The 72089-nt window shown below is 36.7% G+C and overlaps 2 protein-coding genes across 3 annotated transcripts; one reads left to right on the top strand and one right to left on the bottom strand.

Annotated features, from left to right (window-relative positions):
• Window positions 1-45063: 45063 nt before the first annotated feature.
• Window positions 45064-58540, top strand: tbpl1 (TBP-like 1). Its single transcript, XM_088625293.1, has 7 exons — window positions 45064-45282; window positions 46379-46569; window positions 52212-52294; window positions 53260-53323; window positions 55406-55509; window positions 55588-55682; window positions 57783-58540. Exons 2-7 carry the CDS (start codon window positions 46435-46437, stop codon window positions 57860-57862), a joined length of 561 nt encoding a protein of 186 aa, XP_088481419.1. The 5' UTR covers window positions 45064-45282; window positions 46379-46434; the 3' UTR covers window positions 57863-58540.
• Window positions 58541-58674: 134 nt separating this feature from the next.
• slc2a12 (solute carrier family 2 member 12) lies at window positions 58675-68445 on the bottom strand. Of its 2 annotated transcripts, none has more exons than XM_088625292.1 (6): window positions 68280-68445; window positions 65657-65804; window positions 62448-63770; window positions 61967-62089; window positions 60364-60496; window positions 58675-58835 (listed from the first exon to the last, which is right to left on the bottom strand). In XM_088625292.1, the coding sequence occupies exons 2-6, from the start codon at window positions 65760-65762 to the stop codon at window positions 58760-58762; spliced, it is 1761 nt and encodes a 586-aa protein (XP_088481418.1). In that variant the 5' UTR covers window positions 65763-65804; window positions 68280-68445; the 3' UTR covers window positions 58675-58759. The 2 variants fall into 2 exon arrangements, with proteins under 2 accessions (XP_088481418.1, XP_088481417.1); XM_088625291.1 differs by having other exon boundaries at window positions 68293-68445.
• Window positions 68446-72089: the final 3644 nt, after the last annotated feature.

Raw genomic sequence — 72089 nt, 5'->3', positions numbered from 1 at the left:
TGTTACTTCAAATAGTCAGAAGTACTTAACATCACCATGGTGCTGGAAATCAACATTTCTATAGTTTCCTTTGCAGGAGGAAAGGTGCAGAAGTCACATAAACAGAGATAATTGTGTACTGATGCAAAACCATTCTAAAAAGAAATTTATGACTATAATTTTACATATAAATGACAATTTCCACTGACATCTCATTAGGTTGATGTACATTATTTAGTTCAGTTATAAATTCAAAGGTTCTCTATGTCTATAGATTAGCCTGAGCACAGTATGAACTTCTTTACAAATGATCTACAAGCAGGAACAAATTACAATTGGTGTGTCTAACTGTGTTTATAAACCAGCTGAAGAACATAAGAAGAGTTAAAAAACTATTTGTCCCACCTAGTTTGTTTGTTTTTTCAGTCGCTAATTGATCCAGGGATTTCATCCAGTGTTTTGCTAAGAGAGGAAGGCTTTGAAAACATGGCTGGACAGCTTTTTACCATACTCCTATAACCCTTTGTGCAAAGAAGTGCCTGTTCTCAGTCTTAGAATGCACTGAAACCTGACTTACAGAGAGTGATGGTGAAGAACACAATATTAATGGGTACTGTGCATTCTAGAGAGACAGGAAAGAAAGATGAGGTGACGATTTAGCACTATCCATCAAATATAGCATTAAGGTAGAGGAACTTAACTTAGATCCATCAAGGATCTCATTAGCTATATGGGTCTGACTATTAAACAAATACTTAGTATTGGGAGTATGCTACAGACCACTAGTTTCAGATATCAATTATTATTTGAACATCACCAATTGTATTGAAGGGAACAAGAACATGTTATCCGTAGGTGATTAACAAAACTCTTCCAGCAGTCGCTCAAAACAGGGAAAGTACCCAATGATGCAATTCATGCTGAAACATCATTTTCATGTTCTTCACGGTGAAGTGGAGGATGTGATGTATGTGTAGAAGTAATAAAAAAGCAATTGTATTGTTAGGATATACAGTTTAAAGGTTAGAAATTAGAAATTAAGTTCATTTCATACTTATACTGTATACTGTATACTATACTATATACTGTATGACAGATATCAGTTCTGACAACATTCTATAAAAATGTGTTAAATGTAATTCTAGAAAGACAGAGAAGAAGGATGAGGTGGAGATTTTTTTCTGGTTTGTTAATTAGATGTCAGTCTGGTTTCTTTCTAACTCTTTATGCAATGCTTCCTTCTTGTCTTGTTATAAATAAAATATTGAGCTTTTGAAAAAAATGCCACAATTTTTTATATGAATGCTACTGTGGTACCTCTAAATTGAATACATTTAGAGGTACCACATTAGTGATCTAATTAGTGCAGTTACAGAACCAATCACATTTAAAATGAATATTTAAAGGCAACCTTTGTACAGTATACAATTGCTCACTGTGCTTTACACCAAATCCTACAAGGGAATTTCAATAAGAAAAATATTATTTGTGTTGTTTTTGAGTGCATAAAATTAAGTCTATTCTTGTAAATATATATAAGCACCTTAATTTGAAGATACTGAATGTAAACAACAGTATCTTAAAATGTGTCCTGCAGACGGTTCACATTACTGAGCAGATACCTCCGGTAGTTAGTGTAATAAAGTTAAATAGGTTCTCTCTTTATATCCTGAATGCAACATTCCTTGGTATTTTTTTACATATAAAGAAACTTGTTAGAACATTATCTACAGTGACAAGTATTCCAAAGCAGTTTACAATGTGATAATAACTTATCAAACTAGAGCTGATTTTATGGAAAGACCCACTTACAGAAATATAATTGGTACAATTCCAGTTATGAGCTCAACCATTTATAAGATAAATCAAAGAAAATGACTGATAGTCCTCAAAGTGTTGAATGAGCTATATGTCAAAAATTCCTGTTTCTTGGTAGATTACATTTACCATGTGGAGACTTAGTGTCACCATAAGAAATACTATCAGTTATTAACAAATCCTAAATACTCTTCCTCGTCTTGCTGATTCCCATGTGTGTCTTGTGGGAGGCTCAGAGATGAAGGCTTGGAACAAAAAAGTCTATTGTGGTATGTACACATCAGGACAACTTTCCTTGTTTCCAGAACAATCCATTGATAAGGAGTAGACTGAGGCGTCCTTCTAGTTTTCATAGACTGTCTTACACCAAATTGGCAGACAGCCATTTTACTTCTTTCATGAGACACAGTCTTAAAATTAATTGCCCAGCATGACAATGCTTTGAACCACACTTCCAAACTTTCTTAGTTCAAATGTAAAAAAATAGGCCATGGATAAGCTATCCCACAGGGTTTACAACAACAAGAATTAAAAACACTCACCTCCTGAAATACACAGATAAACCATTGTGTCATAAGTCGATAAGTCATGTTACCTTGCAATTAAGGTATTCCGAAATTGAATAAGGAAAACCTGATTTGACCAGATTACTACCTGATGCCTCAGGTTGTCAAACATTCATGAGAGAGTTAACTTGATGAGTAAAAATATAACAGATTTTCTCTACATTGGTGAATTCCTCAAATCGATGATTATTCCGCTGTTTCTTTATAACTCTCACATTTATTGGTATGATGATATATATATTTACTTATATTAAACTAGGAAAGTTGTTGCTCTCTGAAATTGCTGATCAGTACTATACTGTTTACATATCTCATATTCCTCCTTTGTGATAAATTAAGAATGTGAGTCTGATAAGAATCATGCCTGAAAACTGAAATGCAAGTCGGAAGTGTTTATTTAGTTCCTTTTACAAGCTTGTATGGCTGAGTATCTTAACCATTTCCTAAGTAATCTGTTTTTTTTTTTTCATTCAGTCTATTAGAATTTAAAATCAGACTAAAGACCATACATTGATGATAGGGATTCAGGCAATAATCTCCTGATATTTGTCTGTCGGAAAGTGGTTTTGATCTCTGTAGATCACAGGGAACCAACTGTATGTTGCTGATTCAGCCCTGTTTTAGGTTAGTCAAGAGCTGGTACTATCTGCCACTGTCATACAATTATATACATCATAGACAAATGTCTTGTTTACACAGGTGTTACCTCCAGAAGACCTCACGGGATTAGGCATATCCTGCAAAGTTCATTCTTAATCACAAGAAGACATTTGCGGGACTGAGAATGACAAATGCACACTTTGTACACCAAGGCCGCACATCGAGGGAACCCAATCTGCACTATTTTTATAACAGGCCACAAAGCCAGGAGAAGAAAAATTGAATTCTGGGACACCGCTATAAATATATGTAAATACTGAGAGGTTCAAGAAGTCACTTGACTTAGCTGTTTTGCTGCTTTGACTGGGAAGATCAAAGGAGAGGAGCGCTGACAAGTTTAAGGTTCCTGCTCATCACTGTGAGTTTAGGGAACTACATGTGCCCTCAAAAGAAGTGAGGGCTTTCAGTTATGTCATCTCTGTGAAGGAACCTCCACTTCTATGGTATCTAAATACGAAGTTCTGCTTTATCCTTCTTTTCAAAACACTTTCAATCTGTGCAGCAATTAAAAATACAGACAAATCTTTATTAACTGGGAGGGGAGTATTTCTTTTCTAAAAAGGGATAACGTTAATCATAATACATATTTTTTTCTATGTAAACATTTAGTGCTGAGCACCCAGAGACAAGAATAAACAGCAAGTCATTTGAAGGTGGATAAGAGTATGTATTTGTGACAGACAAAAGCATACAGCCACAGTGATGTATGGTGGTGAAACTGTGAATCAGGATATTGCATCTTTCAACTAGGGCGGGTTATTTAGGAAAAAAAGATCATACCTTGACAACTGCCAAGATAAAGCTAGTACAGCTATATCGATTAAACAAGCTTAGTTCAACAGGAGTTCAAACTGCAGAGGAAACTGAGGATACTGACTCCATTAGAGTCTTAATTTTTTAGAACCATTTTTTTCTCAGATCAGTTTTTTGTGTCTCTCATCCAGGCTGTCCTTACCCAGAAAAATAATACATCTGTGAATGCAGACAAGGCTGTGATTAACCAGGATGTTCCAGATACTGTAATTTAAAAAGGTTTCACACTTTGAGGAGTGAAGGAGAGGTTGAGGCGTGTTATCTCTACAGTGACTGTAGGCCATTTTTTATATAAACAAGCTAATCAAAGGAGCTGTTGTTCATTTACATGTCAGAATAATCTGAAACATAGGTGCTTGTGTTTTCTTTGGACACTTTAAGTCCACATTAAACCAAATCAATAGGGAATTTTCTCCTAGTTTATCTGCAGCTTAAATTGGGGCCTGCATTTCTGAAGCAGAAAAATAAATTGCAAAACATAGAGACTTCTAGCTTCTAGCTTCAGGTTATTTCCAGGACTGAAATACATAGTCTGTGAGAGAGGGTTAATCTTCCTCCACTACGTCTAAATAATTGTATTTAATTCTCACTTTTCATGGTTTAAGAATCCCAACAACAAATTTAGTCACATGGTTTGATAAGTGTTTTTTGTATAGTCTTGTTTAAAGATCAATAAACTATTATATTATGCTATTATATCATGTGTTTGCATATATAGTATATAGATAGGCATACTTATTGACAAATCATGGATAAAAAGAATACAAATTTGACAAAAACTCATTTAAAAATAGAAAACAATATGTATATTTTTAATATATGAAGTATAACGTCATACTTTAAAGTGATATTTAAAGTCTATTCTACCAAATATCTAAAACAGTTTTATTCTAAGAAAAACAAAAACAAATAGGGTGTTCTGCTGATTTTACAGAACATTCAAATCTCTGTCCTCTTAACAGTAACAGTGTTTTCAATAATACTACTGTAAAGTGTAGAGTGGTAACAAGATTATGAATTTTACAAACACTTAACAAAAAATATGGTTATGAAAGTATAATAAAGGAATGATTAACTACCTTATTAACTACTTACATATATACTACTTACATATCTCATTTTTTTGTTTAAAAGTAATCCCTTGGTTTGAGGATTTTTAACATTAGTATTTAAATAAATGGGAGAGATCATAGTGTAAAAAAAAATTTCGAAGGTGATCTTCTCGGAAACAAATTTGTCAGAGCAGAGATGCACTTATAGGGTTGAAGGGGGATGAGAGGAGTTTGAGATTAGATAGAGAAATGACCACAGGGATTGGGGCCTAACCTCTGCTCTGGTGTCTCCCACAAGGCAATGCACTGCGCAGTCACAGGAAGGAAGCAAATTAGGAAATGCCAAGAGAATCCTCAAGAAGGTGTTGAAGTGAACTGCGATGATGGGGTGAATTTATCACTCATTGTCGCCACACCCTCCCTAGGGGTCCAGCTGGAGCTACATCCCAGACTCAGTGCAGGAAATGGACAAGTGCTGTAATTCAAACCCTTATGATACCCTGCTGTTAGTTTACTTCTGCTGCACAGATTAAGAAACACTGAATTAACTGCAGTTCCCTGAAGAGGATACAACTGAAGTCGCATACCACTCCTTAAGAGTTGTGTTCTTATCTCAGACTGTCTCTGATCTTAATTGAAAAAAGGTGGATGTTTACCTGTATACATGAATTGTTGTTGTCTGTAAGGGATTAATGTGGGCCAGGAGGGATATAATGGAAGGAAATTAGGAGCTTCTATTTCACGTCAGGGAGCTGATTTAGCTAGGAGATGTAGGGTTACTGGTTGTTGAAGTGTTAGTGACAGCATATGTGTAAGCAGATACAAAAGTGTTGCCTATGCAAGTCTTCTCTAAATCTCCATTGATTATTTTCAATTGCTTTTTCATTTTTGTTACAACCCAGACTTTAACTTAGGATTCTAGTGTTGATTTTCTTTTTATGCAGTTTCCAAGTTTTCAGATTTCAGACTCTTTCTGACTTCTGATCCCTGATTTGCTGTGCATTAAATACAGTATATGTGACATAAGTCTATGCTTATTGTTTTGTGCAAATGTATTAAAAAACATTTTGTGTGCACAAAAATGTCAATTTACTACATTCATCCTTCCATTTTCAACAGCCACTTAAATTATAGTAAGGGTCTTGACATGCTGTAACCTAACCTTGCAGAGAGTTGCTGCAAGGCAGAATAACCCTTGTGGAAACACAATAGGAAATAAAACTCCAAACCTGATACAAACTTCACTCATTTAAAGTCCTTAGTTAAAAAGACAGCAAGAGAGAAGAGAGCAACAAACCAAAATGTCCCTGGTGGTATGACAGGAGAGGACAGGAGATGAGATTGGACCTAAAAAAGATTAAATCCAACTGAGCTGAACAGAAATCCGTAATAAGCGCACACTCCTTAAATTAAGCAGTTGCAGAACCTCTGTAACCAGCAAACCCAGGAGGGTCTTGAGAAAAAGGCAATTTCAGTTGAGGTGGTACTGTAGGTTTTAAAGTGTAATTCCCTCTGGAGATAGGTGACTGGTCGAACACTGTGTGTGCATAATTCCACAGGGTCTTGAAGCCAAAGAGGGAATCCCAGTGTAGAGTTTTAAGGGTGGCAACACAAGCATAAATCAACTGTGACTAGAGGCCAACTCTGCAAACATCCCTAATGGAACATAATTCCTACAGAAGACAGTGGCAAATGACGAAACCCCAGCATGAGGAAAAAGAAGTGGGTTTATCTTGAGAGGATCCAGGCTGGGACAGACAGGGATGGGTGCAACAAGGGATGAAGATCTTTCAGCGGAGGTTTTTATGGTGAAACAAAACTCGGCTGTCCTTGCTAGGGCTGATATAACTGTGAGGGAGATCAAGAGGCAGTAGAAGAATCATTAAATCATTCATGGACCTAACAACTGTCCATTGCAGGGCACACACAAACACTTGCATGAAGGGGGACAATTTAGAGATGTCTGTTAACCTAGAATGTGGGTGGAAACCAGAGCTTCTGTGGCCACAGGGACACATGTAGAGCATGCAGACATCATACAGAAGGTTCTCCAGACTTGAACCAAGCCCAGGATCAAAGAGTATTGAGGTAGACATGTTAATGGAGCATACTTAACTTTGTTCATAGAGCACACACCGTCTTGTATTGTTCCTCAGAATCCTTGTTATGGCATTATTATGCTATGTTATCATCATTAATGAACTTTCATAACAACAGTCATTTTTGAAAATGTCTCATGCATTGTACAATGCTACAGGTATATGCAACAGACGCTGTCCATAGTCAATATTTTTGTGTGAGGTTGAAAAAGTCCTATTTTCTGGCTATGCTTCTTTTCTCTTGGTATTTTTAATTTATCGCAGATATGATAGTCACCAATAAAATCATTCAAATCAATAATGTGCCTATTTTTTTCTTTTCTAATTTCTTAGGATATTCTGTTACATTAACAGACAGAAGAAATCAAAACTACAGCAGCAATTGGGTGACCCTTCATTCATCTGGATGTTAGTCAGTTAAAGATTCTGAATCAGAATTGTTCTTGAATATCCATATAGCGACTCCGTACAACAATGAGAATTATTCAGTGGAATGCCACGAAAATGAAAATTTGATTAACACCTTCGCTTCCATACGTAGATTCTGCTCTTTTTAAGCACCTGGCCTGAGTCTTCAATCCCATTTTATCCATTACACACAGTCAAGACTGCAATAGGCCAAGGTTAAAGCTTAAGTGCCAATGTTAAATTCAGTTTTCACACTGAAAATATTTTATGAAACAGTCTCTACATTTATATTTGCTTTACTGTATTATATATCCTTTTTAGCTCTTATTGTTTCCTGCTAAAATAAATACTTTAGGAAGCCTGTTCCCTTTCCCCCCTCACTTAAATATTTATTTTGGCAGCCTGGTTACTAATAAGAATTGTTTATGACCAGTTTTGCTAAAACTTCAAGTACTTGTCCTCTTATGAGTCTTTAATTTGGCAGCTTTGAGCACTCCTTTTTAATATTTTATGTACTAACCATTTCCGCTCTTAAATTTCTCTGTAGTAGAGCTTTCACATATTTTATGTTGTTGTGAGAAAACTATTTTAAGAAAGTGTTTTTTTCATTGTTCAATGATTACCTACTGAACAATTGTGGACATCCGTAAAATGTAGTAAACACATACACATACATTCTGTAATATATTCTTGTTTGAGAAATAAAATGAAGACAAATCTCTGTTCTTTCAGTTCAAACATTTTGGTGACTAAAATGTGTTAATATATCCTCATTAACTATACATTAATTAATCAACCAATGTATTATTAATAAGTAGAAATTTAAGATAAACACTGTATTGTGGTCTATAATATTCATGCATATTGAAGGGGTATTCATTTCTCATGATATCAATGTCTTCTCCTTTTTATTGATTGTTTAATTTACTTATCTGGTATTCTCATGAACATGATTTTCAGAGAAGTAAGTGAATCAGTAAGTGAATCAGTAAAAAAAAATCTTACCATTGTGTTCTTTCTTGTCATGCAGCAGTATGATATCATATGAAATTAACACTCTTTTCATACGCTTGAACCTTTCATACTCATGAACATTTTTATAAAGTATAAATGATAACTTGATAAAGACATAAAGACAACAATTAGTTCCTTTAAATCAAGAAATTCAAACCCACTACAAAGTCTCACCACATGATTTATATACTGCAAGCATTTAATCCCCCAAAGTTTTCCTCAGATCTTGCCTTTCCATCTTCAGATGTTAGATTTATAGGCCTTGCCGTCAACTGTGATGAAGATACAGAGGACACTTATTTCAACAATGAGTAAATTGTGTCAATGTGAATGTGCGATAGCATAACATGCGTTAAATGTAGCTGGTTAGTCAACTTTTGAGTGCACTTAAAACTTTCGAGTTCTTGTAATTGTCTAGTCTGTGACTACCCAATTAAATATATATACCAAATCGTTACTGAGATATACAGATAATTAAATAAATGAGCAAAACTTACTAGCCAATTCCAAAACATAAATAAATAAATCACAATTTATTTTCTTTCAGTGTGGAAATAAATAAACATAACCCAACATCCTCCCCACTACCAGCACAGAATGAGTGTCACATTGGAAACCAAAGCAAGCTGTCTTTTATCAGTTTTTTTTTTCAATAAACACCTTAACCACTCTTGTACAGATCTTTTGGCATGAAAACAAAAGTTATCTTAAATGGCCATGTTGGACGACAGGATTTTGTTTCAGAACATAAGAAAGTCGGCAAATTAGATGAGGCCATCTGACCCATCTAGCGCATTTGGTTTTAAGTAGCTAAGTGATCTGTGGAGCTCATCCAGCTGTTTCTTGAAAGAAGCACTGGTATCAGCTTTGAAAACCAGGCTGGTTAGCTTGTTCCAGACTCCCACAAACTTTTGTGTAAAGAAGTGCAGTTCTTGTTTTTCAATATATTATCCCTTAGCTTTAATTTATGTTCTTTGGGTTGTGTTTCATTGTTGACCTGGACAAGGTCCATAAGGTTAACTTTGTCAATGCTTTTCAGAATTTTGAAAACTTAAATCAGTCCCCCTTGTGAAGTCTTCTCTGTTTGAAACTGAAAAGATTTAAATGTAGATTTAAATTTTAGCCTGTTAGACAAGGACATTCTACTGAGTTCAAGACTGTCTTGGTCACTATTCTCTGGACTGGATCATGAACAGCGATATCTTTATATAGAGTGCTGACCAAAATTTAAAAACAGGTTTTATACCAACCTTTTGAAATCTTGAACTACGTTCAGTGTGAATTTATATTCTTAGATTTACATTTCATCTACCCACGTCTGAAAGAATCTCACAATGAAATATCAGTGCTGTGCCTTTAATCTTTTACAGTATCACCATAAGGCACTGATATGCACATAACAAAGTCCATATTCAAGGTTTTAAGTTAAGAAGTAGCATGTGTTTGTCCTCTGAAATGTGCCTGTCTTACTCAAAATTACATGTACAAGACTATTCTTCTGAAGCTCTTCTTTTTCAGGACAAAATATTGCACTACACATCATTGTATAATAGGAAGGAGGAAAAGAAAAGGCACCATAAAAATACTGAATCTAACTTTTGTCATTCTAAAATCACCAGGTTATTTCGATCTGTACACGTGGTGTCTGACTAGACAATGTATTGGAGACAATAACAGGAAAAGAGTTTTCATGTCTGATTGACTGTCCTTTACCATATGTCTGCCATAACGTCATAGTACTTTGCTAAATATTAAAACAAATAAACAGTCTATGCTTTTCAAGGGATCCTCCTAAAGATAGAGAGTTGTGTATAATATGTCATTGGTTAACGAACAAAGCCAGAGAACATTTTACTCTGAATCTGAAAGGTGATGAAGAGAAACTTTAATAAGTGTAGGGTTCAGGCTCCATTACTGTCTTCAGTAGATTTCAAAACAAATCAACAGACACAAAGACTGGTTATTTTTGGCCTGCAATGAATAAATGAAACGGCCAAATGTGTTTGTCTGTGAGCCAAATGCATATATGCTTGATGCAAGTTGCTTCCAGGAAACTTAAGTTCAGTTGAAAGTGATGTTATTTCCATTGTTATCTATTAAAATACTTAAAACAACTTGTGTACTATTTGAATTTGTATTCTTCCTAGCACTTAACATACACAAATGTTCTCTATTGAGGTGAGCTTGTCAAAACAGCAAAGCCAGACGTTGCTGGAAAGCAGATTCCATTGATAAAGGAAGACTTATCAAAAATCAAGAATGACATATAGCTAATTGAATTTCCTAACACTAAGAGCTGAAATTGGATAGGTTTCATGTAGAAAACTACCTGTGGCCTGTGTTTTAACCTTTCTTTTTCTTATTTTACAGGTTATGGTCTTTTTTATTTTATTTTGAAATTTCTCCTCTTTCACATTAGTTAATACTGTATACGATACATGCATTTATAATATCGTTCTTATGTTGTCATATAATATTTTATTATATTATAATAAAACTATAATATTCCCAGTATCCATCATCTACATTTGCTAATTTTAAAATATATTCATCTCTTTTCAGCTTTTTAATTGCATACTACTTTTTTGATTACTGAAAAATTTGATGAAACTACATACTCTCTTCTTTACTACATTACTTATGAAAGAATATACTGTACTGTATTATGGCCTTAGAAGAAGTGATTAAAGTCTTTACTTTATGCCAATCATAATATTGGCATACAATTCCTTTGACTGTGATTGAAGGAGAGCATAGCAAAATATTATTTTGGGAGAGTAAGCAAATGAAGAGTCACATAAATGAAACCAACACTACGTTTTCTTCCCAAAATCAAGCCATAAGTTCACATGGATATTTTAAAATGACAGAATTGTGGAAACAGCATGCTATCCTTAAGTTTTTAAAAAGTATACAGTGCCTTGCAAAAGTATTCGTACCTTTCTATGGTATTACGTTTTGTGAAATTACAAAATGGATCACACACATTTTTTAAGCTTAATATTTTATTTTAAAACTGAATGCTGAAGACTACTAAGGGTAACAGAAAAAATTAAATTTGTTGATTGCCACTTTGTGACATACTTTGGATTACCATGCTTACACATGCATAGGTATTCTGACCCATGAACTCAGCAATGGCAGCTCAAGTCTTTTGGGTAAATCTCTGTCAAATTGCCACGCTGGCTTGGCACAGTGATTGTCCACGCCTATCCATTCTTGATGACACACGTGCTCAAGCTCTTTCACATTGCTTGGAGATTATTTAAGGACAGTGTAGCAGAGCTAGTTTGGGCACGATGACGTCATCGCCCTGCCTGCGTGTAGCAGGGACGTCAGCTGCCTGGGTTGGGGGAGGTCTCTATTTTAGCTCATTCTGCTGGTTCCCTGTTGCGTTACACCAGAGACCTGGGTTCGCACCCAGGTGTTGCGGGATGAACCGGCAGGGTGGAGCGGGACGGAACTGCGACAGTCACAACAGCAGGTTTAAAGTGTTTCAACAGATTCTCAAAAGAAATCAGGACTTTTTGTCTGAGCCACCCAAGAATATCCATACTTCTTATTCTTAAGCCATCTAGTGTAGCTTCAGCCTTGTGGTTTTAATACGTATTTTTTATTTGAATTTCAGGTTCTCCACAGAGTACACTGTAATATACAGTAATATACATGTACTGCAATATATAAGGGATATAAGTGTGTCTTTGGTGACATTTATCTGGTTAAACACAAAAGCAATGCTCACTAACCTATTTCTTTATTTGGTTTCTGAAGCAGCATGACAGATGTGCCTCAATGACCTTAAGGAACTACATGGTGTATAACTGTAGGAATGTGTATCGCATGACTGTTTTACAGGTAAACATATCACTGCTCCACTTGTATTCACAACAGAAAATATTACTCTGCAACAATCAAAGATTACATACATTGCTCTGACTACAAGACACATCAAGGGATGTATTTTCATGAGAGTTGTTACTGTAAGCTGTTTAGACGACCTTGACTTCCAATAGTCAATACTTGAAAAAATTAACATATACAGCTGCATCAACACCTCATAATGTGACCTCAACATATATCGGAAGCTTAGCAAGGTTAGATCTGGTCTATACTGCAATGCAAGAAAGATCAGGTTGCTGCTACAGTGTACATGGTACTCATGGACCTGCGTGTTGCAAATTTACTTCTGAACCAAAATTCCCAAACCACTCCCCCAGTATGGTAATCTGAGGATACTGTAATGTAAGAGGTGCTGTCCTTCAAATGAGACATGACACTGAGGTCCTTACTACCTTGTTAATGAGCAGTGGCACCGTTCGTAGATGAAGGGGTGTTAACCCAGTTGTCCTAGCTAAATTCTATTTTGAACTTGTAGCTTGTATTAGCCCAAATAACTTAAGTGGTGAGTCAGTTTTTCACTTTACTATCTGATCTGTTGTGTACTGGGTTTGCTGGCACACAATTGCTGCCTCACATCATCCAGGTGAATGCTATATTTCATTGGTGGCTGAAGTGGATCCACTCCTACATGTAAAGTGTTTTAGGTTCCTTGGGGATAGAAAGCATTATATAAAAGCAAAGATTTGTAAAATGTAAATTATTATGTCTGTCTTCCCACTGATACATGTAAAAAATGACTGTCACTTTTTTGTAATTGCAAATTTGGTAAGCAGAAATTTGATTTACAGGACTTTGTAAGGAGGTTATCTTCTACACTTTATTTGTCTTTAAATCTGTTGTTGAAAACAGTCTTATAATCTTTTCATAATCAAAACAGAGTATTTCAGAGAATGTGTTTTTGCGTAATATTGTTCTTTTAAGGCAAACAGCTTTTCTTCATGCCTCAAAAAGTAAACAGGCAGAAGTGGCAAAATCCCTTAACACCCAGCCTTTCTAAATTGCTTAATATTTAAACACACCCATGCAAATTCATGCCTTGCCTTAGGAAGTGGAAATGAAAAGGGCAATATCCTAAAGAACTTCAAAAATTAAGATTTTGTATTGGGTCATTTTGAACTACTGTATATAAGATATTGTTAAATACACATTATGTTATTTCCAGTACACATTATACTTCATCTTGCTAGAATACGGAAAACGTAGAAAATTCCTGCAGTATTTACGATGCAGTATGTAGTATGTACTTTGTTACTTAACAATGTTCTTAAATTATATTTTAAATAAATCCAACAAGGCATTTCAATGACGTATTCTTATAAAAAAAACTTTTACCAGTAAATTGTATTTTCCTACAGTAAATTTAAAATTCATAGAGGATATAAAAGGCACAGTGAAAAATAAACCATGCATTTATCTATTCCAGATTACTGAAAGACCTGATATCTGTTGGTAGAAAGCCTGTAAAGACAAAAGATGCTAGCAGACTGTCATTATTGGCTTCTCAACACACTCACTAGAGTTCACCTCAGAAAACTGACCATTTGTTTGTAAACACATAATAACTCTTGGCCACAAATAAATCAGATGAGGAAGGTTTTCATATCTGCACAGGAAAGTCAGTTTGTTTTAATTTCCTGTGTGCTCAAGTTAAAAGCCTGCACAATGCAATGAGGTCAGATCTTATAATGCTATTGTAATTCATTTTCTTAGGTTGAGTAATCCTCCTGCCTGGTGTGTTTTTCTCTGTTTTTGTGTTCCTTCATTTTGTTATAAAGAAGTTGATCTGTAGTCACACACATTGCCTTGCAGATGTATTCACCTCCTTCCAATGATGCCTCATTGTGATCAATTGGAAGAACTGTACAGTAGATACATTTTTAAAGTGAATATTTTAGTCACAACATAAAAGTGAAAGTCTGTGGCCAGACTTCAATGAGATCAAATCAATGATCTGTAACTGACAGAGCTTGTGCCAGTTTATAAAGAAGAGTGGGCAAGAATTTCACCTCCATGTCCCTGTGCTTGTGAACATCCTAGTGTACAAAGTTTGTGAAGACATATCTAAAATGATTTTCATCTCTAATTGCTGACAAAGATTCTTCGATTAAGTATTAACTCAAGGGGGGTGAATACTTTTCAACTAATTGAGTGATATATCTATGTAATTTTATGCATCTAGAGTGACTCAGCTTTGCTGAGTGGATGAATATTTATGCAATCAACATGGTCTTGTTTTTTATTTTTCTGTGCAGTTGTTGCTGACATTTTACTTCCTACATCCATAAAAGTGGATCACAGTCCCTAAACAAACAATCACAGTCCCTAAATTGTTGCCCTTACATTATTGGCAATTGAACAAAATGGGATATCAAAACAATGCTGGTTTTAATTATAAAGATGTCCCATTTATTCACAATGCCACTTCATTAGAATGTTAACTTCTACACTTTATTTAAAGTGCAGAATGTCTTTAAATCTGTAGTTTAAAATGGCTTTATATATCTTTTCATATTCAAAATCCCAGAGAATGTGTTTTTGTGTTTTTTGGAACGTTAAAGGCAATCAACTTTCCTTCATGCCTTGAAAAGTACATAGGCAGAAGAGTATGCTAGGGCCTTTAATATTTAACATACAGTACATACCTCATATACAGTATACTGCAGGTATGCTGACTCTTGGTCACATTATTCAACAACAGGGGCTTTGGTTTTCATTATTATTCTGATAACACTTACTGTATACTTTATTTCCAGACCAAATTGGGTAATACTTTTGCAGTTTCTGCACTTTGCATTGCTATTCTGATATTACCATTGGATTCAACAGAACTTTAGGTAAACTGATAATAAAACTAATAAACATATTTCACCCCCAAATTATATAAAATGTAATTCTATATAAACATATATTATAATTTTATATAAAACATCTTAAGGGTATTTGTTTTCCGTTTGCATAACATCCCCCCTGTTTACCTGATGCTAATACTTGTTCTTATTTCATCAGGATTACACTACTGTACCTCCATACTTCCTGATACAACACAATGGGAGATGGAGCCTCTGTTTCAACTTTTCAAGAACTGTTTCAACTTTTCAACTTAAATCTGTTTAAGGAAATCTTTGTTGACCCCTGTTTTTGTATACAGGAAAAAAATCCATATTTTAAATTCCCTTATAAAGAAGACGAAGATGAAGAGTTAACTAATTACTTCTAATGGTTAATGGGGAATGACAGATTAAGACCATTTACCCAAGTGAACGGTATTACAGGATCAACATCTCCAATAACCAGCAATTTACCAGCTGTTGTGGTCAGGCATCACACCAGCAGGTTTCAATCTGTGGACATGCGGTCAATCACAGTGCTCCAATAACTCTGTAAAGGCATGCTCTGAGTGCTCTGCACTCTGTACACAGTAGCAACAGCAATGGCAGACAATTAAACACAGCATAATGAAGATAAAGTCACTGCAAAAAGACCAATAAAAATGTCATCAGTATCACCCTAGGACATATGGATGCATACTACATCATTTCATTAAATGCAAAATATGCAAGAGGTGATACCCTCTTCTGCATAAAACATAAAACTGCAACTATATGAATCGTTTTGTTTGTGTCTGCCTTTCATCCAAGTGAAACAAAGCATAAGATTTTCTGAATTTCAAATCCTGTGAATTAGGATGCAACTTTGCCCTACTGACATTGCAAATTTACAGTCACTAGGCTGTGAACATTTAGGCTTCTGAACATTTAGTACAACCTTTGCACTTGTCAGAAATACACAATGCCATTTTGTGACTTTTGTACGCCATGTGTTAGTGAATCATAACACATTAGCATATACTGTGCTGGACAATGGCTGCATAAATGCTGTCTTTATACCTATAGTTTAAAATGATTACTTTCTTTAGATGACCTTCAGTTAGTGTTCATGACTGAGTATGAGTGACTGTTGTCACAGTTATTATAATTCTTGAGGGTGTCAAAATCTTTGACCAAGACTACATAAAAGCTGAAGTAGTACAAAGACTAGATCAAGATTCAGTCGTGTTTGTTTTTCTTATTCTCACAATACACTTTCTCACCACATGTAAAATGTCTACTAAAGGCAAATTCAGCTAAGTGGCAGTTTTTCTCTTGAGTATATCAGTGATTTCCATTACTGCTTCTGCAGTGCTATCCCAGCAGGTTTCCTGGAACAGCGTCAAAGACTCCTGATATATTGTCTGCAGGGTTCGAGTTCTCTGTTATATACCTCTGTTTCTTTCTGTCTGTAATTATATATTGCAGACACTGTGTTAGAATTTCAAAATGGTAAATTCAAGGCTTTTTCTGGTACAAGGTTAATTTTACCCTGTTGTGTATGTAACCTGATCAGAAATGCTATTAGTTCTTATTAAAAGAGTTGGCTTTATAAAATCAGTGCTAAGGTCTATATTCTACCATATAAAGAAATGGTTATCCCTGATGAAGATCTTATGGGACCGTTCCCATGCAATTGTAATCTTTTGTGAATTTGTGCATTACGTGTTTGTGTACAACAGACATTTCATTTTGCTGATGAGTGAATTTTGAACTATATACACTGTTCTCAGTTTGAGTTTATTTCCATCCTTTAATGAACTACAGACCCTGAGCTCTACAGCGGCTTAAATTACAAATATGGATATATCTATATTTAAAAATGTATAAGATGTTTTAAACACTTTAAAATAAAGATAATCCATATTTGTGCACAATTTGACATTTGTGTTTAACTATTTTTTTCTGTAGTAAATAGAATGCCATTTATTCTCATATTGTTTTTTAAGTTTGACAGTTGAAAATTACATCCTTAATCAACAGCAAACAAGGACAAAAATGTTATACCTGCATTTAGCCATTGCAAATGGTTGATGTTAAACCAGAAGGACAGTATAAAGAAGACAATGATTTAGAGGCTGCAGTACATTAAATAAACTGTTACTTTGCTATTTTAATAAAACATTCATAAAGGATATGTGTTGAGACAAGGAAAAATATTTTGCTATGCTAATTTCTATTAATGCTCTCCCCTGTTAATTTCTAATAATCAAGTTAACACAGTATCCAATATAAATCTATATGTCATTTAATGAGTGGTATCTTAACTAGTCTGTTAGACTGGAAAAATGATTAAATCTTTACAACTAGATCTTCTTAAATTGTTGATTGAAATATATAAATAGTTTTATGTATCTACAACATGTGTTGTAGGTAGATTATATTTTTGACTTCACAGAGAAAGTGTCCTTTAGATTAAACCGTAAAGATTGTACAACAATACTTTATGAATTCAGTAGCTTCAATCCATTTTATTTTTCTCCCTGTGGTATAATATTCACATATTATATTATATAGAGCTCTATTGGTCTCTTTATAATAATCTAAATATAAGGTTTAGCAAATTTTAAATTCCACAACATACAAACATTTTAAACATAAGGATAATACAGTTTCAATTTTGACATTTAACTAAATAATTGTGATAGATAGCTAAATTAAAAAAAAACACTAAACAAAGGCCTTCAAAGTAATCAATGGAGTCAACTATTTGTGTTGTAATTATGTCATTAAGCTCAGGAACTAAACCTGGTTAATCAGGCCCTTAGTTCAAAGGTGGGAGTCAGGGATGGCTGAGACAGCCTTGCAGAAGATGATCATTCACAACAAAAAAATGTTCATGTTCTTTTAAAAAAAAACTTTTTATCAAAACCACATATTTCAATTTTCACAGTTGTGAAACTGATGTATTTGAACTCAAGGACATTGGTGAAAAGCACCAAACAGGCCCCACTGACAAGGGTCTTATTGTACAATCTGTCCTCCTTTACAGTAGCCCTTTTAGCAGCTGGTGATTTGAAAAGGGTTAATGCCTTACTTACACAAACCAGGCCAAGGATGACTTTACTTCTTGAAAATGTCCAGCTGATGGTGAGAGGTGAAAATAACAATGCTAAATGTTAAATCATATTGGATGTCTCCAGCTTAAATAGAACACAGCACTCATCAGCCTCATGCAACAACCTAAGTTCACATTGCATGACAAAAAAAGCCTTTGTGTGGAATTCTGCACTCGTGTAGAGAGAAAATCACTATATTATATTTACATACCTCTACTACTTCCAATTTAAACTCCATAAATACAATGATTTTAAAAGTATTACATTAGTGCACTGGGCACGATTATTGTGTTTCACCTTGCTATCAGATACTGCATGCCACAGATAACACATTATACACCCCCACACAGCACACACACTCCCCAAACTCCTAGCACTTTTGATTTATAGAACAAGAATGTCTATAAAATCACTATTTACCTTTTCAAGGAGAAAATTCTCAGTAATGAGGCTGGCTTCTGAAACGGCTAATTACACATTCAACAGTCCTGTATTTCTATGTATTCTACATGATTTCTTTCGAAATGCTGTACCAGAATGATTTTCAATCAGTATCATGGGAACATACAAGAACACGTCTGCTAAGCTCACGGGCAGTGAACTTTTAAAACTCCACCATTTCATTGTTCCTGGTATTCGATACATCCTTGCTTAATGACGTGTAACTTCATTTACGAAGTGACCTTGGTGTCGCTGGCTGGTCTTATTTTATGATGTAAAAATGTGTGTGTTTGTGTGTTTTAGAATCTAAGACGTTCTCATGATATTTGTCTTAAATATAAAATGCTGCCATTATAGGGAGAAGTGGAATAAACTGTTACTTTAATCTCCATTTAGACATTAAGAGGAGAGCTGCATCTTTTCAACATGACATTTGTAGAACCTTATTTATGTTAGAACAATAACAAAGTCGAAATTGGGAAATGGTAATGGGCATGGATTGCTCATAAAAACTACATTGTTAAAGATTGCTTCTTATTAACATCTCTGTGGTGTACAGAAACAACTGCTCTTCATACTCTCCTTCTTTGGAAAGTAGCCATTACACTTAATTCATCCAAACGGCCAGGAATAAACTCTGTTCATGACCCCGGTCTTTTACACAAAACAGACAGATTGGGATTGCTTAAATAAGCAAGAAAAAGAAAAGTCAAAAAACTTTGGATAGTTAGGAGATAGAGCAAATATAGTACTTTATTCCTGATACTTAATTCCATTCATAACCGAAGAAGCTAATGTAATAAATCAGCTCTTCTTTGTGATGCATGCTTGTATAACTTTGATGATACTTTCATGACAGAACTTATTTCATTTGCATTTATTATTACACAATAATAAGCTTTACGGATAATATGTGTGGTTCACTTTTCAACAACATGTACTGTATGTCTGATGAGTGGAGCTCTGCCGCCAACGGAATTCAAAAAAGATGAGTCACAGGCAAGTTTCATGTTCAGAACCACACACACCTGTCTTCCAACAGTGGGCCATTGCACCAAACTCCTGCCTCATCCTCAGCAGGAAAATTTAAAGCCATTCAGATTTTAAGGGTAACAGGCTGAGTGCCAGATGTGACCTTTTACACATATGCATATTAAAACTAAAGACAAAATAGCTCCATATCCCTGCAAGGGCAAGACCAGTGTGTAGTGGTATGGGAGGTTTTGTTGTTAACATTGATGCCTTGGAATGCAGGCGACAAGAGCTAACTGCCTGGTTAGCCAGTGGCAAGAATGTATCAACCTTTTATCTTTCCATGTCCAGCACTCTAATAATACTTGTTAATTATTCAGCACCTACAATCCTTAAATTTGAGGTTGCTATTTGTAAAAGAAGGGGAGAGACAATGAAGTCAAAAAGAGGTCACATTCACTGATTAAAAGGTTTTTTAAATGTGGCTTTGGTATAATTTTACAATTTATTTTGTGTGGGTAAAACCAAGGTGAATTGCCTTTCATGTATACAAAGCTCTGACCAAGATTTTAATATATAGCATCGGCTGGCAGCCAATATTGACAAATAAATGTTTAGAAAAACATTATGCCATATGGATCATCCGTATTTAAAAAAAATCTGTCCTTCCTGTTTCTCGTCAAAACGATTTCAGAATGTTCCAAAAGTAAAAAGTACTGTACAGACCATGTTATCGAGCATAAATGATAGATTCAAGCAAAGAATGTAACCCTTGGGTACGTACAGTGCCTTGCGAAAGTATTCGGCCCCCTTGAACTTTTCAACCTTTTGCCACATTTCAGGCTTCAAACATAAAGATATACATTTTTTATTTTATGTGAAGAATCACCAACAAGTGGGACACAATTGTGAAGTGGAACGAAATCTATTGAATTTTTAAACTTTTTTAACTAATAAAAAAATGAAAAGTGGGGCGTGCAAAATTATTCGGTCCCTTTACTTTCAGTGCAGCAAACTCACTCCAGAAGTTCAGCGAGGATCTCTGAATGATCCAATGTTGTCCTAAATGACTGATGGTGATAAATAGAATCCACCTGTGTGTAATCAAGTCTCTGTATAAATGCACCTGCTCTGTGATAGTCTCAAGGTTCTGTTGAAAGCGCAGAGAGCATCATGAAGACCAAGGAACACACCAGGCAGGTCCGTAATACTGTTGTGGAGAAGTTTAAAGCCGGATTTGGATACAAAAAGATTTCCCAAGCTTCAAACATCCCAGGGAGCACTGTGCAAGCGATCATCTCGAAATGGAAGGAGTATCAGACCACTGCAAATCTACCAAGACCTGGCCGTCCCTCTAAACTTTCAGCTCAGACAAGGAGAAGACTGATCAGAGATGCAGCCAAGAGGCCCATGATCACTCTGGATGAACTGCAGAGAACTACAGCTGAGGTGGGAGAGTCTGTCCATAGGACAACAATCAGTCTTACACTGCACAAATCTGGCCTTTATGGAAGAGTGGCAAGAAGAAAGCCATTTCTCAAAGATATCCATAAAAAGTCTCGTCTAAAGTTTGCCACAAGCCACCTGGGAGACACCCCAAACATGTGGAAGAAGGTGCTCTGGTCAGATGAAACCAAAATCGAACTTTTTGGCCACAATGCAAAACGATATGTTTGGCGTAAAAGCAACACAGCTCATCACCCTCAACACACCATCCCCACTGTCAAACATGGTGGTGGCAGCATCATGGTTTGGGCCTGCTTTTCTTCAGCAGGGACAGGGAAGATGGTTAAAATTGAGGGGAAGATGGATGCAGCCAAATACAGGACCATTCTGGATGAAAACCTGTTGGAGTCTGCAAAAGACCTGAAACTGGGACGGAGATTTATCTTCCAACAAGACAATGATCCCAAACATACAGCAAAATCTACAAAGGAATGGTTCACAAATAAACGTATCCAGGTGTTTGAATGGCCAAGTCAAAGTCCAGACCTGAATCCAATCGAGAATCTGTGGAAAGAGCTGAAAACTGCTGTTCACAAACGCTCTCCATCCAACCTCACTGAGCTCGAGCTTTTTTGCAAGGAAGAATGGGCAAGAATTTCAGTCTCTCGATGTGCAAAACTGATAGAGACATACCCCAAGCGACTTGCAGCTGTAATCGCAGCAAAAGGTGGCTCTACAAAGTATTAACGCAAGGGGGCCGAATAATTTTGCACGCCCCACTTTTCATTTTTTTATTAGTCAAAAAAGTTTCAAAAATCCAATAGATTTCGTTCCACTTCACAATTGTGTCCCACTTGTTGGTGAGTCTTCACATAAAATAAAAAATTTATATCTTTATGTTTGAAGCCTGAAATGTGGCAAAAGGTTGAAAAGTTCAAGGGGGCCGAATACTTTCGCAAGCCACTGTATGCACTTCTACAGATGTTGGTAGGTAAGTAAGAAAAATCCAAGGAATACATATTTTGTGAATTATTGTGTTTTTGTTCATCATTGATTGTTATTCTTTTTGTGAATGTTTTCTTTTTCTGTAAATTACATTGCAAATAAAATATTGTTCTTGGGCCCATATCAAAAGCAGTCACCCCAGAACACAATAGTGTGTGGCCAAGAATTAACTTGGCTTTAGGTAATGGTTCGCACATACAGTGCACACATATATATTAATTAACTAATCTTGATTCTTCACCAAGTAAAATACAGGAAAGAAAAAATATAGAGAGCAATTTGCCACATTTTAGAATTAACGGGATTCCAACATTCCTTTTGCAGTAGGAAACAGGATACAGCAAAATAAAAGCTGTAAATTTACACACAAATGCGTATGTGTACCCTGAGCACCAAAACTATGTGAACTGTAAATCTTATTGCAATCTTATAAAGCATAACAGAAAAATTAAATAAAGTGTTTGGTGAGAAAATGCTTTAAAATGCAATTTTAGAAGAAGAAAAAACTATAATAGTGAAGATGTTTTTTCCAGTAGGCAGTATGGAGGCATAGTAATTAGTATTCCATGCAGAAAAGATAAGAAAGAAAACACAATGTTCCGGCTGTGGAGCCTTCTTCAGGTGTGTTTTCTTTCTTCTTTTTTCAGCATGGAATAAACCTATTACTTGTTCCTTTGCAGCCTACGCATGCTGGTGCAGATGCCCACCTGAACTAGTAATTAGTATTGCTGCCTTGCTGGAGGCCTGGGTGCAATTCACAGATGAGGTGCCATCTGCATGGTGTGGTGTTTGCATGTTCTCCCTCTATTTCCATAGGTTTCTTCTGGGTGCTTGGGTGTCCTCCCATCATCCAAAAACATACTGGTACGTTAACTTGCTTCTGGGAAAAATTGGCCCTAGTGTGAGTGTGTGTCTGTGTTTGTCTGTGTGTCTGCCCTGTGATGGACTGGCGTCCCGTCCATGACTATGAATTGGATGAAGCAGTTAGAAAATGGATGGGTGTTTTTCTGGCATTTTAAATCAGAAGAAGTATCATGAATAGGACTCACTTTATTGCTGGTGTACCACATGGATCAGTATTTAGGCTGCTGTGATTCTTATATGAATGGCCTAGACCTTGGTGCAATTAATAAGCACATCAGATCTACAGATAAAACAAACACAAGCGCTGAAACATTGCGAGCAATACAAGATGGCTTTATTTTATTAGTACAAGAAGTTTAATAATACAAGAATTGTGTTTAGCAGCCAAGCAAACAACGTAGGCCAAATAGCTTCTTCAGGTTTACATCTTCTTTTCTTACCAGAAAATTGATTTATCTTTAGTGAAGTGGTGTTTTGTCTAACGAACAGAAATGTAATTAAAGACATTTTAGGAACTGCGGTATCTTCCTTTTTAAAAGCAACATGTACAATGTGATATATACTGACTAGCACTCTAAAGATCAAATATGACACCAAATGGCCATGGAAACCATGCAGAAGCACTACACAGAGTGGCTAGTTATAATTGCTGTAGTGTGTACTGCTGTCTAATTTCACTGTACCCGTGTCCTGGAATGGAGACAAGATAACAATAACAAAATAATGTTACATTTGTCCACATTGTATGGAATTTAATCAAGAAGGTGCTGCCTATAATATTCTGGTCTGTTGCTTTGAAAGACAATAAAATAAACACTCAACTGTATATTTCCCTTTTGTTGTCCATAGGTTTCCCATTATCATCCTTGATATGCTTTACTTCAAACTTTACAGTTCTTTTGATGTTGTAGCACTAAAAAAAAGTTTTTTTTTTTTTATCCTCCCGGAGATGACAAAGCTAGAACTGCTTATCAAGAATGCAGAAACCTGTGACTGGGTAACAGATTGCTGGAGGGGAGAAGGGAGGATAATCAATTGGAGAGATTGGCAGCAGTGGGAGGAAGGGCAATGAACAGTTTGCAGGCATCTACAGTTCCATGGGCAGCATGTCGCGTTAGATAGAAAAACTTCTTCCAAGGATGGAGGATGGATTCTTAGGGCACATTTGAGTGATGTTGTGATGAAGTGACCCATGTATGTATGAGTAGTTATTCCACTGAAATATATCTGTATAGTGTGATAGGGATGCCATCATGAGGCGGGGTGCCCAAACTGGGAAAAGCTGCTGTCTATCCTTAGGCCGAGCTTTATAAGCCAAGGAAAGACACCACATGTTCTTACAGTATACATTGAGCAAAGCCAGGGAGAAGTAAGAGGAACACTTAATCTCTTCCTTTCTCTTCTCATCGAAGTAGGAGAGATAGATTTGTTTTTGTCCCTTTGTCAACCTGAAGTTATCAAATTTCATATTCCAGTAATGACTGACTTGTTTAACAGGTCTGCATGGGATCAGTAAACAGCAAGAGCTACACAGTCCTTGTGTCCTTGTGACCTGACCTGACCTGACCTGTAATCAGACTTTGTTCACTCTCTCTGCCATTTTAGTCTGCTGCTATTACATTCATGTGAGCGTTATGGGTGCATAAAGACCTTGATGATGGCTTACAATCCCTAAGGCAATGGTACAATTGAGCAGCTCAATCAGACACTATTAGGACTGTAAGAGACCTTAGAGTACGATAGACAGAAACTGGGAGGAGGAGCTGCCATGGCTGTACAAAACAGCATTGGATATATGCTGTTTAATCTGCTGTTCAGGGGGTCATGGCTGTACTGCCAATCAAATAACAAGGTGTTGTAGATCAAGACATCCATGGATATAATCAGGTTTACAAACAAGCTTGGAGGTGGGCTGACCAGCTGAATCAGAAGGACAAACGATTTTAGAATCATAGAGTAGGGGCAAGTCTCCTCACTACCTGGTGAAAGTGTCCTGATCAGAAATTTTAGATAGCACACAAAAGATACTGGGAAGCTTTATTGTCACGTAGCAGTTCTTTCCGCCCCCTATGCAGACGACACGATCCGGTTGGTGAAGACACAGTAGGAATAAAATCATGCAGGAGAAAGGATGGAGACAAGGGGGCGTGTCCAAGGAGTGCAGGTGTCCAGGGGAAGTGAGTCCGGGGCAAACAATCCATATAGGAAATCCAAACGGGTAATCAGGAACAAAGGCAGAAGTCCATGGCCAGGCGATCCATCCGGTGGGGGGAAACAGGAACTGGGTCAGAACTGGCGAGGGGAATCAGGAACAGAAAGTTAAAAGTGCCAGTCGCTGCAGGACCCCGGGCTCTCACGAAACGGAATTCAATGAGGAACCTCGGGTTGAAGGTTGAAGGTCATAGCCTGGGCATATTTTTTACATTGCAATTTACGTGGAGAGACATAATCCCTTGCCATGAGTGAACAGAGCCCCAGTCACCCCAGTCATCCCAGTCACAAAATGTTTTCCCTCCTACCGTCCAGTAAACAGTACCAAAGCATTCGATCCAAGTCCAACAGACTACGGAACAGCTTCTACCTCCAGGCAATAAGACTGCTAAATAGCCAACCTGTAGCTCCTTGGCAAATCACCTGTAATGGCTACATGGACACACAATTCTCACTATATTCAGCATAACTGCACTACATGTATATATTCCATACACCATGGACACATAACAGCTCTACTCACATTGAGTTTTATTCAATTTAAAAAATGTAACCTCAATTTTGTGATTTTTGTGTTTTTGTGAATTTTTGTGATTTTTGTGATTCTTGTAATTTTTGTGAGCTCGCAGAAAAAGACATTTCATTGCCAGCAACTGCTGCTGCACGCCGTATTGTTGTGCATTTGATAAATAAACTTTGATTTGATTTGATTTGATTTGATTTGATTTGGGTGACATCTATGCCTGGCTTTTAAGGTGGAACTAAAGAGGGGCTGGAATAAGGGACAGGTGTGGGGAATGAGATAGAATGAGGAAGGGCTGGAGCGCCCTTAAGAGAAGGAGTAGCGATCGTGACATTTATGGGAAGCTTAATTATCCATGTCATTGATCTATGATGAGCTGGGAACGTGGGGCAAAAGTTGCACCCCAAAACAAATGCAGGTCTGGAACACACGGTGCATGTCACCTTAGGGGGTGCACTTTTTCTTTTCCCCAGGTAGGCCAGAGCAAGGAATGGCTACCCGAAGTGAAGCTGTAACTTTGGTGAGCACGTTTGTAGGCAGTACCCATCAGCTTCCACCACAGGGATGCTCAGAGATAGAGAAGGAAAAGGCTAATCTTTTGTGGGACCAAGAAGATGCTCACAAAGAGCAAATGTGGTAATGTGACCCCCAAAACAATATTGGAGTGTTGCCCTCTCCCCTAGGGGAAAAGGAAGTATAAATGTTGTGGAGAATGCCAACAGCAAAGTTGCAGGGAATATTATCGGATGACTAGTGGTTTATTTATTTTTTTCATTTTCAAATGTATTCACTTAAAATGGTTATATCATGGGTAAACATTTTAAAGTTTTGGTGGCTAATGTTTGATCATTTTTACCACATGTTACTAATCAAGTTGTTGAATGCATGTTTCACTTTCCTCTTCTAAATGGAGGTCTACTGCTTAGCTGACAAATTCCTTACACAAATGTTGAGTCACAGGTGATTAGTGGCATTAGTGGATCAGGTGCAGAGACATAACCCCCTGCCATGAGTGAACAGAGCCCTGCAAGATCAACAGGGACCGGAGCACAATAGTGCTGGATGGCTGTAGAAACCCCAGTGAAAGAGAATGTGCCAGAATCAGGTGAGCAGCTTTAATGTCCCTTTACTGACAGAAAGCAGTAATGTGTTTTACAAATAATAACACAGAGGAGCAAAGGTATAGTGAGAGTAGGAAAGTAGAAAAGGTATATTGCATATTATTTTTTAGTAAAGGAAGTATATGACTCCTCTGAAAACGGTATGATACATTTTTACTTTTTGTAACCAAGTTGAAGGTCATAGCCTGGGCATATTTTTACATTGCAATTTTTGAAGAATGGGCTGGATGTTATATTAAGAACTCATGGGATAAATTTGGAAATTTTCAGTAGTTTTTCCATCCATTCATCCCTTCCAGTTCAGGGTCGCAGGGGAGCCTGAACCTATTTTAGTGGTTATTATCAGCCTTGAATTGACCCACAGTGGAGAACCTGAGAATTGTGAGAAATGCTTTTTAAGTCAATCATTGTGATGAAGACAAACCTAGCGATCTCTTCTGAGGTCTATCGTCAATTTGGCAGACACCACGGTTTAAACACAGAGCTGCATACTTAGATGTACTCATATGTTTAACAACAGTATGGATCATTACTGTTGTATTTTGACTGTTCTGTGTTGCCACATTGTGTTGACTTCTGTGTTATTGTTTGTCCACCATCTTGGGAGGTTACAGACTCTGATTCTGCCAGGTTTAAAGTGAAGTCTTGCTTTGATCATTAGGGGGAGCCGGAGGTGACATTTAGAGTTTATACTCTGGCCCTTGTTCTCATAGCGAGCAGTCTGTACTGAGACTCTAGCCTGTGTTGTTACCAAACACACAGACTTTCTCTTAGATGGATTTCTCTGCATAACAGAGTGCTTACATATTTAGCAGAGCTGACCTGGCGAACAATCCATCACGTTAGTGAATCATATGACCTTCGCGATACTCACTGGGGCTACCACTGGCAAGTTTATCACAACCGTTCGTACTCCTGCGAGTGCCAGTCACTGTGTATCTGTCATAAGAACCAGGGAAATAGTTATCTAGAGATGACCTTCTGGGTGATGCAAAGCAGGGTGATTAGATTAAGCGAACTGAACACCTAATTTTAGGCAAGTAACATTCCCTGGGGTACAGAAGGGAGGGGAATGTGAATTATCTCTCTTTTGGTGCCCTGAAAGAGCCTTACAGCTTCAAATCTTTTTTTCCCGTAGCATCCAGACCAAAGAGTCAGGAAGAGCCAAGTTCAGAAACTACAAGGGGCGGAATCATCTAGCCAGGAGGGATGCCCATGTTGTCCATGGGATTACTTTTTTTCCTTTTTGGAACTGGATTTTGTGTTGGACTCACATTGTGGTTGTTACAATTACCTTGCGAAATATTTACTCCCATATTTACTGTTCTTTTAGTGGTGTAGCGCTTAACATGCTTTGCAGGCATGCTTTGCAATATGTTTTGCCTCTAATGCAATAGTTTCCTATCTTCCTCCTGATAATTTTAATACCTATTTTCATGTGCTCCTGCAACTCTATATGCTCTTTTTTTAGAGTCTTGGACTCATTTAGGGAATTTAAAGAGTGATTTTTTTACTTAATAAAAAGTACCATTTACTTTATTTTCTATTTAGACAATACTTTCCTGAACTTAGATTTAAATGTTTTAGGAGTTAATTCATTTTAATAATAATAATAATAATAATAATAATAATAATAATAATAATAATAATAATAATAATAATAATAATAATAATAATTGCTTTCACTTATATAGCGCTTTTTCTGGACACTCCACTCAAAGCGCTTTACAGGTAATGGGGTCTCCCCTCCACCACCACCAATGTGCAGCATCCACCTGGATGATGCGACGGCAGCCATAGTGCGCCAGAACGCTCACCACACATCAGCTATTAGTGGGGAGGAGAGCAGAGAGTAATGAAGCCAATTCATAGATGGGGATTATTAGGAGGCCATGATTGGTTAAGACTTTAACACTGTTTTTGAAGAATAACCATACGTCTTCTAATGAGTTGGTATTGATCTGCTTGCAGTTCACTACTCAGCCTGTTGGTTAGCTCAGCCTCATTCCTTCATAGTCTGTTTTTTTTTAAATTATAAACCCTTATTTTAGATTCACATTTTTAAGATTTAAAGTATAAAACAAAACATACAGTATTATGGTCACAATTGCTCAGAGGTTCGTCCAGGTCTGTTTCCTTAATTATATACATTTTGTTTGAAAAGCTGGGTTAATAAGAGCATTATGCCCAGTTGGTGCTTTTGCAATCTGGGTTAAGATAATTAATTATTAATCATTAATTATTTCAACCATCGCAATTTCATCTTCTGTATTCCCCATCATAACATCTCAATTTATGTGTGGAAAGTTATAATCTCCCAACAATAAAACATAGCTTCTGGTTCTCTTCATACAGTGAGCTACTTGCACCCATATTTCAATTAGGTGCTCTGTAGAAAGCACCTATTGATATTGAAGCAAACCAAGTGAAAATATAACAAATGAACAAGACGGTACGTACTCAATAAGACATCTGTCTTAGGGTGATAGCAAAATTGCTAGGTTTTGACTTCATGGTGCTAGCAAGAAATTGGAAACACTTCTGTTGCATTTGTGAGGGAAATTAAATTCACATAAATCAAGTTTCTTTTGATTATTTGTTTCTTAGCTGTATTTCAGCAAAGATCTCTTTGTCCTTACAGTTATAACCACTGATGTATAAACACAAAATAAACTGTATATATTGCTTCACATCAATGTAGTCAACTGCAAAATTCTCCATTTATTCAAAGTGTTACATTTTATAACCTCAAGAGGAACAAAGCACAGAGCAGTCCAGTTAGACACTTTTCCAGACAGGGAGTAAGGGATTTCCAGGAACCTTGTGAATTTTTAACAAAATCTGGGAATCAAGCTCATCATCATTTTATTCAACATGTCTCTCTCTCTTTTACACCCACACATATAGCACATACATAAGACATAAATCATTATGACATCTATGTGCTGTTTAATTGATAGGTTAAACTAGACAGTTGTTTTCTGAAAGAACATTCAAAAGTTCTCAAATAAACTTACAACATTCCACTTTGAAGTATCTAAACGACATTGGACTGCAAACACAATTAAGTGAAGAGTGTTTTACTAAATATGAAGGCCTGCAAATTCTCACTTTAATCAATTTCTTCTTTCATTGCTCCTTCAATGCTTTGCAGTAGTAATATTGAAAAAGCTCTTTTAGTTTAAGTGGATATCTCTATTGGTGGTTCACGTATCAAAAGTAACATTAATGAATAAACTTTTAAGTGTTTTTGTACGCTCACAAAGAAACTGTACTAACTTTTGTATCATGTGCAAATGTGTCCTCATATGAAACTCTTCCACAAGACAATTATGAAACAGGTTGGCTTCTCCTTTCAGAGGCTCATATTATTACCCCACAAAAAATACACAAAAAACTGATACTTTTCTAAAGTTTTTTAAACAGGCCATTCATACAAGTTATTGTCAAAATCAGACAGTCCTTAAATACTGAGAAATGATTTATTACTGTGCTATAAAGTGGTTAATGACGTATTATATCCTTTCAACTTGAAGGTCAAGTATAAAGCACACATTTTGTTTTTTCAATGATGCATTTAATAACTTCCTGTGGTACAAAGCTTTGGCACTGTCCTTTGCAAAAGAGTTAATCTTATCCAGCTTGGTGTACAAACTACATAGGGTTACTAATGAGAAGCTTCAGTGCCGATGATGAAGCTATTTTCCAAGAATATTTCTAAAAGGCCCATAACCTTTGGCTGACACCCAAGGAGGCTATTAATTTAGCCATGAGATGCACTCCAAAATGTTAAAAAGTCAGCAGAACATCTTTCTTCAAGCAGCTCATAACCTCCATCAAGAACTCCCTGAAACATGGAAAGAACAGATTGAGGGAAAACAAATATAATGGCTCACTTATCAACTTCCGCTGGCTGGCACTGCTTCAGTCTCTGCTTGTCTCAACAATGCAGTCGATATAGCAATTCCTGGACCCTGCTTCAGTGTCTTACTGCCCTGTGTTCTATAAACATGTATCATCCATCACTAAATATTTAGAAGTGAATCGTAAGGGTTCAGTTTCATGCCAGGGGGATGGGGGATTAATTTCTTTGAAAGCCTCGCCTTGATGGATATTTCTGTGAAATAAACATCCGAGAACAGCTCACACCATGCACATAGGACATGTAAAGATAGTACAAAGTTTAACCATCTTTAACATTATACAAATATCAAATATGTGGCCATCACAAATCTGTAGATAGCTTATATGAAGGTTTTTTTTTTTGTTTTGAGCCAGTTCAAAATTTGGCTAGAGGAAAGATGAAACACTCCACTTGTAAAAAAGGATGTGTTGTTTTTTTTTTTGTTTAAAATGATTTGTTCCAAATGTATGTTTATTTATAAAACTTTTGTCCTCTGACAAAATAAGTCTGTCATACACATGCAAACAGACACACACAAGCACACTTTATTGGAGAACACAGGGACAACCCCTATCTCAAGTTCAAGAATTCCAGAGAGAAATTCTAGAGTGGTATTCCAGCAACACTGTTAAATGTCAACAGGCAAGTGTTTGAAATTCCAGGGTAGATTCCATATATCTGTTAGTTGAAAATCGTACATCTAAAGTTAACTTTAATAAACAAAATGTAAATGGTAAGAACTACAAATTTTAAGACAATTTTCAATGAGCAATATCATCAACAAAATGTTTTATCGTAAGATGTAAATTTCTATACACTTCAGTGTGTATAGACGCATTGGGTTTGCATTTTTTAACAATACGTAGGTGAACAAATCTTATAGCTACCATTCTGCAGCAAACAAATTTTCTTCCAACAAAAAGTAGTCACAATAATCAACTGGCACTGATATCTTAGCAATTCAAGAAAAAAAGATTGGATTCCATATTCTTTTTAGTAAGCTGTATGTCTTTGGGCTGGCATTTCTAAACTACCCATAAAGATGTGTCTGCATGTAAAAAAACGAATCTTTTTCTGTTACACAGTACCCATAAAAATCATCCAACCATACTAGGTGCTTTCTTTAACAAATTGTATCAAAACATAAGTGAAGGACAGTAACAACTAGGTTAAGAGAGGGAACTTTCAAGACTGCTGAGCGAAAATAAAGAATGAGTCAACGAAATCGGATCTGTATTTTCTTTTTAAACATGATAATAGCAAGATCTTGAGTAGCCAGTGGAGCAGCTGAAGGATTATGCTCTCAGCCTGTGTCTACCAGTCTACAGCCAGCTTTGCTGTCAGCTGCAAAGACTTATGTGTTTGTGTTTAACACCCTGACCCTAACACCCATCAACTAGTCTTTAAGAGGGTAACCAGCCATATAATTGCTGTGAGATTTCATTTTCCTAAAGAGTCAACTAACCACCAATTGTCTACCACACTTTTTTTCATAAAACTAAACAACTAAACTACTGTATATCATGTTGGTGTTAATGGCCAACTCTTTGAACGTATTTGAAGACCATTCATTTTCAGCAGTCAAGTTACAAACAATTCTCAAGTTTTTAAGCAGTCATGTTGGACACGGGCTAAGAGATAAGAAAGCAGAATGTGTTATTATTAAATATATTTATATATTTTTTAATTCATTTCTTACCTGTACAATCAACTAAATTGTATGTGTAGGATGACTAGGAACAAACGGACTTGCCAATTAATTTACTCTGGTTTGGGCAGTTGACACACAAGAGCAAAAGGACTTTACAGTGAAAAAAATAGTTATTTAAAGTACACATTTTATAACAAAATCTAACAGTGTTCAGTACTGACAAGTACCTCACATGGAAAACAACCTGTTTACCTTAAGAAGTCAATGTAAAATAAGTTTTTATGGTGGCAACATTCTATGCTTGCCTTTAAATATTTCACAAAGAAAACTGCAGTGTGCCCAGGCAGCTGTAATCTGCACGTCGACAAGTTAAACTTGCCAGATAGATGGGCTGAATTTTCATTACATCAGCTGGAGGGCTTCAGCGTTTCTGGAGTTTTGTCCCCACCTATAATAATCTTAATTATCTAATTGAGATATCATCTCAACTGGTCCAATTTCGCATGTATCAAAGCTCTTCACATGTTTATGATTTAAAGAAACCTAGAAAACTCACTGCATTCAGGTTCCAAAGGACAAACTTTGTCCACCTGTGAACTAGATGAAAGGTTGCCAGCCCTGCTCCGGGAGAGCTCTTGTCAAAAATGCTTTATAAGCAGCCATTAAATCACTGATTTCTAAAGACCAGAAACTATGTAACTGTGATCTTTAAAAACGATTTTCAAGAAAATCTTTAAGATACAGATGATTGTGGCTGGTTTATAACTGTGTGGGATTTAGGATGAAGAACCTTGAAATATCTTACATCAACATTTCTTTCGAGTGAGTTTATGATTGTCTTCCACTTCGGTTTTTCTTCAAATATTTACTGCGTATGTCACCATTGCTCCAGGCTTAAAAAATGTTCAGAATTTTGGATTTAAAATTAATTTAAAAAAACTACACTTGCAGCTAAAACAAAGATCCATAGTGACCACGCAACAAAAGGGTAATTTTCCTTTGTATTTGTGCTCATAAATTGTTCCATTGTCTTGTATTTAGCTTTATTTCTTTTGGTTTATGTTTATAAATCTATATTACATATATAAATATATGCTTGTGAACAGAACAAAGTGTTGCTGATATGAACTTAAGCTCCCTCTAAACAAATTGCTTGATCCCAGTTTATTTCAGTGATCTAAATATACATAAAGAAATTAGAGCATGTCACGCATCTTGAATGGATGGCAATCATCCCAGCAAGAGATAAAGAGGTCTCCAGGCGTGCACACTGGAAAACAACTACCACGAAGACAAACACGCATGACTAAGGCTTCTCTGAGCTGTTGCCTATTTACATTTCTGCCAGCAAACAGACATTCAAAAGCAAAAACTCTCATCTAGGGATAAAATACCTGTACAAATACTAGTGGGATAAATAGATAATCCTAGTTCTACATTGTGTTGGACAGTTTTTTTCCTTGATAGCTGGCTGAGGCTTTTCACTTGAAGGCCTACAGATTTAACTAGTGTGAGCATGGTGGGTATTTAATTAGAGTTACATTCTTGCTCTTAATGACAATGGTAGTGTAGCAAACAGCATTGTTTCCTCACTTCTTGGCTCCTGAACTGGACTCCAGATGTGAGGGCCTTCTGTGTGGTGTTTGCATGACCTCCCCCAGTTGTTAGTTCCAACATCCCACCACCAGAGGGCACCCAAACCAAGAGCAAATACTTCATCCACTCTGGGGAGGCATAGGTTTACCACACCTCATTAAGTCATCACCACGCCTCCCCTCCATCTTATTTAAACCCTGCTCCCTGTTCATTCAGTGCTTGGTATTGGTTAAGACCTTGTGAACTACAGGCTTACCACTGTGATACTTCTCTGGAATCACTTTTGGACTTTTGGACTTTTGTCCTTCCTTTTGATGACTTTTGGAATTTCTTGGAGTCCTTTTGTGAAGTTCCTTCGTTTTTTGGCTTCTTGACCCTTTTGCTAGTCTTTGACCATGACCTCGGATTTCCTGTTGCTTAAGCATTTCGTGATACCATGCCTGTATAGGGTCCATCCATTTGCCAATGGCTGCTCTGCAGCATAACACAAGTCCCACTGGATTTCCTCCAGGTGTGCTGGTTTCGTGTATGATATCTAGGTTAACTGGTGTCTCTAAATTGTGCTTGTGTGTACACACCTTGTGATGGACTGGGATTGAGTCCAGGATATACTGTTTCCACCTTGAGCCCTGCAGAGATCCATGATGTTTGCCAGGAATGATCTTTGCCTTACAGTCCAGGGGATGGCTTCTCTTGGAATTTTAATTTCTCATTTGCTGGACAAGTTGAAGCACAAGTTGATTTTTATTTTATATAATGAATGTGTGCAAGGCAGATGTTTTGATGTGTTTTGTGATGGATATGAAACCTTCAATTTGTACAAGGTCCTGTTTTGACTGGTCGCTGTCTTAAAAATAGAGCAGGATTTCTATTGTGTTTGTGGATTTAACATTTCTATACTTCCCCCTAAAGCTTCTTGACACTTTCACTGTTCTTCAGAATCCAAGTAGGGAGGTTCTTCACAAATGTCATCAATTCTAAATTTGCAACTGCAATTACATTAATTAAATAATACCTTAAATGATATTTTATAAGCAAGAGGAACAATAAAGAAAATGTGGTGTCATGAATTCATCTGTTGAATGTCAGTTAAAAGTAAGGAGACACTGCTACATGAATAATGTTGAACCATTGCTCCCATCAATACCTCTAATCTAAAGCATTACAGATTTTTACATAATTTATTTATAGACTACACCACTGCAAGTCACATGCAAATGTCTACAGTGTTCTGCATTAGAATGCAAAATACTACCCAGTATTCCATAAGCATGACTTCAAGGAGGATTGTGGGATTAGATTCTAAGAAGCTACTGACAATGTGCATCACAGTTTGTCATGTTGAAAAAAAAATACACTTCACATTTTATATTTCATTTACACTGATAAATTAATCATTATTGACTGGTCTGGGAATGTAGGGTCAGTCAGATCCATATTTGTTTCTGGTATAGATTAAAGAATGTTGTACAGGGAATGAAAGCAAAGCTCTTGCACAGACTCCATTGGGCTTCTATCCACCTTCCATTACAGGACATCTGGCACCCTCTGTTCAAACTGTTCAAACCGCTCCAAAACAAGACCCAGTATGTGATGAATAAATATCACAAGAGTAAATTGTTTAACATGCTGTTTCAAAAACGGAAACTGTATGAATGTATTAAAACCTAATAAAAAATTGTATATATTTAAATGCATTTCAAAACAGCCTTAAACCAAGAGTGAGAAGGGTTTACAGCAAGCCTGACTCAGACTAAACTGCTGACATGCACTATTCATTGTAATTCATGATATTACCACTCATACGATGTAATGACAAAAAGCACAAGAATTGCTGGTATAAACATTGACAGTTTCCCACATCTTTGTTTATAGAATGGTCTGTGAGTTCTAAACTCTTAAGAATGGTTTCTCAAGGCTAATAAATCTCTGTCCTTTTAATCCACTATTACTGTATAAACCAGAGGAGAGGCTGCAGGTGTTCTTGCAAAATAGACTTTCTTGCTATTAAAATGTTTAATGAATTGCCCTTTAACAACAGTTCAGATATTCTAATCTGAATTGCAACCAAGCGCCAGCACACACATGCAGATGTGGATTTTTCTTCTAGATCAGAAAAAAAATTCTGTCTGTTAAACAATCAAGAATGAATTGTACTGCTTGGGTGAATCAGTGAGCTTCCAAAATGTGGGATGTAACTGGCAAAGAAAGAATTTCAAAATGCCAAGTTAGAAGTTAGAGGAAAAATAAGCATGAAGAGGTCAGGCGCAATCTGCCGTCTATCTCATTCTCCTATTTAAAGAAAATGAGATTTTTGTTTCCTGTTTTCCAACAGCTTTCAGACAAAAATACGATGAAATAAAAATCAGAATATGTGCTGTAGAAAACCATTATAAATGGTCATGTTAACCCAGCAAAGAGCTATTATTATTAAGTTTTACAAAACCTACTACATTTTATAGAGAAAAATAATATTTGGGGATATTCATTACTTACTGTGTTGTTCCCAGATATTTGTTTATTTTAAACTCTCCAGAGCAGATTTATGTGTAGTGACAATGGCCCATCACAAGAAGCTGCCGATAGAGCAGCTCAAAAGCCTTGATCCAACCATTGACAGAAAGTCCAAGGATCGCAGCAATCCAGAGAACCATGAGTCACAAAGACACCCTCACTGGATCAGTGCAAACCTATATAAACATGGGGAGAGCAGGCAAACGCCAAACAGAAAGTACACTGGTCACAAGAAGTACATTACAACAGTACTAACCTCCATACAGCACAATTCAAGGATATTTATTTTATAAATACTTCCACTATTGTAGATAATTGTAGATGACTGTTTTGTTGAATGGAGAGCATAACTTGCACATTCAGTTGTTGTGATGTTAGGTGTTGTTCTAGAATAGAAAACACTTTGCTCAACAAGTTTGTATTCATAGCTTATGGTTCTGTTACCTGAAAATGCAATGTTTTGCATGCAGGTAGAAAAAAAACAGAAACTATGAATAAGAAAACTGTGTTAAAAGAGGCTGCAAAGAGAACAGATTTAGGCATTGACACTTTTAGAGAAAGTCACAAAGTTAAAATTAAAAATATACTGCACTAGTAAGGCCACATTTAGAATATTGTTCACAATTGTGGTCACCACATTTCAGAAAACATATCCTGCACTGGAATCAGACCAGAGAAGAGAAACCAGAAACATTCAAGTAAATGTGCTTCAGAACAGGCTGAAGGAACGGAACCCTTTAGTCATGTACAGAGAAGACGAATACAGAGTATACAGAATACAAAGAATACAAATATTCACCATCCTAAAAGGTATTGACAAAATCAACCAAGCGGATTGAAAAACTGAGAACAGGAGGCACTTCTTTATCCAAAGGGTTCTGAGACCATGGAAAAGGTTTCCTAGCCATGTTGTTGAAGCTGATATCACAGCTTCTTTTAAGAAACGAATGGAGCTTATAGCTATCAAATGACCTTCCCTTGCTTGTAACCTTTCTTACATTTTTACACTACCTGCACAATTAAGCTAGGATTCATGTTGGATTTTAATTTCTGTCATTGTGTATAGTGTGCTCATATGCCACTGTCCTCCATCTTCTTTCCTAAAGTCCATATTTTACACTCTGTTCAACACAGTCTATGCTTGTCTTCCCATATATCTCTCCCTTTCTTTTGAAGTATACTTAACGAAACATATCAATATATTTCTCCTTACTCTGCTGGACAGGGTAATCTACATATTCTGTGCTCCAAATATACAGTCTGTTTTAAAATAACCAGGAGTTCAATATCAACTGGCCCATCCAAGAAATTAAAATTGATCACTTGTCTAAATGATTTAATGTTCTGAAAAACTCTGTGTAGTCTCCTAACTGAGAGGTGTATGCACACTCTGTTTCAAGTGGTAAATGTTTCATGGGAGCATGTGAGTAAAAAAGCCATTAAAACATATTAATTATTGTTTTCTTTTGACAAGAGTAATAAACATTTGCATAACCAAGTATTTATGTATAGCTCCTCTTGTTTTCCTTACTATGATTTTGCTAAGATTTACAAACGGCCTCAGAGCATTCTACCTTTCTGTTTATTTTAGCTTCAACACATTTTGGTGAGAACAATACACACAAAACATGGTATTTTAAATATTCGAGCTGTGACTGGCCATACTATTCAAATATTTGAAGATGTTAAGATCCACTTCCTCTTTAAGTGCCAGATCTCCAGCCCAGGCAGCAGTGCACACTGTAGACAGAACAATTCATGGCTGCCAATACAAGGGTGAGAGGGTCACTGATCTGCCTGAGGCTGAAAAATGCTATGGAGCTAGTCAAGGGGAATGTCCTCAAAACTGTGGAGCACTGAGGGATAATAAATAACAAAACTGCAATTCAACTCTGCCTGCATTAAATACTAAATAACAAACCTCTGATGTGGACCCAAGATAAACAATGAAACGAGGCCCTGATGTGGCAGCCCAGTTTAAAGGCAAAGCTGAGGTCAACAAGCCATCTGGGAGAAGGGAATATACTATACCAAGAGACATGGCAGTGTATTCCAATAGGGGAAACCTTTAATACAAAATGGCATCCTGACATTACACTACATGTAACAGATAATCAAATCTCCAGATGCATTCAATTCCATTTCTGTGTTCCAGTGAGCATCAAACTTTAAGTCATTTCTGTCTGTCAAAGAAATGTCAAGCAGTTGCTCATGAACAGCCTCCATAACCCCAAACATTTCATGGGAAGACATTGCAAAGGACAACAGCTTTCATGGAATCTTACAGTAAAAGCAAAACAAACGTTTGATTCTTTTTAACTGATAGATACAATATTTATCAATAACGTTGAGGGAAAATGGTCAATATGCAGATCTGAATAATGTTTTGTAAATAGTGAAGAATTCCTTGTTTGAAGAGCATATTTATCATATTCATGTTCTGCATGTGCTATGTTCTTACATTTAAAAGGAAACTGAAAGCCTACTTAGTGAAAATGTGGGTAAGTAATAATTAATTATTAATAAAGTCATAATTCTGTCACAATCAGGTGCATTTCTCCTCTAGAAAACAGGTGTGGAGATACCAGAGAGTACTAAGTGGTTTAATGAGAAAATGTGTTCAATCATAGATTAAGTTCAGTCTGACCACTGCTAGCCCAAGCTAGCCTTGTATTTATCAAATGGTAATGAACGTCAAAAATGGATGGTCACAAGCAAAGCCAGCGTTGTGCCGACTGCATGTGAGCTAGCCAGGAGGTCAATGGCAGCTACGTCAATTAACTAAGTACTGACAATGTTCTAAAAAATATTGGAGATCTTTTTTAAATACATTTTTGAGTCTTGAGTAACTTCTTGAGAGCTTTTCCTTACCTGACTGGAAGGCCTGCATATGTTGCTTCTCTTGCCAGCATTAAAAGTCAGAGTAATTTTTCAACTTTGTGAAACTCATGATTTCCATTCTTTATAAAAAATAAAACCATTTTTTTATAAACAACAAATTTGAACTGTGGTTACCGAACATACCACGTAGATCCACAGTTTCAGAATTATGAACCGATGTCTCTGTTGTATTGGACACAACATTAGGATAAGGAGACATCAGAGTGGAGAGGAAGAATCTGTAAATAGGGGAACTCTGCGGCCTGGACCCTCTCTGTTCTTTAGGATTGTGTAACCCTCTTTCAACTTTAGTCTGCCTAGTAAACAACATGGAACATCTCAACAGAGCTATCAATGCTGAATTTATTTTATTTACAAAAATCTACTTCACTAAAGCTAGTCATCCAGAAGAAAACATCTTGTTGCCAAGGAGGTCCAACCAACACCAGTTAATCATTTTGAAGTTAGATTTCTGTTTTGTTTGGCAGGTGGCCAGATTTAGAGACACTTAGAGGCAAACCATTTCAGAGTGGAAAGGTTGAACAGGAAAATACATTTGAAGCTCATCAGCTGCAGGCAATGGTCAGCTTTCTTTAGTCATTGTGCTTCAATTCCCTTATCTTTTAATTAAAAAAATCTGCATTCCACTGTTTCAGCTACTGTGTTGATATTTTACCAGCATCTACTGTAAACTGGAGTGTCTCAGATTGTGGGTTAAAATGCCACGATATCAATTACAGGATCAGCTCTGATGTTTCAGCATTCTTTTCTTTTTAGGCTTCATTTGCCTGAAGGGGAGGTATGTGCAGGCTTCTTTTATACCCACCAGCTATGCTCATAGCAGTGAATCATGAACAGTGTTTCATTTTTGTAATTTTTAGAAGTACTTCCCAATAAATTGTTTTAATATTTGTGTTGGGCCACAACAAAGCAAGAATATTTAAATGGCTTTATATCATATGTAAGTGGATAGTGCTAAAAGTGTAATGACACTTGCAAAACTTTCTACATATTGTAATTTATCCTAAGATACTAAATATAACCTTTCTATCAATGTCAAGTAAGACCCTCTTGAATCATTACACATAGATTTCTTGAAATGCAAACTGGTCATACGATTGTATTGATGTTCCATACAAAATAAAACAACCACTCCAGTATTAGTTTTACAGGGGGAGTTTAAAAAAGACCCCTCCCCACCTTGTGCAAATTAGGTTCCACTGACCCTGTGTGGAGGAGAGTTAACATGCACTAGATCACTCATTTTCTTTCTGAGAACAATTAAAACATGGCTAAAATTTTGAAATCGCAGGGTTTCAAAGAAGTAGCAAAATACAGTTCATTCTGACTAGCTCAGACATGTGGTGTGAACCAACAGTAGTTACTGCACCAGTGTGATACCTGAAGACTGTGCATGAGAACCATTGGTCGTTCAGTCTGTCCCATTGCAAGACTAAAAGCAGTTTCAAGGTTCTTTCACTTGATTATTTTAAATCATCATTGACTACATATACTATGGAGGTTGCCATGCCTTATATCTGATATAAACACCTTAGTAAAACGAAGAAAATCTGCAAGCTTACAAGCAGCAAGTGGCCAAGAAGACCCTTGAGGATCTTAGAAACTGATCACAACATTCTTTGAAAAATCCCCCCCCCCAGAACCACAAGAATACAAAGACTGTGAAAACATTCTCACTCCTACATTTGCTTGTGTTTCGTTCTCACTCATTTTTTTTTGTTCTGTTTTGCAGTTTTGAAGCAATCATTTGAAACTGTCAGTCACATTGAGGAAGCTATAATGAGGTTCCTTTACTTTTTTGCAATATTTCTAAGTATGTTTGGTGCTGTTATAGTGATGTTAATATCACCATTGTGCGCTCCCTGCATCAATTTGTTTAAGCCAGTATAAGCACAGTGACCAGCATCATGACCATTATTGTCTGCTGTTGTATTGATATTAAATCATCTGATAAAGAGTGAATGCTCAGATTAGGTCATGTTATTAGTGTAATGAGTGCTTTTACTCATTTAAATCTTGATTGTGGTATAGTTAGTAAACTGGTCAAGTTTGCAAATTATACCAAATTAGGAGGATTATGTAACACTGTGAAGGCAGCAGGTGAAATTCCAAAAGATTTAGGCAGCATCCAAGACTAGTCACCTGGCAGATGATGTTTAATGTAGACAAGTGCATGTCTATAAACATAAGCTATAAATATAACATGGAAAACAGAAGAGGTGCTACAGTAGAAGAGGCTACTTACAAAAAGGCTTGGGTGTTTATGTTGACACATTGTTTACATCTTCTAGAAAACATGGGGAAGCAATAAAAGGGCTCTATAGTCTAAGTGTAGAAATAAAATCAAGAGATGATCTTAAAATTATCCAATGCATTACTTAGGCATCATTTAAAATACTGTATATAATGTTGGTCACCACCTTATAGAAATTATAATGCTGCTCTAGAATCAGTCCAGAGAAGAGTAACTGAGGACTGTGGTTGAATTGAGTGTTTTTTTTTAGTTTGAACAGAGAAGACTGTAAAGGAACCTGGTCTGAGTATTCAAAATTCTCAAAGGGTTTGACAAAGTGAATGTCACAGGGTGCAGTGAACTTCTTTGAAATGAATAGTGAAACACAAACTAGACTCTATGTGGAAATGTATTTACAACAAAGAAAATGAAGTACTTCTTTACTCAAAAGAGTTATGGTTTTATGGAACAGGCTGTCAAGCCATGTTGATGAACCCAATGTCATGCCAAATGGGCAAAATGGCCTCCACTTGTATGTAACCAGTCTTATGTTCCTACAATATGTTCTTGGGCGGTGAGGTGGCTCTGTGGCTAAGGATCTGCGCCTGTGGCTGGAAGGTTGCCGGTTTGTATCCCGTGGCCAGCAGAGGAATCCTACTCCTTTGGGCCTCTAAGCAAGGCCCTTAACCCCAACTGCTCCAGGAGTGCCGTATAAATGGTTGACCCTGCGCTCTGACCCCAAGCATCTCTCCCTGTCTGTGTGTCTCATGGAGAGCAAGTTGGGGTATGCGAAAAAGACAAATTCCTGATATAAGAAATTGTATATGGCCATTAAAGTGATCTTAGCTTAGTATTAAATGTGCTCTTCTAGCATCAGAAAGTTCATACAGTATGTACAGGCAAAACTAAGCGAAAGCCAGTGCATGTTTGTTGACAAATCAAACAGCTGTAAACTCTCAGCACTATTACCACTTAAAATGCTGTATGTGCTACTTGGATTCCACTGTCACTAATCCAGGAACCACAAACAATGTAAAGAAGAGCCAGATGCTTCTACAGTATGTGGAATTAATTTGTTTATCTGAACCACTGTCATTGTGACATCAGAGATAATTCATAACTACTGACCTTATTGTAAACTTTAATAGGTGTACATCAGCATACAGAGGATGTGTGTGAGACCAGTAAATGTCTGGAAAAATGGAGTTCAACCACAAATCTCTTAGGAAGACTGAAAGCCATCACTCATATTATTTGGCCATGATTTTTAAGAAACATCATAATAACCTTATACATTATATCCCCTACTTTATTACTTTAAAAGTGTACAAGACACACAATTGCATATGCATATGTCATCATGAGTCTCTACACATACACTGCTGGATAAATGACTACCCACGATTCTGCCACGAATTTCTGTCTTTGGCAATCCTTATCCATCTTGCCACTGATAACACTGACTTCTTCTTTCTTTGGTCTTTTTTATCTCTTGGGATTAAGTTCAATATTTCTTTGAATTCATTCTTCTTTCTGAATGGTAGTCCCCTTGCTTTTAAGTGTCTTTATACAGTATTGAAGATGAAACATTGATGCACGTGATCAGTTTTAACATGGATGGATTGGGGAAATATAACACCAATGTTAGGTAGAAAAGGCTGTCCCCCACATTGCATTTAAAGTAGAATCTCACTTAAGAGTTATTTTATTTAATATTGATTCACTCATGTAATGATGTCACTTTTATTTCTGCTGCCATCTATTGGTTTCCTTTCTTTCTATTCTGAGCGTACTGCACATCTCTCCACGTTCCTTTGGCTTATACACCATGTTATTTCTGGATCTTTTTTGCCAGTATGCCCACTTTCAGGTCTCTAGGGACACCTCCTCTGCAAGTTGTCCAGCTTGCCTCTTAACAACCCAATTATTTATTGCCCTTATTGGAACAGTTAAACAGTTTTCATAGCTCTTTTTGTGCTTCTGATGTAAAGAGATTTACTGTATAAAACCTGCTGGACCAAGGGCTTTCAAAGTTGAAAATGAGAATCCTTGATTACTTTTATTCTATGGCATTTTCATCTTTAAAATAATATTTACTTCTTATAAGACTAAGGCCCATTTTTTACTCTTTTTATTTTGTAACATCTACATTGAACTGGAATTGCTGGATTGTCAGTAACACCAACTGTTTTACAATTAGTTTTACCTCTGAGCAAGTATTTTTTCTTTATTACACAGTGGCTAGCATAGCTGCCTCACAGTGCTGGGATCCTGGGTTCAAAATCTGGATATAGGGTGCTATCTACAGTACATGTTCTCCCCATCTTCACATGGGTTTCCTTCCTTAGTCTAAAGACATACTGGTAGACTGATTGGCTTCTGGAAAAAGTGGCCCTGATGTATTTGTGTCTATGTTTATGTGTGCCCTGTGATGGACTGACATCCAATCCAGGGTGTGCTCTGCCTTGTGCCCATTGCTAGCTGAAATAGGCTGTGGCTCCTCTGCGACCCTTAATTGGATGAAGTGGTTAGACAATGGATGGGTGTAAGTAATACACTGTATGTTCACTTGAATTAAAATAAGTAAGCCACTTCAGTTTAGAAATTCACATGATATTTTCTTACAAAATTCAAATATTCTTGATTAACACAAACGGGCTGTAGAAAAACATAACATTACACTAAATAAAATTAAATAGCTAACGTTGACAAGAACAAAGTTAATACAACATTTCGAAATATAATAACACTTTAGTTGGTCCACTTGAAGGTGGCATGCACATAAGTGCAGACATATTTATTCAATTATAGACTGAGCTAACATACGAAATGTTGCCACAGAATTTGATATTGCAGAAATAGAACCAAATGCAGCAGAATGGAAGACGATAAATATAACTCCGCACTGGATGAGTGGTTAAGGAACCTAACAGTTGCAGACTATATGTGAATAGACTGAACAATTCTCTTTCTTTACACAGCCTGGGAAGAATTCTGATAGCAATGTAGGAAGGGGCAATGAGCTATAATTTTTCTACATTCTGACAATACAGTCACTTATGATGTGTGGATTTACTATTGCATGTACAAGTGTGCAGGACCTATTCCAGAGGAGAGGCTTTTAAGTCCTCAGTCTTGCTAATGCTGATCTATAGCCCTAATTAATGTAACGTGTTTATTACTTATATAAGTTCTTATATAAGTAATTACTTATATAAATCCAGGATATCCAGGTTTTCTACAAATGAACGTAGTATTTAATTTAATACAAAACATTATACAAAGCGTTCCATTATTGGTTTATTTTGCTTTTGCCTTAGTCCAAATAAACTTGTGTATGGTATGGTGTTTTCAGACAGGATCATATATGCAAGTGTCCTCCGAGTCCAGTACGTGGCGCTAGTTCAGTTTGAGCCGAGTATTTTCATTGGGCTCTCTCAGATCTTTTCAGCAGGACGTATTGGCTATCCAGGCGATCTCGTTGGTCTTTGTACGTTAGTGGTGCTGGCTGTTGTTTTTTTGTTTAAACTTTTAGTAAAATGCATGTGTGGTTTGTATACATTAAAGACATATAAAAACAGATTAAGGCGGTAACGAATTTATTTATTTTTAATGCAATGTAGCTAAGCAACTGGCTTAGTACTGTTCCAATTTAATGCTCAGAGGTAAGAAAACGTCCCCTTGTTTGATAATCATGTGTATATAGCCTGATTAACTGGGCGTTATATGGTTTATTGATCTACAAAACTGTCTTATCCCCCCTTTAAATATAATGATAATTGTTTTTTCAAGTAGATTTGCACACCTTTTGAGACTGAACTTGTCGGGAGTGTTGTAATCATTGTAGATGGCTGCAAAGGTATAAAATATATTACCTTTTATAACATTGTATCTTTAGGTTTGACGTGTGTAGCTGTTGGAGATTAATCTCGTCTCTGTTCAATAGATTATATCGGGCACATTACATCAGTGGCATACCAGGAAGTAGACTTTGTTTCTAGATGTGCTGTCTAATGATATAGATAGAATTGAATAACTTCCACAAGATCACTTTCAATAAAAATTGTAATTGTTGTATTCCCTATTTGAGTATCTATCGGTTTAGAACACCGCCTCAATGTGTTTAAGGACAGAGATAATTAAGGATACGGCGGTGTTGTATAATATGAAGTAACGTAAGTGGGTTGCCAGGTGCGGGCTTCGTGTCAGACGAGCATGAATTTTTACAAATTCTATTTCAGTAGGTGCGGTGAGATGAGTATAACGACAAATGCTTGGTAGCGCAGAAATCCACAAAAATATGGCATTTGCTATCAAAGAAAGCAAGAGCCTTAGCTATAAACTCCACTGTATTGCTTGCCGCTTGGTACAAACGCAGCTTTTGCCATACCAGTGAGAGGTCGCAGGCTTTATCATCATAATCATCATCGCGTTCCAGCGGTTTAAGCAGAAACAAGTCGAGTTGGACGTCTAATTTTCACAAATCATTCCTCTACCTTTTGGGATAATGCAGAATGACTTGCATATGTTATCTTCTTGTCGCCTAATAGACTGACATAGGGGACAAAATAATTTATGTAGTGCTCTGGCTTTCTGTAATGGCAATGAGACAAATTTAGTGTACAGGCCTATGCAGTGTCTGGAACTGTACTGCAGTAATCCTGAGATCTAGGTTGTATGATTTATACTTATGACTAAATGTGGACTTCTAACTGATTATAGTGAGAATAAGAACATATACGTGTTTTATTTGTTTTACAGGCCACCATTTTAAGCCCTGTTATGCATCTTTGAAGAGCTGACAATCACCTTTCCAAATGGAACCAGACAATGATGTTGCATTGGACATTATTATTACAAATGTCGTGTCTGTTTTTAGAACAAGGTGCCATTTAAATCTACGAACAATTGCACTGGAGGGAACAAATGTCATCTACAAACCAGATGTAGGGGTAAGTCCATTATTGTTAAGAAGTCATTTTACTCTTTCTGGAGTAATGATTGATAACCACACATTTTGGCTTTTTCTACATTTAGTACTGAGAGGTCTTTTAGACCTCAACAACACTTAAAGCAGGGTTCTCAGGCTGTTCCTGGAAGACTGCAGTGTCAACTGATTTTTGCTTCAACAAACCTCAATTTTATCTAGTTACTTTATTCTTTCCCTTTAAATGTATGCTTAACATGTCATTCCAGGTACAATTCCTTTCAAAAACAGGCCTGGGCTTGGCGGTCCTGAGACAGGGAAAGCCAGGTTGCTGCTTGCTGTATGTGTTGCTGGTGCCACCTACTGGTCTGTTTAGACCAGCATTTGTAAACCAGTCTCCCAACATAATTATGTAAGGACTGGGGACACTCGGGTATAGGAGGACTTGTCCTTTAGATGAGATGATAAACGAAGGTCCTGACTACTTGGTTATGAAAATCCCATGGCACTGCTTGTAAAAGTAGGATTGTGAGCCCAGGTGTGCTTGTTAAATTCCACTCTGGATTTGCATAATCTGGCCTCCCTAAAATTCCCTGTTAGTACAATATGGGAATATAATTTCTCCATTCTCCTTTGGATCTTCTCTGTAGTGGGGCAGCTGGCACATAGCTGGAGTGCACTTAGTGGTGAATGAAGTAGGTCCCTTCTTGTATGGAAAGTGCAGTCCTTGAGAATGAAAGGCCCTGTACAAATCCAGGGATTATTGTAATTATTAGACATGTTGCACCTAAAGAAAATTAGTAATCCTAGTTAAACAAGCTAATTAAAGTCATTCGGGGCTCAGGTGGAGCAAAAACCAAGAGACAATACGGCCCTCCAGGAATGGAGTGTGAAACCGTTGGTCTACAGCTTTCATTTTTGTGGGACTCGGGAGAGCAGGGCTGGCCCTGTAAGGAACAAGTGGAAGGAAACTGTCAGTAATGCTTTCTGAATTTTGGGAGTCATCAGTCAGGTGGTAAGCACAGCATGTGTTATATGTCTGTTCCTGAATATAATCTCTCAAGTCTTTTCAACTGCTCTTTAGCTATTTTTTTTCTATGTGCATTTCAAAGATTTATTTTCTGTATGTTTTACTTAGATGCATAATTTGATGGTAATTATTGAAAAGAGCCATGGCTCTGAACAGAGTAAGCAACTGCATGCGTACAGTGTAATGTTAGTGATACTAATCGTACCTGTAACAAAAGCCAAAGATGACAAAGTTATTTTAGTATTATATTTCATGAATGCATTTTAAAATACTGTTTAATGTTTGTGTTTGTAGGAGTCACTTCATTACTTCAAAGATTTTGAAGTATACATTTTAATAAGGGATAATACATCATAAAAGAAACAATTAAGATTGTGTACAAACAATATTTCCTCCCTTAAGTATCTGCAAAAAGAAGAGACCTGCAGTACTGAAGTGCGCCACTAGAGATCACTCTAACCTAAGTTCTAGCACAGTTTTTAAAGGACACTGATAAGTCTTTACATTTCCATTTTCCATTTGTAGTCCCTAAAAATAAATGCTGCAGGTTTTCTTTTTGTTTCTGATGTAGCGGTTTCTTTTGTTTTTTCATGCAGCTCTTTCTTTGTGATATTGGAGTTACGAATATATAAAACTGCAATTGGAAAAGGAATTACACAGTTACGGTCATGTTTCTTATCCTTGTGATGTTTTTTTTCTCTTTTGTACTTTTTATTTTCTGTGAGAGCAGTCAAATTATGTAAATTTTATTCTACACACTTTAATCACCATCTTAAGTCTTTGAATCTCTACATTTTTGGCTTAAATATACTTGTACTTTTTCTACAGTTTTTGCCTGAAACCAGAATTCACAGATGGATTGCATTGAATATTCTTTCTATTAATGATTTAGTAGAATACAAAAGTCTGTGAGTAACAGAAGCTGCACACCTTCAGTTCCATGTTTTCTTTGGCTCACAAGAAGATAAACAGTGGTGATGTGGGCAGGTTATTGTCAGTTACTGACACTGGGGCTTGCTTACTGTTGAGGCACTTCATTCCATCCATAACTGCTGCACTAACTGTGCCTGAAGACTTGAGATCCCTCCATCCATGCCATAGTCCTTCTATTATGATGGACCCTCCTTTCTTGATTTCAGCATCATGATGCTGGATAAAACGTTTGCTAAGGTGTATAGAAATCCTTGCTTTATTCCATGCCGATGAGAAAAAAGAAAACTCAACATTTCGGCCATGGAGCCTTCTTCAGGTGTGAGCCTCATACCCGAAGAAGGCTCCATGGCCAAAACGTTGTTTTCTTTTTTCTCTTTTTAGCATGGAATAAACCTATTTCTTGTTCCTTTGCAGCCTGCGCATGCTGACGCAGCTACCCACTTGAAATCCTTGCTTGCCTTTTCAGCTTAAACAGCATCTGGATTTGTGAGAGTGCAAGGACATTACTGTCATTACTGTCCAGCCATTACATGACATTTTCTAGTTTTACTCTAATGTAGAAGTGTATGTATTTTTTATCACTTAGACACTTCAGCTTTCCCAGATTTAAAATATGAAGGCTTATAGTATTAAGTATCCCAGTATTGCAAAATGAGTTAATCTGCTGATGCATTGTGTACTTACAGATTAAAAAATATTAAAGGTCATAGATTGATCATTTAATTAAAATGAATTTTTTGGAGGTTATCCCTACCCTAATTTTGGAGGGCTGATTTATTTTTTCCTTGGCTAGGTTTGCTTTTGCATGCATATTGTGAAATGCGTTGAAAGCATCCATTTTTAATCAGTGTGCGTTCTCTCTCAACTCAGTTATTTTGATCAGAAACCAAGACGTACTATTTGGTTCTGATTAAAATGTTAGTCCTGGGAGAATTGTTGGAGGATTACATGAACAGGATGCCAGAGTCTGTGATGAGAAAGTCCAAATTACCAGTAAATACAGAGGATCTTGGAGAATATTAAGTTGGCAGAGAGAAATGCATGATTCACTTGGAACGTATTTAGAAACAATTTCTTAATTAATCCACATCCCTCTGTTAATTTATTGGCTTTTAGTCTCATGCAAATTGTGCTAAATAGTCAATTTCAAAGTAGTGTCAGAATGAAATATGAGCCCAGGCCCTATTTGTCTTTCAATAGTGGAAAGCATAATTAGAAACCTACACCATCTGTTGATTCATGTTACCTGTCTTTACTCATCACTAGTTTGACATGCAGTGTGAGTAACATGCTGTCTGACCTTATGACATTTGGGCTGGTAGTTGAGAGCATTGCATGTTACTTCTTATTGAGACCGTGCTATTGAAGAACTTGTGAACGACACAAAGCTTGATCGTGGTTTTAAGGGGTGTACATTATGTCTTTTATCATGTCCACTAGCTACCATTTGTTTTGGAGAGAATAGAAGTTGGCATTAACCCAATGCACACATAGTATCTAAGGTTTTTGGAGTTTGTTATTCCACAATTTATCACCTTTCGCTGGCATCAGCAGATGATTTTCCATAATGTCTCACTAGTGGTGGTTGTCCACTTGTGATGTTGCTGCAGCAACGTAAAATCATTGTCCCATCTCATTAACGTGATCATTGTCTGCCACCCTCTCTTACAGCTTGACAGGTCACTGGAAGACATTGTATAACAGTCTATTCAATTTTTACAGCAATGACTTCATTAATAATTGGCTCCACCATTCTGTGGTGGTGCATACCTAACCCAGATCTTGAACAAGCAAGTCTGCAGAGACCAACACTCTTAACAGACAGTTTTCTAACATTATCTCTGATGAAGCAGGTTAATTGTGGACAGGGCAAGTGCTGAACAAAAGAGTATGGAGATTGCATGGGAAATGTTATAATGATGTCCATGTTGTATGAGGAGACTGACCGGTCCGAGAGTCCTTCCATTATGTTGCTGTGTTTTACAGACATCAAGAATAGCTCATTATCATGGTTTGGAATGATGATAGATAGCCACAGCAGGAACAGCAGTCCTGGTGAATTGATATGATTTAGATTTTTTACGTTTTTTTCCTCCCATCATAGCATTACCTTCATACACACTGCAGGGCTCACTCAAACATTGCTGTTAAAGAAAAACAAGCTAACACTATGTTGGGTCACCCTTTGTGGATCCTAGTCAACAGCTAACAAAAACCAGCTACATCAGCTTGAACATGTGTTTAACATGTTCCGTTAGGAAACCTTCTCTCCTTACAGTTGTGCATCTGTGATGGCTACTAAAATATTGAATCTGTGACTGTAAAATACACTCTACAGCTGTTGAAATTAGTGACACTAATAAATGTAAACCAGTTGGCATCAACTTCATTATTGGGTTGGAAACTCATGCTTCAGTATATTAATGATGCCTTGCAAAGTGCAGAAATGTATCAGAAGTTTTTTGTAAGTATAACTTAGGTAAATTTTGTTTTGTTTTTGGAGACCTGGTATATTCCAACAATATATCCCTTAGTGTCGTGATCCTTGGACTGCAGTATTTTGATTCAACTCTGTTCCAAGACCATGTAAGACAGTGTTAAGATCATATAGATTAGTCTTTCCTTTTTTACTTTTTTACATTATTCATAAACTCCAATTGGCAATCAGATTCACTTTTTATTTTTGGATTGTTGAACACCCTACCAATTTCTAAAACATATGTAAAGGTAATATACCTTGGCAACAGTGTGACCGTCCGTGAAAAAGTTAAAATGAGCCTTCTTTAAAAATATCTTTGATTTATGATGACATTTCTAGGACAGTTCTCAATGGCTGAGTTGTTCCAAATTCTATGCTCATGTAGTCACAGAAGGTAAATGATTGAGAGCTTTCACATCACATTAAGCCAGTGCCATTTGCTTTTAAAATTAATTTGCTAAAACAATAAAATGTAGGAACAGTCCTGTCATACAGAGGCTGATCATTCTGTTTTTAGAATGCATTTCACAGAAAGCAATTTGAGATGATGAAAGACTGTCAAAACCTTGTCCAGTTCTCCTGAACCTCCTTTATGAAGGCAGCTTAACATAAACCCTCAAATTTCACTTAAGGGCTTCAGAGCTAATGAGGGGGAGCTTGAATGGAGGATGGGGTACAGTGAGCTTCCTTGGGATGTTTTCTTTCAGTTTGCAAAGGAATTGGAATTGTTTTCACACCAGATGTCCAGAGTTACCTGTTAAGAATTTGTAGCAACAGTTCCATGAGTGTTTCTGTAAAGCTGTAGAAAAATAAACACGGATTTCTAGTGTGTTTTCAGCATTATGTAGTATTTTATTCCACAGTTAAATTAAAGCTGTCTACTTTAAAGCAGATTTTTATCATTCATGGTTTGTAGTATTTCCAATCAATTCTAAAGGTAAACAAATCTTAATTAAATAAGTGCATCATACTGATAAGTTCTCAAATCAGTGAATTGAATGCCAGCTAATAAACATTAGCAAACCTGTACATTGTAAAAGTTTCTTTGTAATTTTATGTTGGATTTCAAATTGGGGAAAACAAAACATTAAACAGGCCTCAGTTGTGTTGCTGGTGCTGAAGTTTCTCGTCACTGGTAATAGTGGGTTACAAAGGTCTGTTGGAAATGCATTTGAAGTGTGCTATTTGTTTCAACTTGAGAATTTCTTTGTATTGTCTTTCACAGAAGGTTCTGATGAAACTAAGAAAGCCCAGAATCACTGCTTCAATATGGTCTTCAGGAAAGATTATTTGCACAGGAGCTACGAGGTAACATTGATCCATTAAGATCATATAATACTCCAAAAACATGCTAGTTTTTGAAAATGCTTTGTGAGCAGTTTTTTTTTATTTTTCTTGTTTCCTTTTAACATTAGTCTTTCAGCAGTTTAACATAATGATGTTCACACTTAAACCTAGTGTCTGCTTCAGGTACAGAATCACAAAAGCGTGTCATTTTCATGTAATTTCTCTTGTTTGTGAGGAAACCTCACAACCTCCTAGAGGAGCTGCTTGACATTTGTAGTTTGTATTCACTGTCAAGCAGATGCAAATGTAATTGATTATCTTTTGAAACGGGTCTGGGCAGTCCCAGTCCTGCAGGGCAGGTTTTCTAGGTGTTTTCAAAGCACTTGCACCTGAACAGCCGGGATAAGATGTTGAAATTAGCCCCATTAAACCAGTGATGAGTTGATTTCGATTAAGATCTGGGTCATGATAAAAACTGGGCCCTCAGTGACCCCTGCTCCTCCCATATGTGAACAATTAGTCACACAAGTCCTGAGTTTACCCAGCATCTGCTTTCTTGTTGTGACTCTTCACTTTTTTTTAGTCAAATACTTGATGTGGCTTCAGCAGAGAGTATGAAAATGATATATTAACTTCATGATTGTTGCTTTATGACTTCTTTTATTACAGCATTAAACCCTTAATGTGGACTTGTGTGACTAATTGCTCAAATATGGAAGGGGCAAGTGGTCACTGAGGGCCCAGATTTCATCTTGACCAAGATCTTAATCTAAATCAACTCATCGCTGATTTAATGGGTTTAAACCCATTTGTAAAGCCCAGTTGTAAAAATCATTACAAATAAAAAATGAAACAATTAAATGTTCATATACCTTTCCTCTATGCTGTACAGGACTACTCTGCTAATCTGTTGCTGTCATTTAGACAGTGCAGATATTTTGTGCATTTGATGATGTACACATTCCTTTGTGTTGTTTCCATTTTAGTGAAGAAGAAGCTAAATCTGGTGCCCGGAGATTAGCACGATGTCTACAAAAACTTGGTTTTAAGGTATTAAACTTTTTAGGCTTCCAAGTAGTGAAAGCTTGTAGTGATCGAAAGGATTTTGACCTTCTCAGTTTTTAAACTGCTCCCGTGCAAAGACTAGGGAGCCCTCCAGACTTGGAGTCCTGAGTCAAGAAAGTGTCCTGACCCAAATATTGGAAAGCCTTTTCAAAATCTTGTTTGCCATTGCACATTTAACTGAAATTAGTATACTACACATGCCTTGCACCTGAGAAATTGCTGTTGTAATTGTAGTGCCACCAGAATGAATACAGGTAAAAATAGGATTCCTACATAAACCAAGATTGCTGACTGACAGCTGTTTTCTTTTCTTTTTCTTTGCTTGGTGAGCATACTGTTTTTGCTTAAGGACTTTTTGGCTAGTTAACTGCCAACTCGGTTGGTGTTGGATTTAGGGACAATGCAGTTAATATATTGACAAATGTTGTTTTTTTCCCATAAACCTCAATGGCTGCCTGATAGCCATTTCTTGCAAAACCCAAACTACTATCATTTTGAATAGTACTGTTGTGCTCATTTTTTTTAAACTTAGATTTCACCCAAATCTATATCAGAATGGCACCTTTCAATTTTGGGTTGCAGCAAGATCTAAAATACACTAGTTCATCACGTGTCTGGTGAAACACCCCATAATGCAGTTGTTGCTTTTAAGCTTTAGGTGTGACATTATTCTAGTGACAGTGCAAATTACTATACAGCAATGAGGTTTCTGTGAATGCTTCCTAACTTATTTTATCCTTTTCTGATACTCAACCTTTACCACAAAATTGCTTTGGAGAAAAAAAAATATTAATTTATTACAATTTGCTTAACAGTTCTACATTGGGAAAGTAGTTCAGGTGGGTAGCTGCGTCAGCATGCGTAGGCTGCAAAGGAACAAGTAATAGGTTTATTCCCTGCTGAAAAAAAGAAGAAAGAGAACACAACGTTTCGGCCGTGGAGCCTTCTTCAGGTGTGAGAGAGACAGGGCAGTAGGCAAAGGTAAAGTAGCGGGAGAACAAAGGTTGAGAGGGAGGAGGAGTGAGAGGCGGGAGCAGGGGACAGAAAGAGAGGCCAATCAAGAGGTGTGAAGTCTTCACACCTCTTGATTGGCCTCTCTTTCTGTCCCCTGCTCCCGCCTCTCACTCCTCCTCCCTCTCAACCTTTGTTCTCCCGCTACTTTACCTTTGCCTACTGCCCTGTCTCTCTCACACCTGAAGAAGGCTCCACGGCCGAAACGTTGTGTTCTCTTTCTTCTTTTTTTCAGCATGGAATAAACCTATTACTTGTTCCTTTACATTGGGAAAGGACCCTTTTAGTGGAATTACAGTTAACTCAAATTTTAAACTACCAATGTCTTTGGAACTGCTACATCTACTGACTTGAAACATGACAGGTTTCATCACACCAAAACTTCCTTTAGGCTTAAATCTCATGTTGCAACAACACTCTTATGTCCACAATGAGTTAGCACTTCCTTAGTAGCTTGCTTTTCAAAACCTGTTTGGCTGACTTTGGAAACATCATTCCAGTTTTTCTTTTGTTTACTCAAGCTGTTGAAGTAAGTGGGTCAGGAACTGCTTGGAAGCCTTTAGAGACAACAGTACTTGTGTTTAAGTAGTACTAAAATTGTCCTTTAGATGAAATTATGGTGTTTTAGGGGAGCAGAGAGAAAAGAGCTTGTGATCTGAGATTTCAACAACTCTTCTAATTTTAATCTTTTCCCACACAAGAAAATAGGGAAGCCTACAGCATTAATTTGAAAACAGTTTAATTTTCAGTTATTTTTGTTTATACTGTCTGTTGAGCTACAACTGTAAATCTTTAACACCTTAGGCATAGTAATTGTGTATAGTACTTGCATGAGTTACTTTTAAACAAACCGTTCTACCTTGAAATATTAAGAGTAACATCAATAAGAGATTTATTGCATTTTTTCCATTCCCAAGTCTTAGACAACTCCTGAAAGTATTATATGAAAAGATCGGTTTTGTGCTAATGAAAAGAGAAACCATTTTAAAACAAATTGCAATAATCTGAAAAAAAAAACATTGAAACATTGAATTTGAAAATGTTTTCTTCCTTTAGGTGAAATTCACAGATTTTAAGATTGTTAATGTGTTGGCTGTATGCTCAATGCCCTTTGAAATCAGACTTCCAGAGTTCACAAAGAAAAACAGACCTTTTGCTAGGTAAGACTCTTGCACGTTTTAGCATTTTGTGTTCAGTATAATTTATAACTGTTAAAGCAGCTGTGTGTTATCTTCCAGTTATGAGCCAGAATTGCACCCTGCAGCATCATACAGGATTAAGAATATCAAAGCTACCCTACAGATTTTCTCAACAGGAAGCATCACTGTCACAGGTAAAGATATTTTGTATAGAGTGATATATACTCATTTGTTGGTATGAAATGACAGTAACGTAGCTCCCAAAAACATATATACAGTGCCTTGCAAAAGTAATGAATCTCTTCCCATTTCACATTTGGATTAATTATAATATTATTAATGAGTTTTTTACTCAAAATTGTAATAATCATACTCAACACTGTTAAATGTGAAGGAGTTGAAATGTCTGGAAAATCGGCAAAGAAGTTGTATTAAGTAAAATTTACTTAATTGGGTAAATAACTGTCCTACAAAGCAAGTATTTGGAGGATGTAATGGTTTTTGAGAAGTACCAGCTTCAAATAGTGGGGTGCTGTAAATTCACTCAGTCATCATCAGAAACCTGGTCCGGTTCTGATAAGCTCATTGGGGATCATTGGTAGACTGCAATCAAGCCTTACCATATTTTCTCATACAGTCGGGTCTAGACTGGACTGCTTTATTCTTGTCAGACCACTTTGGCCTGTGGGTCATCGGTGCTTCCCTTCCACCTCAACACACTTTCTGTCTTCCAAGATTATTTTAAAAAATTGTTTTACAGGATGACCGCTCAACTAGGGCCTTTTTTCCAGACCCATCAGTCTCATTGTACTGACCACCTAATATATACAACCTTCTCGTCCACAGTTCCCTTAACCACCCTTAGGCCATTTCCATGCCAAGCACCTGCTGTAATAGAAGTCTCTGTATCCCCTGCAAATGTATATGGCCATTTCAAGAATATCTGGAGAGCAATCTCAATTATTGTATATCTTACAGAAAGTGCCCTGACATTCCCATGAACAAAACGAAGGCAGTTGGCAAGTTGTTTCATGGAACCTATCAAAGCAATGAGGATCATTCCAGCATGGAATTAACCTTTACTTGTTCCAATGAGGATCATGACAGTTTCCCATATTATTTCTCCCAGACATGCTTGCACTCACCTTTCTGTCCTCTTATAGGGTTTCCAGAAAGACATTAGAAGCTAAGATTATCCTTAAACTTGGATGACACATTCTACCATCTCTGTGTGAATTCCTCTCCAGAACCTCTGCTGTGATGAACAGATTTTAGCTTTTCACACTCCTCCCCCAGATCTCCCTTTGTTTGGACACTCATTCTCACCTGCTGTGCCCATTCTCACATTCCGCCCATTGTCCTTTCCTTCGCGAGATTTGGGATTTATATCCCTGCACCCTTTCTTAGTCTCCCTCACACCTGAAAGAGATTCCACTTCTTCACTTTTTCCCACTGCTCTTCCATGTAGAATTACTTCGATAATAATAATAATAATAATAATAATAATAATAATAATATTTAGAACTTTTGCTTGTTCCTTCTAAATATGAAGCTCTTTTTTTTAAGTGCCCCAGTTGCAAGCTGACGCAGCAACAAGTTTTGGAAACTTTCTAGGGGTTACTTCTGCAAGGCACTGTGTATTTAAGGAACCATATAATATGAAAATAATAATGCTCCAGTGCAGCGTGAGTTTTAAGAAGTGCGTAAACAAATTCCAGTTCTAATATAGGCTTATTAAAAACTAATCCAGCTGGTATTAAATGTGCTGTTCAAAAATATTCCAAGAATTTCTCTTCCATGTGTTTTTTTCCCCAAACACTTGCAACAGTTCTATTTTAGAAAAACTCTTTTGCAACCTGACACCACGGTTCTCATAGACAAAGCTTCCCAAAACTGACAAACCAGATTTAGTTGGACTGAACTTCTGACATTAGAGGATATACATCTCTTAGAAACACTTGCTTCGATGGTTTATTGAGTCATAGAGAATAATTAATTACAAATGGGCAGGGGTCTGCCAAACAAAATTTAAAGAAACCTTATTTTGTAAGAGCACGAGAAATACCTAATAAAGGTGAGAGAGGAGCCACTTATTCCACATACAAAATCTGCTAGCCTGTTGAACTTTTACCATGAGTTGTTATGCGTTACTGTAGGATAGTGTGATTTTCTGTGAAATGCTAATACTCCCAAGTTAGAAAATGACGTGTTCTCATTAATTGTTTTTTATAAATAAATGTGATAGTATAGTTATCCCTTTAACCCTGTTTTTTCCCTTTTTTGTGTTTTGCCAGCCCCAAATGTACAGTTTGTTGCGGCAGCTGTTGAACAAGCCTATCCTTTGTTGTCTGAATGCAGGAAAATAATCAGATAAAAATGGGGATGTCTTTGTTTTTAAAGCACCTTATTCATTATGACATTCTGTATGTTTCAGACAAGCTGATACTTTTGTTAATTTTGTTTTCTGGCGAGGTACTGCTTTCTGTGGTACACAGTTATGTATTTCATTAACAATGCGTTATTGTTCAGTGTCAACAGGAAACACGGATATCAGATTGTTTGAAGCAATGTAACATACTTTAATGTAATGCACTTCATGTAAAAACAGCAACATTCTGAGTGAGCATGTAGATTTTACTTTAATCTTTTCTCTGCATGATCACCAAAGAACAAAACTTTTTTTTTAATCAAATTTTTAAAAATTCTTAATGATAAAAAGCAATATGTGACAGGTGAACAATTGTTTGAAGCAACTAGTTTTTTTTCCGTAGATCCTTTTGAAAACAGTTCTAGATATTCTCCCTTTTATTTGAATGATGTTTTTATTCCAGAAACAAGAGATACACAATGTTCATGAAACATCAACATGACTATTCTGCACCGTGTATTTATCAAAACAAACACTAAATTAATAACTGATTATCCATTATGGGGACAACTGTTACTAATATGGTAACAGCTTCTTGACAAGAACACTTGTTGTATTGTGAAGGACGTGTTTTTCAGTATGTTTATGAATTTTGTATTTTGTACAATAAAATATATGATCTAATACCTGAATTTTGACTGCTATTTATGCTTTGCAAGTGTATTGCTTTTGATTTTAAAAAGGTCCCTGTCTCTCTTCTTAGCTTGTTTAAAATGTAGATAAGCTACAGAGTTTAACTGTCATACAGGACATAGACATTAGTTCTAAGGCTTTTATTTCATAATTACATTTTCAGACATGAATCACTTCTGAGGTAAAATGGTTAGGTTTATGCGTTATGCATCATTTATTACATTTGATTTTCAAAATTCCTGTCTTAGGCATAATCCTGTAGCATATACAGTCTTCAGAATGGTTCCTGGAAAATAAACAGAAATGTGATTTAATACTTCCCTTAAATAGACTACATTTACAATAACTTGCAAAAGTATTCAACCCTTGCCATGTTGTCCCATTCTGTGAAATTACAAAGTTATGCATTGACATTTTTTAAACTTAAGTTTATTTTAAAAAACTGAATGTTCAAACTAAATGTGCAAGGATGAGTTATCGTGAATGTTGGTAAAAACTAAAGAAAAAAAATATTATTAGTATTCACACCCGTGAACTCAATATTTGTTGGAAGCACCTTATAGTCCAAAGGTTTTTGTCTAAGATTTATGCCTGTATCGTGCTCCATCTATGTTCCCGTCAGCCTTGACAAGCTTCAAGTAGTACTGTAGTGTAATGCTGCCACCACCATGCTTGACAGTTGCTTGTAGGGATGGTATTGACTGAGTGGTGCTTTGTTGGGTTTTCTTCAGATGTTTCATTTAGGACAAAAAGTTGAAATTTTGTCGTCTCATCACAAAACCTTTTTCTACATGTTTGCAGTACCACTTAAATACTCAGCCGCAAAATGCATAAGGGATTTGAGATGGGTTTTCCACTAAGCCATAAAGGCCAGTGGAGTGACAATTACAGTACATGCAGCACATTTTCTCCCATCTAACTGAACTCCATTAGCCTCTCAGTTGCAGCCCCATACCCTTTTCCTCCTTGCTCAGCTGCTAAGCCCCACTAGGATCTGTCTGGGTGGTATGATTCACATTCCACTTCATATGATTGGCTTCACAGTGCTCAAAGGGGTATTCATTATTTTTTTCATTTTTAGATCTTTTGTCTAATCTGTCCTTTTTTACAAGTTCGCTGTATTTATTTATACAAGAAGTTCAGGTGGGTAGCTGCGTCAGCATGCATAGGCTAGCAAAGGACCAAATAATAGGTTTATTCCATGGTGAAAAGAGAAAAAGAAAAGGTTTCAGCTGTGGATCCTTCTTTCTTTCTTGGTCCTTTATTTATACAATATTTTAAATTTTGAAACCTCCTTGGTCTTCATGGTTAAACTTTGCTTTAAAAATTCACCAGCTGATAGCTAGTTAATTCTTTTTTTTACCTTGAATGTGTGCAGTGTCCTGACTGCAAGCTTTAAAACAACAAAATGTGAAAATTGTGCGAGGGTCTGAATACATTCACAATGCACTCTCCTTTATCTCAACTGCTCTGTGTTCCAAGATAATTAGCACATTTCAAGGCATTCTCATGTGAAACAATCACTTAGTGAAAAAAAGATTCTTTTTTGTAAACATACCGTATTTCCAAGCAACTGTTTTACAAAATACTAAAAAGGTGTCGGAAAGAAACAACAGTACAACTGTCGGGATAGACCAGCTTCTACATGCAGTTCAGACTTATTAAAATGCTTTATATTAACTGTATAAGGCTGGAGTAGACAAATATCATTTACTTGTAGTTGTCAAGCAATTCCATCATGACTGTTTTGTAAAAAACATTTTCTTTTCACCCTTAGGTAAAGCAGCAAATAAGAATTTTAATGAAATACTTACTTTCTGGCCAATTCCATTGATATCTCCTCTAGTGACAATCCCTTAGTCTCTGGGATGTACAGAATGACAAAAACCAGAAGTGCAAAACTCATCACTGCATACATGAATATTACATTTGGAAGCCCAGTTTTTTCTGAAATAAGAAAACACGGATTCAACATTCATATAAAATGTGTGTGAAGTGAAGAAAAACATTTTGAGAGTTAGACTTTCTTTAAAACTTGGTAATTACTGCTGTAACATCAATTTCCCTACGGGATCAATAAAGTCTTATCTATCGAAAGAGCCACTGGTAATATAAATGACAAAACTCCTTATTAAAAAACTTTTGAAGCTTACACAAAAAGAAACAAAAACCAAATATATCTCTAAGTGAAAGCTGGACATGGGTTTAGGATTCATGTCACTTTGTATCCATTGTTGCTAACATTCATATTATGTTAGTACGTACTGTACTTGCTCAAGGCTGATATGAACTCAGGATAAATTGTCAGCTTAAAAGAACAGAAGGGTTTCTACATAAAAAAGAAATAACACAGCACAAGGAGCAGACAAATACGTGTCTAAGACTTGGCAGAGCCATGTAGTGTCAGTTGGTGAAATCAAGAGGTAAACAATCTGACGATACAGTTAACTTTCCACTGAATGTAATGAAATGTTACAAGATTAATGTACCATGGTCTTCTCTTCAGTAATGCGAACATTCAAACTATGAAATACACTGTGGAATAGTTAAACTAAAGTTCGTCTGTTAAATTGATTAAAAAATATGAGGTGGTGCAAGATAAATTGTTTCATTCTGCATTTTTCTCTCTAATTTTACAGTTCCGGTTACTGTGTGTTAAATGTTGAAGAACCGTGCTGAAAGTACCAGAAATAATGCTCCAACAATTCAGATACTGTCTATAGGAACTATCGCTTTATTGATCAAAATCATTAACGGTATAAAATGTACAGCACTGCAGGTTGTTTTTCCTGTTGTCAGGTTGTCAAAACATCTCCCTGCATTTTCTTCATAAACCATCACTTCAAAGAATAAATAAACGTGGAAGAAAAACAAGTTGTTTTTTACATCCAGTACTGTTTTGCTTGGCATCCTAGGAAACTTCATTGAAATGTACACCCTATCGCCACACAGTTTAAACTCAGGATCAACTAAAGTACTAGATCTGGTCTCAATTCTTAATGATCACTGGAAAGCCTTCAAAATCTAATAATGAAAATCATTTCATCTGTATACAATCCATTACTCTCAAGGAGTAAAGACTACAGCAAAGGCTATTGCATTTCTTTTTCTCTATTATATTTCCTTTGTCATCTGACTTCAGCCAGACAGCTCCTGGGCTCAGTTCTGGACTAGGAGCCTTCTGCGTGTAGTCTGTTCTCCGTTTCCAAAATGTGCTCCAGTTTCAGTCAGCCAAAGACATACTGGCAAGGCTCTATGATGTCCCTAAATCCTCCCTGTGCTTTTGCATGTGTGCCCTGCAACAGACTGGTGTTTTGTCCAGTGTGTTTTACTGTGCTTACCCAGGTTACCCTTACCAGGAATAATAAAAGATGAGACATTTTGCAGTTGGGAAAAAAAAAGGTTTGTGTTTCTTACCTGTTATAGTCAGAAATGTCATTGAAATGATTAGGTTAATACCCCAGTTTATTACTGAGGCTGCAGACATTGCCTTGCCTCTGATCCCCATTGGAAATATTTCACTAAGAACCACCCACACCACTGGAAAATAAAACAAAGAACAGAACTGAGATTATACAAGTCAGAACATGAAAGAAACAGCGTTGCAATCTACATGTACCCCATGCCATATGAAACGGAATTCCATTAATGTCAAGTGATTTAGATATATTTTAAGCTCAGCAACCCAGAAGTCAGATTTGGAAAAATAGGTCACACTAAATTTTCGCTACACTCACTCAAATTGCAGAGTCAACAACATTCATGGAAAAAATTCCTCACAGGACTTAGGACAGCTGTGTCAGCAGTCAAGTATGCAAAACTCTTACTAGTATCCATTTACACATTATGCGAGTCTGAAATTGAACACAAAATAGGCTTTTTTTGAAAATGAACTTACTTGGACCAAGACTTATGGAAAATGCAGCAATGTAAACCAGCAGGCTGACCAGGGAGAGCCACTTTAAAGTACTTGATACTTTGGTACTAAATAAACCTGGATTTGGACCCTTAACAGGATTTGTAATATTCCACTCATCATCCATCAACAGTCTTTTGCTTGAGGTGGTTAAATTCACAGTATTTGAGAGATCAGATGAAGAGTTTAAAGCCTTGTTTAAAACACTTACTCCATGAACTGCAAAACCAGCGGTTGAATTGTGCACCCAATGAGTCTGGTTTAGACTGGAGTGGCTGTCGCAGACACTGGTGACATTTGTGTGGCTTTTCAGAGTTACGACTCCCAGAGTTGTGAGCGAAATAGTCATTAGAACGGCACCGATGCTCAGGAAGGTTTTACTGCCTACACGGTCTACGAACATGACTGCTGGGATCGTGCAGGCCACTTTCACAGCTCCCATGCCCGCCGACGCAAGAGTAGCTGCTTCGTTGCTGTGAAAGCCGACAGATTTAAAAATAGTGGCAGCGTAAAACAGAACGTTGGGTTGCCCGGTCACTTGCTGAAAGAAGACCAGCGCCACACCTATCAGCAGCCTGGTCCTTATGTTGTCCTTTGACCTGAACAAGTCCGAGAAAGTGTACTGGCTTTCCTCTTCCAGGATGGTCTGAATGCTCTGTAGTTCCTCCTCCACCGCGGAAGAAGCCCTCAACCTTTTTAGGACGGCACGAGCCGCTTCGCTTTGACCTTTCTTGACCAAGAAACGGGGGCTCACAGGCAGAAAACACATAGTCCCAGCCTGTAAGACTGCGGGAGGAATCACAATCCCAAACATGTATTTCCAGCCATCGGAAACGGAGGCGAAGACATAACTGAAAACAAAACTCGTGAGAACCCCAATTACAACCATTAGTTCGTACAGTGAGACCAAAAGCCCCCTTTTATTTTGGGGTGCAATTTCCGCTATATAAAGGCACGATGCAATCCCTGACAGGGCTACGGCCATTCCCACCATGATGCGGCCTATAATGAGAGCTGTGTAAGAGACAACACATATCATGAGGAGGGTTCCAATTACAACAAGAAAGGTGGTTACAATGATAGAAAACTTTCTCCCATGCTGGTCTAGCAAAAATCCTCCACCAAGAGAGAGTAAAAGGGCCCCAAATAACAGAGAGCTAACCACCATTTCCTGTTCCTGACATGTGAGGGATAATATGTCCTTTAGTTGGAGGAGCACACCAGATACTACTCCCATTTCGTAGCCCAGCATGAATCCACTAATAGCAGCAATCACTGAGGCCAGGAAGATGAAATTGCCACACCCTAAAAAGTTGAAAAAGAAAAACAAATAAGCAGGAGAAAAAAGGAAAGATGATGTCATTAGCTATGTCCTCTGAAAAACTTTTACCCCAGGCACAGACAAATACATTGTTCGCATGTTCCCAGAAAAAGCACTGCTGAACAACAAGTGGGTACATGGGCAGCTCCTCCATAGTTAGTAAAAAAAACTTGTTTTGATAATTGTTCTCCTTCAACTGTTTTCCTTTCCATCACAAAGGTGATAGGTAATGCCCATCTTTTAAAAAAAATGCAGAAATGCTTCCTCAACCCTACATGTACGAATTTCTGTGAAGTTTTCTCCCCAACTGTAAACACATACAGTAAGAGCTCTGGAGAGTTTACTCTGGAATGTGGTTATTAATTCGTGTGACCAAGATTATTCCTGCAGGGAGTAAGCAGCTTAGGCGAGTGCTTCAGCAGTTTACAGCCTGGCCTTCCTGAGGCTGGACTCTCACAGAAAAGTTTTACTTCAGTTTAGTTTTTACCCAATGCCTTTGCAATCTCAGACTGATCACACAGAAAGCTGTATTTAAAGTTACTGATGCTGCTAATTATTACAATATGAATTATGCTTTTGTCCCAGAGGTTTTCTGTTACCAAGTTTTGTTCCAGCTGGCTTATACAACAGCTTTGGAATCCACAACCCCTTGCACGCCTTTTTTTAACCTACAGTATCAATATATTCAAAGGTAATCACAGTACAAATGTTCAGGTGGCTGTGACAGTATTAGTATTAGCTAGCACATTTCCATTCATTCATTTTCTACGCACACACAGTGTTTCTGGGGAGCCAGAGCCTATCCTGGCAAGCAACGAGAGCAAGGCAGGAAGACAGTCCATCACAGAGCAGGCACACACTCACACCAGGGCCAGTTGTCCCAGATTTTTCCAGGGCAATTAACCTAGCAACACTGTTTGTTTGGATAGTGGGAGCACCCAGAGGAAACCCACGTGAACACAGAGAACAAAAACACACCTTGCAAATTTTTTACTTATCAGCTGTCTCAATTTGGATGCATATAGTGAAGACAGATTGTCACGTTGTATTACTGATTTGTTTCATTCCTACACTTTGACAAAAGAGAGGATCCTTGGTTCTGCAGCTTTTCATTTTATTAACAAATTACACATTTGTAAGTTTTAGAAACAACTCCCACTGTAAGCTGTGTTATGAATATATTCCAGCATGTGCTTATATGAAAATGTGTTGTTACATTACTAAGTGAATGAGATGTATTTTTGTACCATATTTAATTAAAAACCTTGTCACAACCATTTCTTTCATTCAAAAATATAATTATGTGCAGAATTTATTTAACCCCAGAGAGAGTGGGCATTGTCTAAGGCCTTTTAATGAACAGAAATACTGAAAAAAACATGAAAAATAGGGTATAGTGCTGAATAAGATTATTTAGAAAAGAATGGACTGAAATGAAATTAAAATGTCAAAATGTGTATTTTTGTTACCAGTATATGTATCAATGACTCCTGTCTGCCATCAATGCATTCATCATTAATTTGTTTATCTGAATTGTCCCTATGTGTGTCAAATATGTTTAAAACCTAATGCGTGCCAAAGAGACAAAGGTATGGAAAAGAAAATATAGTATTATTAAATTGATAATTGTCCTGATGCATTTTTGGGAAATAAGCTGTAATACACGTCAGAAAAAACATTGAGCCAGAATACTTTTGAACGTTTCCTCTATGATCTGTCTTAAGAATAACATTTTAAAGGTTTTGAAGGACTGACCATGTGAAAACTAAAACACTAAATGAGAATCATAAAAGATTAGTCTATTTAATAACATTCAAGAAATAATCTTTTGTTAGCATTTCCTTGTATGCTGGATAGCTGAGACACTTACCTGACTTCTTGATTTCTACATTCTTCTCAGGAGATATTTCTAAAGTTTGATCTTTTGTAAAAGTCCAATATTTATAGTTTCCTGTGACAGTGCCATCAAGATCCATTCTTTCACTGATTTTTTTTTCCAGTGCCAGCTGAGACTCGTTCTTACAAGGTGAAGCAAAAGAAAACAGAAAATTGTGATTTTTTAAAATTACAAACACCTCTTAACACTTATTACTCAAACATCTACTAAACCCTTATTACTTCTTGACTTAGAAATTGTAGGATCAAACACTATTTTGATGTCTAAAATGTAAGTCAAAAATAATATTTTGTGGATTAGCAGTAATACCCCACAAAACGTTTTTGTTAACAATTAAAGAAGGATAGAACATAAACACAAAAATGTTTAACAGATTTAAAAACAATATATGTACATTCAATCCATAAACAAACCAATATTACATTTACAGTGAATATAGAGAGAGTGATTTCAATGTTTTAAAAATTGTCTTCATGAATGTAAATTAGAGATAGTGTTCCATAATGAAAGTACTATTTTTGTTCCATGATCAAACAGCAGCTGATGACACTATTAACGATACAGATCCCATGTAGAAAAATACAGAGAATACTGTCACATTGAGCCACGTGTTTGATATCCATGGGGTAAGGGCTTCAGTCTAGACACGACTGACTTCATCCACTCACAGAAACACCAGAATGATGGCTTTTCTCAGGGATCAGTCTTAGCACCTTCTCTTTTTGAGGCATACAGAAATTGCTTGTCTGTGACCAAGACAAGTCTGTGCCTGTGGCAGCTTGTGACTTCTCCACTCAGAATGACATATTTACTAGTGACATGTAGTATATCTCAAGAGTACTGCCTGAAATGGTGCCTTCAGTCATCTACTTCAAAGACTGTCTTCAGTGTTTTTCTTTTGAACAAAACCAGTGCCTTTCATGAATTCTTTTTTTATAGAAGTTTACTGTGATATAATAGGGCAAAAATTATATTCAAGATAGGTGTAGAAATAACTGTGAAAATGTAATAGATCATGCACAGGAATGGCAATGCATGATACTAACTGTCAAAAAAGGAAAGTATACATTCTGTAAGCAGGCAAATCACGGGACAACAGTTAAACTACATGCATCCATGTGGTGCACTTATAGAATTATCACCATTATCCTTAATGGCTAATTCTCCCCTTCACCACTCACTATCCTACAAAAAAACTTCTCCCATAACATCACTTAAAAACATCACAACATGAAATAACCTACCAAACCTGAGGCCTCAACTTTACACTCATCTGCACTTACAGTCAGCTATTCAGTTACAGCAGAATACTGTGCTCCTGACACGGCCCACTCATAGCATAATAAACTTTCACCCCTCCCACCAACAGCAATCCTCCGATTCACTGGTTGGCCAAGCCTTCACCATACAGACACTACTGAAAATACCTCATTAGCATATTATACTTAACTTATTGGAATACTATACCTCCAGTCAATTTCGACCTGTTCTACCACCAACAGTACAGTTTCTTTCAAGGTTATTAATGCGATCATTCATTCTGGGCTTCTCTGACAACAAACTAGCTCAATAAGTTGAAAGTTGATGCTCAAGAACAACATTTCTATCCCTGAAGCATTATATCCAGGATATATCTACTTCCAAACGAGGCCTGAGTCTTCTTAGGTCCATAAATAAAAAAACAGTTTATTATATTCTCAAAAATGTGTCAAGAATGACTAAAGTTTGGATCCATGCACTTTTGTTTCTTCCTCTGGCTCGTGTAAAAAAGGGAAGAAAATAAATGATTTACTCAAAATGCACTACTGAATTCTGAAAAAGAAAACAAAATAACAAAACCTTTGAAGTGCTCCACTAATCCTGTTTATTAGAAATTAATTTCATTATATGGAATAAACATTATTAGTTTGACGCAAAAGAGAATGTGAGATTTCTGAGCAAAGCCAGAGCCATAATTGATGTTATGCAAAGACACATGTTGCAAAATGTTATATATACGTCGAAAAATATGTTTAAAGGCATAGAATAAAAATATGAACGGTTTTAAAATTCATTTTTTTAGTTTCGCATTACTCTTTATTAGTTCCAGCTTGTTTCCTGCTTTTCCAGTCGAACGTGAACAATTGGAAAAAAAACTCTATTTTACTCATTTGTAGAACACAGTACTGCTGCATTGGCGTCTTGCCGTAATCTTAAAACATATTATTTCATTTTTTGATACTAATACCATCCCAGGTGAATAGCAAAACAATAATTGTGGGAATCATGAATAACTACGAGCATCACCCTGCCTTTCCATCATCATTCGGGGAGGAGCTTCACTCCAGAGCAGAGCCTAAGGCCGTCTCAAGTAAAGCAGTATTGCAACGTACGAGAGCTACAATAAGAAAGTACAAACCAAGTGTGCACAGTGTCTCTTTACAACAGTTTTCATTCGGTTATTTCACTGAATACTGATTAATGCCATTATCATCAATAAAGTTAATTGGACTTTTCTAAAGAGTTTCTGATTTATAGTAAAACAAATCTTTAAAAAATTATAATTAAAAAAATAGGAAATGCAGCACTGAAGAAATGCAAACTATTTACAGCTTACAATGTTTTCTTACCTATCCCTGTCGTTTGCAAAACATGAATAGCTAGTTGCCGAGCATCATCGCTTGTTTAACGTGAAACCTCGTTTGTTGAACTTTGTAGTTGTCCTGGAAAGCACATACTGATTCCTTGTTTTTAAGAGCTGGTCCGCAAGACTCCGCCCACCACATACTGAATATTGAACACAGGAAGCTCATTTTAAACTGTCCCGTTTATTCAATACAGACGTCACAATGCTTTAAATATGACGAAAGATTACACTACATACTACGCGACAAGTGATTTAAATTTCAAACAGGCGTAAAATGAACATTGTGAGATTAATCTGAGTTGGTAGTTAACCATAGTTTCCAAGACCAGTTTAATTCAGCGCCTTCACTATGTGTCCCATTAATATTACGTGTGTATTATGTGTTTTATAAATATAATGAGTAATATGTTAACGATAACACGCAATACATCCAATAAGAAACTTATTAAGAGAAATACTGTTTTCTCTTATCCGATTAACAGCATTCATGTAAACGATTAATAATTACAGTGTTAAACTTACCATTGCAATAGCATAATAGCACAGATTCATAACACTGGGAACACGTTAGATGTATTGTACAATTATAATGGTAATCTTATAACACTGTGTGTCACAATCCTCGTTTTATATAGCACACTTCTTATAAAGGCACTCAACAAACTATACAATTTTAAATAAAAACAATACATACATTATACAATTGTCTCCATTTGACAAACAGCCATGTTCATATTTTTAATTAAAGCTACCTAAAGCTTCATCTTATACTTTTGAGCATGCTGTACATTTTTGTTTTTTTTTTGTCTGTATGAAAATGTCATGATCTGTTTTGTTACTGAAATTGATAGAATTTCAAAAGCAATAAAAGAGAATCAAAATCCAAGATTAATAAGCGCTGTACTGTATTTGGCTTTAATTGAAACAAATGAAAAAAATCACATACTTAAAACAGTAAGAGTAAACAGTAACAGTATAGAGCAACAAACTGTCTGGTTATATTTTCACAACCAATCAATTAAAAAGGGGGAAATATAACTTTTTACTTAATAATAATAATTGCTTACACTTATATATTTTCTGGACACTCCACTCAAAGTGCTTTACAGGTAATGGGGACTCCCCTCCACCACCTGCAGTGTGCAGCCCCACCTGGATGATGCGACGGCAGCCATAGTGTGCCAGAACACTCACCACACATCAGCTATCAGTGGGGAGGAGAGCAGAGTAATGTAGAAAATTCATAGAGGGGGATTAATAGGAGGTTATGATTGGGAAGGGCCAATGGGAAATTTGGCCAGGACACCAGGGTTACACCCCTACTCTTTTCAAGAAACACCCTGGGATTTTTAATGACCAACTGAGAGTCAGGACCTCAATTTTACATCTCATCTGAAGGACAGCACCTGTTTTACAGTATAGTGTCCCCATCACTATACTGGGGCATTAGGACCCACTTGGACCACAGGGTGAGCACCCACTGCTGGCCCCACTAACACCTCTTCCAGGAGCAACCTTAGTTTTTCCCAGGAGGTCTCCCATCCAGGTACTGACCAGGCTCACACTGCTGAGCTTCAGTGGGTTGCCAGTTGTGAGTTGCAGGGTGATATGGCTGCTGGCTACTTAAAGTGCAATCAACTATTGGCTTTTACTAAAATAGTTTTAAACTATAAATGCAACTATTACATTATTATTAATATAAATGAGCTCATTTGAGAAATACAGTAGCTAAAGAAAATGTACAGTATACAGTTTTTCAAAAGAAACACATTTTGTGGTCTAACAACTTGAAAGCAAGCCATATTAAATCAGAATTAATTTTATGTTTATTTGCACAATGTAACAGAAAACTTTCATGTGAAAATCAAATGTCCATACATTGTGAAAAGGAGTTACAAATGAAAGCCTAGAAAAATTCGTTTGATAAGTGTTACACACCCCGTAGAAAAAGCAATTGTAAACTTGCTCTGGTTTAACTAGATGCTTTCCACATCACACAACAAAATAATAATAATAATAATAATAATAATAATAATAATAATAATAATAATAAACTTTATTTTATATAGCACCTTTAAAGGTGGCTTCTCAAAGCGCTTTACAGGATGACAATAACAATAAATAAGAAGAATACAAAAATAAATAAGAAGAATACACAAGATAAGACACAATTACAATTAAAACAATACAACAATAACAATAGAGGAGACTTCAGGCTTTTCTGAAGAAGAAGGTTTTGAGTCTAGATTTGAAGGAGTTTAGAGAAGGTGACTCTCTGAAATCCTTGGGCAAAGAGTTCCAGAGCTTGGGGGCATAACAGGAGAAGGCCCTGTCACCCATACAATGTAGACGGGCTTGGGGGACAGTAAGGAGGGCAGAATTTGAAGAGCGGAGGTTGCGAGGTGGGGAGTAAGGGGATAATAGTTCAGACAGGTATTGAGGTGCCAAGCCATGTAGAGTCTTATAGGTGAGCATGAGGATTTAAAGTCTACGCGGAATTTGACCGGAAGCCAGTGCAAGGACTCCAGGATAGGAGTAATGTGAACACTTGCACTAGACCTGGTCAGGATTCTGGCTGCTGAATTTTGGACATACTGCAGTTTGTCCTGCAAAATAATGAGCTCCACGTGTGTTCAATTAAAGTGATTCTGAATTTTTCATTATAAAACCAGCTGTTCCTGTAGGTCACCTCTGGTGGTTAGTGCATCTTAAAGTAAAGAGTCAACAATGGGCAATAAGGAGCTATCAAAATCTTACTGCATAAAGCTGTGTAAAGGTACAGAGTGGGAGATTCATATTTAAAGATTTCAGAGGCCTTAAATATCCCTTCGAGCATAGTCAATTCAATTAATAAGAAGTGGAAAGTGTTTGGCTCCACCAAGACTGCCTAGATCAGGCTGTGCATCCAAACTGAATGACGAACAAGAAGAAAACTGATCACAGAGGCTTCCAAGAGGCCAACGGCAACTTTGAAGAGCTACAAGCTTTTATGGCCAAGACTAATCATAATGTGCATCCAACCGTCCATCCATCCATATGGCAACAACCATGCCAACAGCAGAATTTGTTCCATTACAACATATCTGTTTCACTACAACTGCACTAATATGACATATCTGAAAGGACTGCTAGCATAACTGTGCTGTCTTTTGTCTGGTTAAGTTGTTAAATCTGAGATGGTAGGAGTCATTGATTGTAGAATTTAGACTTGACGAAATATTTCGATCTCATATGTACAGTGGGCATGTTTTATGTAATATATATGTCCCTTCTAAAATAAGAAAGTAAAAATGATGACAAATAAGAGAAGGCCATTTAGCCCTCCTGCATTTGTACTGTTCCCTCTTGTGTTTCACTTTTGATTAAAGTCAAGATTTTTACAATAGGTGGCTGCATCAGCATGCGTAGGTGGCGAAGGAACAAACAAAGCTTTATTCCAAGCCAAAATTATCCTGAAACTAGGGTCGCACCTTCCCCCTTATCTCAACGACAGACTCATTTCCTTCTAATCCTCTCTATTCATTTGCAGGTTTTGACTTCACACCTCTCTTCACCCCTCTCGACTTCACACCCCCTGAGTGTCCACTCTGCTCCTCCCCTGCTCCCGGCTCCTCTCCACTCCTGCCTTTTGTTCTCCCTTTCTTTAGCAGCTGCTGATTTCCCACTCTTTCTCACACCTGAAGAAAGGCTCCACAGCTGAAACTTTGTGTTACTTTCCTTCTCTTTTCATCATGTGATTTTCACAATGTGTTTGAAAACTTGAATTATATCCTACTTGTT

This window comes from Lepisosteus platostomus, chromosome 3 (genome assembly GCF_059453375.1).
Source record: "Lepisosteus platostomus isolate fLepPlt1 chromosome 3, fLepPlt1.hap1, whole genome shotgun sequence".
Lineage (NCBI taxonomy): Eukaryota > Metazoa > Chordata > Actinopteri > Semionotiformes > Lepisosteidae > Lepisosteus > Lepisosteus platostomus.
The sequence above is the reverse complement of the archived record's forward strand: the minus strand, read 5'-3'. Positions and strand labels throughout refer to the sequence as shown.

What these genes read in the sequence shown, in the direction of transcription:
- tbpl1 (XM_088625293.1), top strand. Translation starts at nt 46,435, where the DNA reads ATGGAACCAGACAATGATGTTGCATTGGACATTATTATTACAAATGTC. An exon ending in TCTACAAACCAGATGTAGGG is followed by an intron (nt 46,570 to 52,211) that starts GTAAGTCCATTA and finishes TGTCTTTCACAG; the next exon opens with AAGGTTCTGATGAAACTAAG. An exon ending in ATTTGCACAGGAGCTACGAG is followed by an intron (nt 52,295 to 53,259) that starts GTAACATTGATC and finishes TTTCCATTTTAG; the next exon opens with TGAAGAAGAAGCTAAATCTG.
- slc2a12 (XM_088625292.1), bottom strand. Translation starts at nt 65,762, where the DNA reads ATGGATCTTGATGGCACTGTCACAGGAAACTATAAATATTGGACTTTT. An exon ending in GACATTTCTGACTATAACAG is followed by an intron (nt 60,497 to 61,966) that starts GTAAGAAACACA and finishes TTCTTATTTCAG; the next exon opens with AAAAAACTGGGCTTCCAAAT. An exon ending in TCAATGGAATTGGCCAGAAA is followed by an intron (nt 58,836 to 60,363) that starts GTAAGTATTTCA and finishes TTTATTTTCCAG; the next exon opens with GAACCATTCTGAAGACTGTA.